At 39.0% G+C, this 72,089-nt stretch overlaps 2 protein-coding genes across 8 annotated transcripts; one reads left to right on the top strand and one right to left on the bottom strand.

The window, feature by feature from the left end:
* The first annotated feature begins 1,428 nt into the window (after window positions 1-1,428).
* LOC114274829 (RNA-binding (RRM/RBD/RNP motifs) family protein) lies at window positions 1,429-16,765 on the top strand. Of its 5 annotated transcripts, XR_014338183.1 has the most exons (11): window positions 1,829-1,946; window positions 2,047-2,139; window positions 2,268-2,588; window positions 7,332-7,509; window positions 11,625-11,722; window positions 14,191-14,287; window positions 14,833-14,918; window positions 15,016-15,097; window positions 15,566-15,599; window positions 15,715-15,827; window positions 16,441-16,765. XR_014338183.1 is itself a non-coding variant. In XM_028216811.2 (9 exons), exons 3-8 carry the CDS (start codon window positions 2,340-2,342, stop codon window positions 15,067-15,069), a joined length of 762 nt encoding a protein of 253 aa, XP_028072612.1. In that variant the 5' UTR covers window positions 1,829-1,946; window positions 2,047-2,139; window positions 2,268-2,339; the 3' UTR covers window positions 15,070-15,097; window positions 16,441-16,765. The 5 variants fall into 5 exon arrangements, 2 of the variants coding, with proteins under 2 accessions (XP_028072611.1, XP_028072612.1); XR_014338181.1 differs by lacking the exon at window positions 2,047-2,139 and having other exon boundaries at window positions 1,533-1,946; XR_014338182.1 differs by lacking the exon at window positions 2,047-2,139 and having other exon boundaries at window positions 1,533-1,946; window positions 15,720-15,827.
* Window positions 16,766-19,166: 2,401 nt separating this feature from the next.
* On the bottom strand, window positions 19,167-32,940 carry LOC114274853 (U11/U12 small nuclear ribonucleoprotein). 3 transcript variants are annotated; one of them, XM_082883375.1, is made up of 5 exons: window positions 31,297-32,940; window positions 24,012-24,126; window positions 21,375-21,482; window positions 20,219-20,951; window positions 19,167-20,106 (listed from the first exon to the last, which is right to left on the bottom strand). In XM_082883375.1, exons 1-4 carry the CDS (start codon window positions 32,811-32,813, stop codon window positions 20,307-20,309), a joined length of 2,385 nt encoding a protein of 794 aa, XP_082739501.1. In that variant the 5' UTR covers window positions 32,814-32,940; the 3' UTR covers window positions 19,167-20,106; window positions 20,219-20,306. The 3 variants fall into 3 exon arrangements, with proteins under 3 accessions (XP_082739501.1, XP_082739503.1, XP_082739502.1); XM_082883377.1 differs by having other exon boundaries at window positions 19,167-19,662; window positions 31,297-32,931; XM_082883376.1 differs by having other exon boundaries at window positions 19,167-19,665; window positions 31,297-32,931.
* Window positions 32,941-72,089: the final 39,149 nt, after the last annotated feature.

Genomic DNA, 72,089 nt, shown 5'->3' on the forward strand with positions numbered 1-72,089 from the left:
AAAGAGTATAAAGGGAGAGCGTATAGAAAAATAAATGATAGATAGAGACAAAATTTTAGAAAAAATGACTTCATAAGGTTATTTTTGTTCATTTATAGATAAGTTTTTAGTTGATTTAAAAAAAAAAAAATCATAGATATTTCAACTAGTAAAAAAAACTTTAAGTGGACTTCAACTTTAAAAATAATTTTTACAAAATTTTATCCCTAATTTTTCCAACAAAAAAAAACATAAAAAATGAAGTTGAATTTAAAAATTTATAAAATTTTGGATTCAAATTGAAAATAAAATATATATACTAGTCAATGTTTAAGGTTTTTTAAATTTTCAAAATATACTATATGATTTTTTTAGGATAAAATTACACTAACATTCCTTGAGATTTGTCTTTAATACAAATACCTTTCCACGTTCTAGAAATTACATCTCCTTCCCTAAGGTTTAAACTTTCATTACAATTTAATCATTCCGTTAGTCAACCATTAAGTCAACTAATAGGAAAAATTAATATATAAAATTAATTTTTTAAATGCATTCTTTACCTTTATTAAAAAAAATTAAAAATTATTAAATGAGTAAAGAAAATTTATAGGGAATTATAAAAATTCACTCAATATATATTATTATATTATCCAACATTTAGATAATGGTATGGTACACAAATTTTTGTGGTGTTAATTATCACAAATACTATAATTAAATCATTTTTATTCATAACTTAAACCAAATACATTTTAAAATCATAACTATAATAATGTTATAGTCAATAATTGTAACTAATACCATAATGAGTCATAACAAAAAAAAATGGCTAATGCATATAAAATTATTTGTCAATTTTATATATGCAAACAAAAATAAAATAGGCATTTCAAAAAATTAATTTCTTATATTAGTTTTTTCTATTAATTGACTTAACAATTGACTAACGGAAGGGTGAAATTGTATAATAAAAGTTTAAATCTTAGGGAGGGGGTGTAACTTATAGAATGTGAGGGGATACTTGTATTAAAGACAAATCTCAAGAGGTGTCAGTGTAATTTATCTTTTTTTATTAAATAATTTGGTGAAAATAATAAAGTAGTGTTTGGGAGAAGAAGATTTCAGTTAAAAAGTCAAAAGTCAATTAATTTTCTTTACTTGTTCAAAAAAATATTATTAATTTTCTTTACTTTTCAAAAAAAAGAAAATATTAGTTTTCTTTACTTTTGTATGTATTTACATAAAAAAAATTAAAAAATTATTAAAAAGTCAAATTTCAAATAAACCCTAACAAATTTAAAAATAATCATTTGTTAACATTTTTGTTTTATTTTTTTTAAAACTGAAAACAAAAACTTGTTTGGTATATTATTTTTGTTAAAAAAAAATGAAATTGTTTGTAAAATTTTTGAAAATACAAATAGTGTTTTCACTTGCTCTTAAAACAAGTTCTCACTTTCTTCTCTCATATATCGTCTTTTGCAATCACCCATCACTACCACCACTATTACCATATATTGTTGATAGATGGCAAATTCTGACCAATCTCAGGAGGAAGGATAGTCACTGTCATGATTTTTGGCCACCTTCTGTCATCTTTTCGACCACATCATAATATTTGATGACGTCTAATCCCTACCTCTAACAAATACACCTCTATTTATTTGTTGTCAATTTTGACAACTCATCAAATATATTTATTTGTTTATTTTTAAAATATTTGTAAACCAGTTTTATTTTTTTTGTAAACTGAAAATATTAACAAGAGGATATTTTAATTTTTAAGCGAAAATAATTTTGAAAAATTTTAATATATATAATTTTTGTAATACTTTTTTTTTAGAAACCAAGAATCCAGAAAGATCTGAGAGCATTTAACCTTTTTTCTAAAATCATTTTTCTTCAGTTCTTGTTCTTCTCCAATCGAACACGGCAGCGAACAACAAACAAGCATCGACTGCAAGGTCTCTCTCTCTCTCTCTAGCCCTAATTTCTGTGCCCTAACTGGTTTTTGGTTTCATTACAATTAAGTCTATTAAATCCTAATTTTGTTTTTCATACTAGTTTCAATCGTTTTAGTTATTCTTCGAAGAATCTAAACCTAGCTTAACTCTATTTCAATGTGTCTTTGAAACATATTCTTGTGGGATTTAATCGGTAAAGAATTTTCTTAAGTAAATTCATTTATATGTCAGTGTGTTGAATTTATGTGAAATTGTGGATTTGAATTTGATTGATTGTATAAACATGTTTCCTAAAAATTAATTTTTTTTTGTGGGTACTAGCAAATAAATTTTAATTGGCCGGCCTTGGTCTTGGCTCGGAACCTAACCCAATTATCGATCAATTGAGTTGGGATGTCGACTGCATCTACATCGGCAAGCTCCGTGTCACTGCCAAGTAGCTCGAACCCCTCCGTTTCTGCACAATTCACGTACTCGAATGGTTCTTACTTTCCGGTGCCTTTTCATCTTCAACAACCTTATGTTGCCGCTCCTCCTCCGCCTCCGGTGATGCAAGTGCACGTGCCGCCGGTGAAGGTTCCTTCTGTGTACCAGGCTCCGGCTCCCCTTCCAGGGGTGTACTCGCTCCCGCAGTATCAGCAGGTGAGTGCATGTTTTTCAATTTGATTTGATTCTCTTATTGTTTAGTTTTTATTTTAATGATTTCATAGGCCAATCTATGTCTATTTTATGCATATATCTTTGTGCTTTTGGTTGGGATTTTACATTGGTTCTTTTTTTTCTTGAACTTGTACTGCATTGATTGGTGGCTTTCTATATGAATTGTGTTGTTAACGATTTTCTTTATCTCCTGTATATTTATTATTTATTTTGCAATATTCATTCTCTTTAAATTTTTCGTGCGTTGATGTTGCCATAATAATGAGGGTAATTACAAAGACCTCTCCTCATGGTTTTGACAAACAAAAAATTGGGAAAAGATTGGAAGGATGGAAGCGAAGAATTGAAAAATGGATGCGAGACTTTCTTTGGGAAGGGTGTTACGAGGGTAGAAGGGATCACTTAGTTAAGTGGAAGGTTGTTTCTCTCCCTAGGGATAAGGGGGGTTCTTGCTATTACAAATATCGTTGCTAGGGACATTTCACTCTTGAGCAAATGGTTATGGAGTCGAAAGCAAGTTGTTACGGTATTCCATTATTAAAAGCAAGTATGGAATTCACGCCAATGGTAGAGATTTTAATGTGGTTTGTAGAGGCAATTGTCGGTTTCCTTGGAAGTCTATTTCTTGTTTATACTCACTAGCAGTGTTTTTAAAGGCTTAAGGCGCAGGAAGGCGCTGAAGGTCTTTTGGGACCTAGGTGCAAGGCGAGGCAGAGGCTTTATTAAAGCAAGACGCATAGTCTTAATAAAAAATAGATAAATTAACATAGACTAATCCTTCATAGTACTTAGACAATTTTTTTAAACAAAAAGTAATCAAAACAAATTATAGAATAATTCTCAAAGTCATGAAAGTGCATATTACATATCATTTTAATTTTCAAAGGTAAAATAATCAACATTCAAAAAAAAATAAAAATAAAATAAACGCTAAACATCTAAAACATAAATGTCCAACAAATACTAATATAAGTCTTAATATTTCAAAGCGTCAATATCATAAGAAAGGTAAGGTTAGGTCAGGTCAGGTCAGGTCAGGTCAGTCAATCATCATTCTTAACATCAATGGCAAGCAAACCATCATCTTCGTCTCCATCAGTTGAAGATGACCACCTAGCAGCAGCAACAACAAAGAAGCAGCCAAAAAAAAAAAAACAGAAAGAGAGACAAGGCGACAACATCTAGCAAAGAAGAAGAGGAGGAGAATGAGAAGAAGGGAAAAAAAAAAACCTAGTAGCATAGCAAATAAGGAGCCAAAAAAAAAAAAACAAAGATGAAGAAGAAGAAGACGAAAAAGAAGAAGAAGAAGACTTACCTGAAGTTGAAGTTGAAGTCCTCAATCAAAGACGAAGTCGCAATGAGTTGCAGACTGCGCGAAAAGAAGACGACACCTTTCTTCGATAGATTTTAGGGCTTTGAGTGTTGACTGTTGGGTATTAAGTTGTATGAGTTGCAATCATATGTGTTGGACCCATTCAAACTTAGATCAAAGCCATTAGATAAGCATCAGGGGAAAAACAAAATACAAAAGGGCACGCTTAAGCGTCGCCTTGCCCCAGTTCGCGCCTGACCTAAGGCTCGGCCAAGGCGCGCAACTCATCTACCTCGCGTCGCCTTAGGTCACTTTAGTCGCAGAAACTGTGCCTCGCTGCACGTTGCGCACTGCTCACTAATGTCTAGTTTCTTGTCTTTCAAAGTGGGTAATGGGGGTTAGTATCCTGTTTTGGGAGGATGTTTGGATAGGAGATACTTTTTTCGATAGAGCTTTTCCATTGCTATACAGGTTGGTTCGTTCTCGGAATGTTTCAATTGTGTTAATGGCATGTTCTAATGTGGCACCAATCTCTTGGAATTTCAATTTCTTTGGGAATTTAAGCGAGAGGGAGTCTCTTGAGTTGGCATCTTTGTTGTCATGAATTGATGGAATTTCTTTACCTTCATATAGCGATAAAAGGGTTTGGAATATCATCTCTTCAAGGATTTTCTCATGTAAGTCTTTGTTTGACAAACTCATTGATAAACCTTCTATTCATTCGTTTCCTCTTCATGAGAAAATTTAGAAAGTAGTTGTTCCTCATAAAGTGAAAATTTTCTTGTGGTTCTTAGCTCATGGAGGTGTCATGACCAATGATCTCTTCCAAAGGAGATGCCTAATCACTTTTTTTATTCTCAATGGTGCGTGATGTGCAAGAGGAATTCGGAATTCGGAATCAGTGGATCATTTATTTCTCCATTGTTTGATGGCTCTTTTATTACGGTAATGTCTTTTCGGTTTGTGTGATGATCAGTTGGTTGCTCTGAGGGAGTGCGCACACATACTTCTTGTTAGGTTTGAAGGGTTTGGTGGCTACAAGAGAGCAAAATCTTTGTGCTCTTGTATTGTTTTAGCTATCTTTTGGTCTATTTTGCTGGAGAGTAATGCATGGATCTTTGATGGCAATGACTCAGATGTAGAATCTCTATGAGATAAGACAGGATATTTGGCTTTGCTTTGGGCTTCTGTGTCTCGTCCTTTTAAAAGAGTTTTATTTTTCTTGATTTATAGGGATTGGGCAGCTGTTTGCCATTCTTATGTATATGTACACAAACACAAACAAAACACTATGTATGGAGAGAGGGAGATGGGTCTTGTTCAGTAGAACAAGTGAGCGAAAGCGAGAGAACATACACAAAAAATAAATTAGTTACATGACTTGCAGATTCAGGAATTTGCAATTCAAAGACGGATTATTTTGAATGGATCAAAGATAAGAGGGAGAATGTGGAGGGCAAAAGATCAAGATCTCCAATATATCTGAATTTAGTGATAAGGTTTGCACAGAGAGAGTTGGATGTTATTTTCAGTGTTGGGCATGTGAATCTTGTGGCTTTGAGGGGGTATTGCACTGCTACTATTGTAGCGAACCACCATCACCACCACTTACTTAGAAGGGCACACCACAACCGCTATTGCACCAAACTACCAGCACTCGGGCCATTCCCCACTGTACCCACCGTAGTCGCCACACCATCAAAACTAATCCAAATCACCATACACCACTAAAACCCATCCAAGTCAACTACCTCCTTTGTCTCAGACACACACAAGTAGTGGGTATAGCACTGGAGGCAATAGGTTTAGCCATGGGGGTGGCAACTAGGCAGTAACAAGAAATTGACAAAAACAATAAATTATATCAAAGTAAATAAAATAGGAAAACGAAATCATCTCAAATCCAAAAACTTAATAGTTCTATTCTACATTAACTTGGAATATTCATAATCAAATATTAATTTTAAAATAATAGAATAAAAATATAAGGCTCTTGTTTGGTAGAGTTCTGGAATCCTAATTCCACCCCTTACTTTGAGTGTCATGTTTGGTTAGCGTGTTTAAAAATTGATTTCACACCCACTTTTCAAAACACGTCTACCCGGTCATCCCCCGGGGATGTCCGGCCGGTTGACCGAAACAGTGTTCGGTTTTTTGTTTTTATTTCTTAGCACCTATTATTTTTATATTTTATATAAAAATATTTTCGGAATTTTTTAAATTTTTTTTATGAGTTTTGAATAGAATTTTGGGTTGTGTGTTTGGGTTGTGTGTTGTAAGTTTTTGAATCAAATATCATATGTCACATCATTCATTTCAAACTCAATTCAAAATTCTTTTCAAAACTTATAACCAAACAAAATTTTCACTCAAATCATAATTCCAAAACTCACAAACTCAAAATACAACTCTATTTTCAAATCATAATTCTAAAACTCTACCAAACCCTACCTAAATCTCCCAAAATCTCGTCTGCATCATTCTCTCCTAGTTGAGAAAACTTGTCTTAAAATGTTGTTTGCATCATCTCTAAAATGTGATTAAACTATTATAATTAACATACTTCTAGATTGATTTTTGTTTAACAATTAGACATCTAATGAAATATTTTTTGCTTTTTCAAATTAATCATGTTAATAATACATTTCTACGAGCATTATGACTCATTTTTTTTATTATTATTTTTTAAATGTTTTTTTATATCAAAATTTACTTTATTTAGATTTTAGTTTATTATATTTGATTTATTTTTTCCTCTTAAAATAACTTTTAAGGTTTATATTGGAAAATATATTTGGGATTGTTTTTTATTGTAAATTCACTGTTTTAGAATGAAAGTGTACCACATTTGAGAACATGCGTTTCATAACATAATTGTTAGGGTATTAATGTTTTGTGGTAACACTGGCCATTATTGTGGACAGGATGAGGTGGTGAGAAAGATATAGAGTGGAATGCAATTTGCAATTAGGGTTAATTAAAAATGAGGTTTGATTAGGTGTGTCACATGTGTGGGTGTGCACTGTGCACTGTAGTCTATTAAAATGGTTTGGTCAATTTCGATTTTATTTGGTTTGCAAAGTACTATAATCATAGCCAATTTGGTGTTGAACTTTTTTACTGATTCAGAACCCAACAAACTTGCTTGCTTCTAAGAAACCAACCAAAGCTGACCGTTTTTGACTGATTCAGTCAGTCAAAATGGTTAAAACGGTCAGTCTAAACAGTTTGACTGGTTTTCTTTACAGCCCTACCAATGAGTAAGTGCAATAATACGTCTTTCCAAAAAGTAAAAGCTTTTTCTTTCAAAACAATTGGATTTATTACTTTAGTTTACTGTTGTGGGAAGAGAATACTGTAATGCTTTTGTGTGCAGACATCATGAGTATAATGTTTGTAGTATCTGTGTCCAGGCACAACAGTTATTTCAAAGAGATGCACAAACTATCACACCGGAAGCTCTTGAAAGTGTAAAGGCTGCTCTTGCAAGCAGTGAAATTGAGCACAAAGCAGAAACAAAAAAGAAAGCAATACCTCGTAAAGCTGCTGGGCAAAATTGGGAGGACCCTACTCTCACAGAATGGCCAGAAAGTATTATTCCTTGCTTTTATCTCTAGTAGATTTTTATTTTGATCAATGAGCATGACAGGTTTGTGCAAAATGTGTTACCATGGCCATGTGCTATGATTTTTTCTTATTTTATTTTTACAGACTGTTATTTTTTTGGTTGAACAACGAGAAATAATGGCCTTGTTTGGTTTCTCGAGAGACAATTTTTGAGAAAAAATTTCAAAAATTTGTGTGGTTGAAAATTTTTGAAAAAAAAACCTAAATCACTTTTCTTTTTACTACACATCAATCAATTACTTTTTCTCTCTCTCCTCTCTCTTTTCTCCTCTCACATTCTACATATCAATCAATCATTTTTTCTCTCACACCCATCTATTTTTTCTACAAAAAATAAAAAATAAAAAAAATTTAAATCATCTCAAACTCCAAAACTATCTTCAAAACATACAACCAAACAACTTTTCAAATCTTGTAAACTCTTTGCAGAATTTTTTTTTTCAAAATTGTTTCACAAATACAAACCAAACATGGCCAATGTCTTTGGTTGAAACAACAATGTTTCGAGCTTTCTTTGTTCTGGATCACAATCGTGCTCCTTATGAAACTTAGTCTAAAGCCTCGTTTGGGAACAGACTAATTTAGTAACTTTTTGGCTATTTGGCTAAAAAAGTAGGTAAAAAAAACTTATATGTTTGGGATGACTTTTTGGCTAATTACGAAAAGATGTGCAAAAAGTAGAGAGAAAAGAGAATCTTTGACTTTTTGGTATGAGTTGTTGGCTTTTTGGCTAAAAAGGTAACTTTTTGGCTTTTTGGCTAAAAAAGTAAGTCCCCAAACAAACAGTAGAACTTGGCTCATTTTAGTTTTTTTTTGGGTTGTGGGTGTGGCTGTTTGTACAATTTGTAGTGTGTGGAGCTTGGTGACTAGTGTCAGTATCATGTGGGATTTGTTGGCATTAAATGCAATAAGGAAGATTTGGGTAGTGAACTGCCTGCTGTTGTTTCCAGCTTGTGCATAGAGTGATGGATGCTGTTAACCTGTGCTTTTTCCTTTAAAGGTTGGAGGTGTTGGAAGGATTTTTGGCTGGGGATGTTGCTATGTGGTTTGGAGGGTTTTGTGGAGACATGGTAATGAGAACAGGTGTTGAGAGATCAAACAAGAAGGCTTCCTATGGGATGCTTGCTTTCTTAGGATCTTGAGGGAATATATCTTTCTTGCAATTTTGTTTACTAGTAACACAAATGTTCTCTTTGCGGCCACTCTATTTCAAAATTATGACGTCATGTTTATGACAAGCTATTCCTTTTAAATAACTTTTGTATTGTTTTTAGTCATTTAGACTTGAAATGTGATGAATTGTGGGATTGATGGAAGTATGGGTGCTTGGGGTGTTTGTTTATAGACGAGGTTACCTTGTCCTATGGTTTGAACTTATGGCTAGGGACTAGGAAGGAGATTCCCATGTCCTATGGTCTATGCTTATGGCAAGGGCAAAGGAAATGTTGGAAGGGTTTTTTAAATGAAGTTTATCTTCTTGCTAGAGAAGGTGAAAGGTTGGCTTTTGGAATGATGTTTTGTGTTGGTGTTCCATGTTAAGAATCACCTCATATAGGATTGTTGAGGATAGAAGAGTCTTGGTGGCTGATTGTTTTAAGTTGAGTCTAGTGGGTGATGGTGATTCAGGATTCCTCATAAAAACTAATCAACCACTGTATTCCCCAACTGGATTTCACCTCCAAGAATACAAATATGAAGAAAATGATGTTAATTTAACACAATAATTATCACTTAAAATCTTGTTTAACTTATTTCGCAACCAAGAAACAAATTTACCACAAGAAGCCAAAAGTGTGACTTGAGCCTACTTTGCTAAGAGAAGAGAGAGAAGGAAAAGACACACGGCAGAAAGCAACCCTTCCAACTAGCCAACCTGCGGAGTTGAACACAACACTGACTTCGGCCAGGTTCTTCCATCAATCTCTTGGCCCTTGCTTAACTTCTTGTTTTGTAAACAGGTCGTTGGTTGATCTGATCCCTAGCGTGTTATAAACCTAACGTTGTGTTTGGTTGGAGGATTTGGGAAGGGATTTGGAAACAAAAAGGAAAAAGGTGTGTAAAACTAGGTGAAATATAAGTGTATTTTATTCACATTTCACCTACATTTTTTTTTTTTGCTTTTCAAATTTCCCAACCAAACACAGTGTAAAAGAAAGGAGTTACATCCTACTCCCAAAGGAAAGAAGAAAGCCAACCAAGAAGAGAGCTACTAGTAGCTAGGGTAGAGGCACATAGCTACGAGAGCCACTAGAAAGGGAAGCACTTAGCACAGTTAGGAGGGAAGGCTACCTTCTGCCAGAGTGCTCGAGCCAGAGAGAATTGACGTTTTTTAACGTATGAATTCATGTTCAAAGCAGATTGTCTTCATGCTCAATCAGTAGCAAGTTGACTTCATCTCGGGGGACCAGTCCAGGAGAGGACCTTTTGGGTGGAAACTACTTTGTTATCTTGCATTCTACATTTGCATTAGAGACAGACAAGCTTGATTATTCGAAAAAGAGCTCTAGAAGTTCAGCCGGTGTTCTTTTATCTCTTAAAATATTTCGAAATTGAGAATCTGAGACTTGCCCAACCTAGTAAAGGGGCTTGAATCGGTATTTTGTTTAGGGATAAGCCCATGCTCAGTGACTTACCTCCTCCTGGGGTACACCAACTGTTACTGGGATGTGGTGGTGGAACCACAGACAATGGTCACAAAAGAAAGGAAGAATCTTAACGTTCCAATGATGGAAAGGCTTCCGGGGAACGAGGACAACCTGATGATCTTCGCCCCTGCACAATGATGATACGCACAAATCGAGAAATGGTCCAATTTTTTAACCCCAAGGGGTTGGCTTGGTGGCAAGATCTTGGGTCTTGGGGGTGTGTTCCCTCCAAGATTCAAGGATCAAAACCTCTTAAGTGTTAACAATTCCTTGGGGTTATGAGATTGGGAAAAAAACTCTTGAATTAACCGTGGTACACTTGTAGGAAGCTCCTTGCTGAGGGCCTGTGCATCCCTGGGATTAGTCGGGCTTTGATTCGGACACCCTGGTGCCAATCAAAAAAAAAAAAAAATTCATAGAAATTAGTAAATCACAAAATATCACAAAAATTTTGCACAAAATTAAAGCAAATATCAATAAATCAATACAACCATAAATCAATAAATCAAGACCTGCGAACCAATTTCCTGAGAGAGTGGAGTTACAGTGAGGGTGGAGAGTTACCAAGGAATGGAGTCACTGTAGAGGTCTTCATTGACAACGAAAGATGAAGAGAGATCTTTACTGTAATTGGTGTGAAGGATGAGGGATCGAATATTGAGATAGAGATGAGGGATGGGATTGAGCGTTGAGAGAGAGATGAGGGATATGATTGAATGCTGAGGGAGAGGAATTGAATGGGTGAGGGGTGAGAGACATGAGGGACCATCATTGTGTTTTGGGATCTAGGGTGAGAGAGAGAGAGAGAGAGAGAGAGAGAGATGGGAAAAGTGCCAAGAGAGATGAGAGATTAACTCTCATATGTATTCTTTTGGGTATCAATTAGATATGTTTGTTTACTCATCAAAATGGCATCTGCACTAGTGGAGTAACATTGTTAAAATTTGGCATTTTAGCACTTTAGCATGTCAAATTATGACTTCGGAATTACCATTTTGGCAATAACCAGTGGAGATACTTTTAATTGGAAAAAACCCTGAAATGATACAAATTCCTTTATTGCTGCCTTTCAGAACTTGCAATGCTAATGGGAAAAGTATTTGGCACAATTGTGAGGAAACGACGTACTAACCTGTTTTAGTACTGTTATGAGTTGTTAGTGATATGCTAACATTACAACTCTCAATTGTGATATTCATTCAAGCAGAAAGTCGAAATAATCCCAATTTACTTTTTTCTTTGTTGATGTGCCCTGCTTCAAATTTGAAGTCATTGCAAGAGTCAAGGTGTATAGTTCTCTATGATGATTTTGCATTTTATTTTTTGTACATTGTTCCATCACAATGTTCCTGCTTTGCGTTTCCAATGTTGCTATTATGCCTAGTTCACTGGGTGCATCCCTCATTGTTTTTTATTCTGTTTGTATTTTTGCAGATGATTATCGTCTATTTTGTGGTGATCTTGGAAATGAGGTGAATGATGATGTTCTTTCTAAAGCATTTTCACGATTTCCTTCATTCAACATGGCTAGGGTAAGTTCGTATTGGAATTGCTCCACTTTTGCTTTTGTATCAACTTTATGATTTGTTATTTACTTGGTGTATTTGAGGCTTTTGTATGCCCTCTTCAGATGTTTATGTGAAGTGCATGGAGTTCTCAAATTTCTCATATATTTTAAGGTAGGATTCTCTGCAGTCTACAATGTGTATAGTTTGCAATATGAAAAGCACAAAAATGTTGAAAGAAAGTGTTGCTAGTTGCAATAGGGCTCTGCAAAAGTCTAGTAGACATAAAATTGAATATATAAAATGTAACTTTACTGACAGTAGAAGTAGAAATAATGGATAAGTAAAGATTGAAGGCCAAGAGAGGACAAATAGTGAACATTTTCGTTACCTAGGTTTGATTATTAAAAAAGGAGAGATTGGAGATGATTTGATTCATAGAATCATAGTAGGTTGGCTTAAATGGAGGAGTGCGTTTGGCATATTATGTGATTGACAAATACCAACCAAATTAAAATGTAAAATGAAAATTTTATAGAACATCTATGAGGCCAACGATGCTTTGTGGGACATAATGATGGATAACTAAAAAACAACACATTCATAAAATGAGTGTAGTTGAGATGAGAATACTTAGATGTGCCATAAGACTAGAAAAGATAGAGCTAGAAATGAATTTATTCATGAAATGGTATGAGCAACACCAATGGAAGATAAGTTGATAGAGAATAAGCTAAAATGGTTTTGGTCATGTACAATGAAGATGTATAGATGCAATGGTAAGCAAGAATGATATGATCACTATAAATGGAAATGTTAGGGGGAGGGGGAAGACTTAAATTGACATGGGATGAAGTAGTAAACAAAATATATGAATTTATTTAATTTTACTTAGCAGAATGACAAAAAAAGATTCATGTAGCTGACCCCACTTGATTTGGACACAAGGCCTCAGTTTGGTTTGGCTTCCTAATGAAGAAAATTTGATAAATCAAAGGGCTAAAATGTGTCAAATTTAGTTTGCAAATCTGTGTTCGTGCAGCGCAACTCTCAGTTTCTGATTTATAAATTTAAGAAAATATGTAACCAGCTGTCAAATATTATTTTCTTTCATAAGAAGAAACTGCTTTTATTTATTTATTTATTTTTTTAAAGCTTTTACATACATAATGCATGTTTACATTATGTTTGTGTGTACACACATGTTGCTGTGTCCTTGGTGTTGTAGAAGAATTGTCGAGCTCATCAACTCTTTGAGTTGAAGTTATTATAGTAGAGAAATGAAAGCAGGCTACTCACCAAAAGATCCTCCAGTAGTAGTTCCTTTCCCAGTTCCCATTCAAGTTTATATGCATAATGCTCAATTTCTGTATGCCTCCTACTTTGCAATGAGTTTGTTCATCCCATAACCAGAAAATGAGCAATTTTGTTTGTGAAAATTACTAAGATAGGCAGATTCATGTTAGTTGAACCGAGTGAGGCATTATCTGTAAGAAGATGGAGATTTGGTCAATGGTTACTGGTGTAAAAGAGCTTGATTATGGTGGTAAAATAGTATGGTATGATGTGGATTGACCTACTTGAAGAAGTAGGTGTGGTCTGATACCCAATTAGGTGCCTTCTGAGAACTGCTTCCTTCTTTATATGTTTGGTAAACCTAGCACTAACCTCACGGCTGTTCCAGCCCTTATTTTGTTGTGCTTTGGAAACTGCAGATTTGAGGCTTTGGCAAATGCTGCATGTTTTGCAATTTATTTTCTGATTGTTGCCCTTGTGGATGGAGTAAGTTAAATGAAAAATAGAGGGATCTTAAGTGAGATGCTCATCTTCTCCAGCTAGTGTCAAATGATTGCTTTATTTCCAAGTGATGACCATGTGGATGAACATGGTTGGTAGGTACAAATAAAACAATTTTCTAATTTAGATTGTCTCGGAAAGTTCTTCTGCTTTTTGTGAAGTGCTTTGTTAAAGTCATGATGATAAGCGATTCCATTTACCATCAAATGATAACATAGAACTGAAAATTTTGTTTTACTACTTGCTATATAACGAAAATCATTGTATGAGCAATTAACCTGAGTTGGTCCACGCATGGTTTTCTATGAGAATTACACACTTTGGTAGGCAATTTCTCATACTGCGTTCTTCTCTTAATAGAAAAAGAGAGACCATACATTTGTGATATCATGGTTGTTGTTCATGTCTTGCAATTCCCCATTTTATTTTGTATCTGGTTTGCATGTATCCATTTACCTTTGTTTCTTGCTTGGTGTTTGTATTTAAGAGCAGATCATTTGATCAGCCATCAGCCAATGCATTGGTGGGCCATAGTTGTGCTTGTATCATTTTATGCATTTCTTTATCCTTTTATTCCTTTGTGCTATTATTGCCTTCATGTATCTTTTCTTCTTCTCTAATATTTTGGGGAAGGTTTGTATTTCTTACACGTTTGGACATTAATCAAAATATGAGCCTGCATTTTTCTATTGTCATAGGTTGTCAGAGATAAGCGTACTGGCAAAACCAAGGGCTATGGATTTGTTAGTTTTGCCAACCCTTTAGATCTTGCAGCAGCACTAAAAGAAATGAATGGTAAGTTTGTCATAGACACCCTATTTTTATTAGCATGATTTGTTGTTACCATTCATAACTTTGATGTTGAAGAAAATAGCTGTATCAGAATGAATTAATCATACCTGGGTGATTAAATTTGGGCTTCTGCAATTGCTTCACAGCAGATAATTTAGGATCATCATCTTTCCTTTCAGAATGATTTATGTGATTTTGAGCTGCTGATGTGATGGTGAATCAGCTATGATATTATTCACAAGTGTAACTGAGTCAGTGAGGTGATTAGTGGTGGTGGTTATGGAGACAAGATGTACTTGTAAAGTCTGATATCTGAAATGTTTACCAAAGAATGGTTAGAAAAGGAATGTTCTCACATAATTGATTATTTGGACTGCATAGGAGGCTGTAGTAGTTTCGTGGTGTTCCATTTAAATTGATACTGTAGTTTAGTTTTCTAACAATGTTATTATTTACTGGGGGATGGAAATGGGATGAGGGATCTAGCGGGATGTCTAAAGTTCTGTCAGAAGATGGGGAGTAACATTATTATTTTACCTTGATTGCAGGTAAATATGTTGGAAATCGTCCAATCAAACTACGTAAGAGCAACTGGAGAGAGAGGACAGATCATGAAGCCTTGGAAAGACAAAAGGTGCATTTTCACTTTTCCATTGCTGGCTTTTTAATGCATTCACTGACAGTGGCCTTTTTGCTGTGAATTATAATTAATAGTTTTAAAATTTGGGCAGAATCACTCTCAAAGGAAACCAAAGCTTTCAAAGAAGAGTGTGTTGCACAAGTGACCACCAAAGCCTACTGATGGTAACCAAGGTAATTAAATAGAATTAGACCTTAAATGCTTTTCCTATTTTTGGTTTTTTCTGTGTTTATGAGTTGGGTTAAAGCACGCCAACCTTATTATTATTGTAAAAAATGTGTACAGAATTTTGTGAACTCCATGCTGATATATCTTGTGTCTTTTAAGTGGGCATTTTCAACATTTCTTCGTGACATCTTTCTCATTCCCTTGCCAGTCGACACATGTTCTCCCTCTGAATAGTAGTGTTTAAAGAAAATAGTAACCAATCATGCATGTCACCATAGGTGATAGCAATGATGGTTTAAAGTTTTTTAAGGATTTTTAAGGGGCTAAGATTCTACACAATTCAATATTCCTTATAATTGCAAAATGGGTAGGTGGGATAAAAATTCGAGACTCTATGGACTTGTCATATGTGCTACAAAAAGATAAAATATGAGTAGTATTGTCATGCTCAATTATTGCATTCTCTCTTACAGGTTCAGAAAGAAACTAGTAGCTACACACTACCATGTATGCTTACTCTGATCCAGACAAAGAACCCTTGAATTTAATTTTTTGAGTTTTACTAATAAAATTTATAATAGTCAAGAAATCTTATCCTCACGTAATTTGCACCTTCAACCAGGGCAGTTAGGGTTTCGGTAAGGGGAAGTAACCACCTTTGTGAGAGAGAGGGAGGGGGAGGGGGTTCAAAGCAGCTGTTCTGGATATTTAGAACTAAAAAGATTTTGCTTTCAGGTAAACTTCTATAATTGAGGCTTCTAAATACCTTTCATGAAATTCGGTGCCAGTATTGAGAATTCTCATACTGTCAAATACCTTTAAGGAAATTCAGTGCAAGTTTTGATAATTCTCACCATTAAATACCTTTCAGAAAGTTGGTGCCAGTTTTGAGAATTCTTGTACTGTTAAAAAATTAGGTCTTAAAAATAGATACTCTTGAATCTATTGCCACTGAAACCTACACCTGAACGCAGTCCTAATGGTTTTATTTGCTTGAAAACAGCACAAGTGTTATGTACTTAGCAGTAAAATTATCCCCCTCCGAACATTTTCCCTTTATGATTAAAACATAATGTGCAACATTATTGATTAATTTTTTCCTGGTCACAACTATAAGTGTCTCTCACTGAATGCGTTGTGTCTATTTTATTATCCTGTGCTTTCAATTTGGTTTAACCTCTTAATGGAGTAAAAGTGAAAAACTACAAATTCTTATTGATGAATTCTCCCTCTTTATTATCCTTGTCTCTTTTTCTTTTTTTTTTTATTATTGTTATTATTTTTTTGGCTTTGACATCGTTGTCTGCATTTTTTTCCCTTTTCTTATTGTTCATTTTTTTCCCTTCAGGTTGAGAAAAGAGTAGTGAATCCTCTAAAGCTCAAGGAGAATCAAGAACTCTAGTTATTATACTTTGGTAGACATCTCATGACAACTTGTAGACATTTGTGTACTAGATGGGTTATATTTTTGTGTCAAGGCTTCCGTATTTATAGATTTTAAATTTTTAAATGATATCGTTGACTGAGAAATTTCACTGTATTTATAGATTTTTGATTTTGAAGTGATATTGTTTGACTGAGAAATTTCACTGTATTTATAGATTTTTAGTAGGGGCACCAAGGTGATGTAGATTTTTGCATCACCTTGTGCGTCTTACTCCATGATTCTGCCACGTGTCCCTGCTGAGTAACTCGTAGATTTGTGCTAATTTTTAGCTCCCAAATGGAGGACGTACATTTCTCTTAGTCAAATTATAAGGGGGTAAAAGTTCTCCTTGATTGGTAACCTACAAAATCTGCAATGGCAGGTCTAAAAGATTACCTGCATGGATCTCATACCAATCCAATGCACAGATGCCTGATTCTTGTTCATTAATTTTTAGGTCATCGTTTAAATACTACCATCGGTTTTTTTGGGGTTTAAGCTCACCTTGAGAAAGTACTTGCAGATTTTTTGTGTGGGTTTTTTTTGGTCCTAACCTCTACATTCACAGGTTTACATTAATTGTTAGGTTCCTAGATGGGAAAATTAGTCTAAGGTCCTTCTCCCATTTTTAGTAATGAAAGAGATTCGCAATATTATTTTATGTCTAAGGTTTCTCAACCTCACACTCATATCACAGAGAAATTTGATAATCTCACATCAAATCCCATTTTTCTCTCTTTATCTTTTCTATTTCATCTCTCTCTACCTAATTTAAACGTTTCAAATAAACAATTTGTATACAAAAATTTAAACATATATACCTGTGTATGTACATAAGTACAGTAGTTGTCCCTCACCTAGACGAAATTTGCGAAAATTTTGACGCAAAGTTGGAACATAACACTAATATCGAATCAATTTCACAAAAATGGTCTTTGAGATTGATGAATTATAGAAATAATATATATATATATATATATATATATATATATATATAATTGTGTATATGATGAATATATGAAGATAAGGTGGTGATCGATGAGATGGATCAGGCTCATCAAAGCGTGAAGGGCTTTGCTTTTCTCCACAGCCAGCAGTGTCTTCCAGTGGACGCAATGTAAATCCCCTTGATCTTTTTTCACAGGGCCTTCCAACTGTGGGTTCAAATGCAAGTGTTAGCAATTTGGAAAGGTTTGTCTGGAAACTTCTCTAGGTTGTGAAGTCTAGAGAGAGAATTTTTTTGGAGAAGTTTGTCTGGAAATTTTTCTAGGTTGGGGAGTTCAGAGAAATTTTGAATTTTCTCTGTGATGTGTTCAGAGAAATTTGAAATTTTCTCTGTGATGTGTCTAGAGAAATTCTCTGAATCAAATTTTCTCTGGATTGATGTTGAAGGACCTTTAGACATTATGAAAATATTAAGTGTCTTTTATATTATAAAATCTTAATACTACGTACCTTAAAAAAAAAATCTCCTTAGATTGTAGTATTTAGAATATTTAAATCATGAATTTAGAAGGAAAAAAAGAGAGGACAATATTGATGAAATATAAACTATAAATTTTCTTTTTCTTTCTTTTTTTAAATTTAATTTGTATTTTATTTTTTAAAATTTATAATTCAAACAAAACAATAACTAATGACAGTATAACCAAAACAAAACATAGAAACACTTTTTACCCTTGTTTTTTTAAATTTATAATTCAAACAAAACAAAATGATAACGACAGTATTATAACCAAAACAAAACATAGAAACACGACTCACAAATTCAAGCCAACGGATTGGGTGGCTTGGCGGGTTTCACATATATATATATAATCAAACAAATCAATTTACAATTGTTCCTTCAATTAATATTTTTATATATAAAATCAATATTTTAGAGGGGGTTGATACACAAAATTATCAATATGAAAAATCAATTTTTTTAATTATATAGAAATTATCAAATCCAACTTTAAATCCATAATAGAATCTCATCTATTTTAAACAAAATCGAGAAAATTATTACCAACTTATCAAATTGCATGTAAAAGAAAAAACCCTAGAGGGCATTGAATTTCAGCTTAAATTCATAAAATCCAACAACTTAAATTGCTTACACTGAATTTCAGTTTATTTTACGAAACAATCAACAATTCCAGCAGATTCAACAACCCACCCCTACAATTTTAACATAATGTCACTCAACTTTGCCTAATTAGACCATCTCTAACAGTTCATCAAACTTTGTATCAGATTTGAAATTTGATGAAAAAGTCACTTTTTGAAGCTCTAATAGTTTCACCAAATTGGCATCAAAATAAGAATGGAACAAAAAATTTCATCAAAGTGAAAACAGGCTTCAGATTTCACCATTTCACTGTGCGTTACCGTTGAAGTAGGCCAACCGCTGGTCGACCAACCAGTCGACCGGTTCCCTTTCAAATAGGTAGGTTTTGAAAGGTAAGTTCAAACCAGTCAAAAAAAAGTTAAAAAAACAAAAAAAAATTACACTTACCGGTCGACCGACCGGTCGATCCTTCCCTTTTGATGCTCTTTTGATGCTCGGTTGGAACAAGCCATATCAGATTGAGAAAATTGACTTTTTTTTTACTCAAATTTGGTGAAAATTTTGATTCACCGTTGGAGATGCTCTTACCCAGCAATTTTTGCTTAATTCCATAAAAATAATAATAATAATAAATAAATAATTTACACATTCATATTCGCCGGACAATCCAACAATTTCACTCAATTACAGTAAAATTCCAGTTCAATTTCATCATATAACAAACAAAAACAGCTGCCTACTTCCCTCGGAAGCAGCAAGAACCTGCTGCTTTAAAAAACAGCACCGCAGTCACATACATCAGCCACCAAAGAGATCAATAACAGGATCTGAGGTCCAAACATATCAGCGGAAATAGCCTTCATGTCATCAGCCAACAGCACCGACACGAGCACCCAATCAAACAGCCTTACTATGAAGACAAGGGACCCAAAAAAAAGAAGAAAAAAAAACACGCAAACACCCTCTAAGCATCGAGCTTCAAACAAGAATCATCATCATCCACACAGATTCAACATTAGCTGATACTGCATCCACCGTCTGAAAAGCAGAAATAGCAGAGGCAAAACCACCAAAGCTCAGCAGCACAGCATCTGCTGCAAAATATACCACGACGACCTTAACTAGAACATAGCTCCAATCCAGAAGAAAACAACCACAAATTAACACGGTGGCATGGCAAGAAATAGGCAAATTTTAAAATAAAAAAAACAAACAAACAAACAAAAACATGACACTTCTAGATTCAACCTAGCAACCAAACCTGCCTCCCCCTATAACCTGTTTTTACACCAGCAACAAACTGAATCAAGAAGGTCCCTGTCAGCAACCTTTCGAGATAATTAACAGTTCTCTAACCATGAATAAAACTAAGAAATTTTTTTTAGAAAAATCATAGCATCTGTTAATTATGATGCAATTAAAAAGGGGGCAAAAAGAAATGAACAATTCAAAATGACAAGAAGCATAATGCAACAACTAAGGATACAAAGGAGGATACATGTGTGGAAAACTGCTGAAGCCGGAATGACTTCTTACTGCAAAGTTTTGCAAACACATGAAGTCAAGAACAAGCTTCACATAAAAGGGAATCTTTTGCCTAATTAGATCCAGATAAACTACTATTTATGCAAGACTAAGATGACTTACCGCACATGTAGAGAGCTGCTCAAAAACACGAGTGCGGAAAAAGAAACCATGCCATTATTGGAATACTAAATATCACTTTTGAGTGGTACTAATCTTCATACATGTTGCGGGATTCAGAGGGATCATATCTGTCCTCAAACTCTTGGGATGTAACAGAGCCTGATCTGCGATCCCTGTATGCATGCCTTTGTCGTCTATCTTTCGTTTCTGAATTCCGATCACTTTGCTCCGTTCGACGATTAGTCTGCCGCTCATGTGACCGGCTGTGGCCGGAATCTGAGCTCCGGGAAAAATTCTTCATGCACCATTCCACATTATTTCGATGCTCACGATTACTACTGTGGTCACGTGAGCGGCGCCTATCTGGGCTTTTGGAATAATAATCTCTATCACGCCAGTCTCTCTCTACACTCCTCCGAGTGTCTAAATGCTCATGGTGCCGACTAGAATCCTGTCTATGTCGCTTACGATCTTCAGAAGACACATGCTCAAATCTTGTAGATCTGATATTATTATGAGAATCTAACTGTTTCTTGTAACCATGAGTCCATTCTCTGCTTATTTCGGATGAGTCACAAACATTTTTCTTTAGCTTATCCACATCTGCAGAGATGTCATGCAAAGAAGGTTCGGGTGTGAACTTCCCAGCTTCCTCAGTACCCTTTATTAGGCAACCAATACCTCCTGCTTGTGTGATGTCGTCCATGTATTCCTCTATTATATCCCTCATCACCTTTTAGAAATAAAAAATTAGGAGAGAGAGAGAGAGAGGGGAACAAAGTGAAACAAGGATAACTGAGAATACAGAGAATGTCTCAAATACTCAAATTAAAGTGTAGAAAGTCAAAGCGAAAGCCATTATATAATAGAAGGCAAGAAATATGGAAGAAGGTAAACTGTAAATGAAAATAACATATAACATGTAAAAATGAAGATTCAAACTCTTATGTATGTGACAGCTCATTCCTAAAGGCAGGCTCTCTCATTTTCATGGAAAAAACTTCCTTCCAAAATTAAATTTTTGGACTGATCCTTTTTCATAATAAATATTTAGACTGATCTAATTGTCAACAACTTCCAACGGAATTTAACATTATATCAAGACAAAATATTGACAGAGAACACATGCACTATAAGAATTGAAGTTGCTTCTTACCTGTGTTGTAGATCGCTTTGATTTCTTGCCACGATATGACATTCTTCGACGTTTGTAATCCCTTTCTTCAGCTAATAACTCCTCTCTTGTCTTTGCTTTATTTGTGGACTGACAATACCACAAGGATTTTGAGACAAAGGAGATAAAGAATTGAAAAGTACGGTTTATACCACCAAAAGTGCCAGCAAGAGAGAATAGAACGTAACATGTTAATGAAAGATCATCATGTATTGCTTAAGAGCCACTTTAAAGGTAATTAAAAGCCATTTTTAAGGAAATTAGCAACTCTTCTATACAATTGTTTACAATCACAATTGCATATGACAGGAAAAGATGAGTATCAACCATGATAATAAAAATGGACAGAATTCCCACATTAACTGTAGGATTCATGCATAGGGCTGTAAAATGAATCAAGCTATTCGAGCTTGACTCACGTTTGGTTTGCCAAAAGTGAGTTCGAGATCAGCTTGTGATATAACCAAGCCAAGTTCGAATGCATTTTTGAGGCTAACTAATTTTCAAAGCTTGGCTCAATAAGATTATAAGCACTTTATATATATAAACAAGTTACATGAGCTCGAACTTCGATTCTGCTCTTCTAAAAGGAACATTGGCTCTAACAATATTGTCGCCATCTACCAAAACAACACTCGTGATCGGCTCAGTCAAAGAGTAACCCAGCAGAGTTCAATAGAGGATAGAGGTCTGGTAAACGACAGCAAAGCAAAAGAGAGCAGACTAGAGCAGAACTGTTTCAGGTTCCAAAGAGGCCGAGGGGAAATGAAAAGTGACCAGAGATTTGTATGATTAAAGTTGATCAAGTGTGATACATCTTGGAAAGTTATTGAAGTATGGTACATCTAATGCCTGGAATGCATTACACTCACTCGACTCACTCATATACTGTCTTTCTTTTTTGTTTTTTGATAATTGTCTCATTCGATCAGAATCAGTTGAACATCTATTATTATCTTTCTTTTCTTTTTTTTATTGGGTGTGTTCTCCAATGTGGAGAAAACCACTACTTGCCTGGTTCTGAATAATGATCGGTTGAACAGATGGGCCATGCCTCCCCTCTTGCCGCATTAATAAGTCAGTCCTCTCTCTTTTGCAGCCTGGCCTTCAAGGTAATTCATAGCGGACTTCAGCATGGAGCTTGCCAGTTAGCTTCTTTTTTATTTAGTTTTTAATTTAGCAAGAGTAAAAATAGCCCATATGTGAAGAAATGCTTTTAATCCTTCAGATATGAATGTTGATTGGATCTAAATCCTTCAATTCTGTTCCGGCAAATTATTGTGTCTCATACATAAGGCTAAGGACACAACCAACATCCTTTCTTCTCCTGGTATTCATACACCTACTAGTACTACTCCTTAATCTTATATTTGCTACTGTGAAGGTGATATCAAAGGCTCTAGAATTGAAATTTTTTCATAGAAGGTGACGGTTCTTTGGTCCATTTGGTAGGGCTTGGAATACAAAAGTAATGAATTAGGGCAGGTTATGTCAGTCTGAAACAAAGTTCTGGAAGCAGAGAGCAACCATTTTTTGCTTTTCTTGAAGAGGTTTCTCGTGACTCGACTCAAACTAGCAACCACGAGACTGGAGGCAGATTGCACTTGCCATCGCACCTGGTCGTGAGACCTCTATTTCTGTTACCACTCTCAACGTTTATTAATCACCCTCCATACGGGTGCATCAGTTGATCTATGTTGCACATAATCGTAACATCTCAAACAACTTTCCTTCGTTTTATCTTCAATTAGTACCATTTTATAGCAGTCCTATAAAACTTTTCCTCAAATTAATAAGAATCCTACTAACATGCAACACTCCAGTTCATCCATCCAGCTCTAATTCTATGGTCACATCCAATTCAACCTCTTCTCAGAATGACTGGCCCAAGATATCAAAAATGGTCACTCTTTGGTATCTTTTGCCTATTAAATTTTACTTCCATCTTCATTCTTATTTCTAATTTTGCTAAAACTACGCTTCATATATTTGTAATTCTCTTTACTTAACATAAAACCCTAAGATTCTGAAGTACGTCTCCACAACTCTAGCTTAGAGCTTACTACGCATGTTTTGTCAACTAAACTACATAATCTGCAAACAACATATATTAGGGATATCCTCTTGAATGCCTGTAGTAAGTTCATTAATATCTAGTGCAAAAAAAGTAAGGACTTAACGTTGATCATTGATGTATTGAAAATTACTTTCACTTGTTTATCGCCATACTATTCTCACAAAAACCAACCTTTTTAAAAACATACAAAAAATTGACGTGGTGCCTAAATTATCAAGGTTCTTTAAGAAAGGAAAAACAACATGAAATGACAAATGTATAAAAAAAAAAATGCTACTTTCATAAGTAAACTTTATTAAGGAAATGCATCAAAAAAAATTTTTTGTTCTCAATTTTCTTAATTTCGAAACTGCATGCTCAAAAACAAAAATGTTTTCCATAAGCTTAACGTAAACAACCCCGTTATTCTACGTTTTTTCCTTATCCTATCATTTTCATTTGACAATCCTCCTCATTTCACATTGTATAACCACAGGACTTTAAAAAGAAAAACACTGAAGGCAATATCTAGTAATTAGTAAGGCCATGTATTTGAAATGTACCTGATTATGTGGCCGCTGCCAAAGAAAACCATCATGTTCAAGGACAGGTCTATAATTAAGACGTTTTTGCCGCTCCTCATCAGCTCTATTTGAGAAATATGCGTGCTCAGCCGTCCTACAAGGGAATTAGCATCATGATATGTGTCAATGTAAAATGCAATGAGAAGAATGCATTAAACAAAAGATAAAGCCATCCTACAAGGGAATTAGCATTATGATGTGTCGATGTAAAATGCAATGAGAAAAACTCATTAAATGAAAGATAAAAAATGAAACAATGCAGGGTAAAGACACATTCTTACTGCAAATATAATGCACTTGATGCAGAAACAGTTAGTGCAGAAACACACATCACATGGCAATTACTCACCATCTAGTTTAGGGAATCATGATTCATCATGGTAAAATCCTAAACTGCCATATGAATTACTCGAACTCACAAAAAATTCAATTTATCATCTAGATGGTTAAAAAAAAACAGGAGAGAAAAAAAAAAAATGAATTCCAACCATAGCATACCATATGAAATGTATTGTTTATAAATGCCGTTTGGTAACACTTACGTTTTCAGTTTTCTGTTTATATTTACAAAAATTTTAAAAATTCAAATAAAAACTTGTTTGGTAAAATTTTTGATTTATAAATCAGTGGTTTCAGTTTATAAATTTAGCCAAAAAATGAAAACACAAAAAATGTGCTTCCGTTTTAAGTTTTCAGTTTTTTTTTTTGTTACCACCCAACACTAGCCACCACCCGCCACCATTTTCCATCATCGTCTTCCGCCACCACCACCCACCCCCCACCACCACTCACCACCCACCTGCCACCACCACCCGCCACCACCACCCACCTGTCACCCACTCGCCACTACCACCCACCCCTCGCCACCGCTACCACCACCACCACCGCCGCCACCACCACCCACCTGCTATCCACCCGCCACCACCCGCCACCCGCCACTACCATCCGCCGCCCGCCACCACCACCCAGCACCTACTTGCCACCACCACTTACCACCCACCCGCCACCCGCCACCCACCACCACCACCACCCATTCGGTACCACCTACCACCCGCCACCGTTACCCACCCACTCGCTACCACCTACCACCCGCCACCGTTACCCACCCACCCGCCATCCGCCACCCACCACCACCCGCCGCCACCACTACCACCCACCACTTGCCACCGTCACCCACGCACCCACTATTACCACCCGCCACCACTCGCCATCCGCCACCCACCTGCCACCACCACCTAGCACCCGCCACCACCACCACCACCACCACCACCCACTCGCTGCCACCCACCACCCGCCACCGTCACCCACCCACCCCATCACCACCACCCGCCACTACCCACCACCACCCGCCATCCGCCACCCACCTGTCACCACCACCCACCACCCGCCACCGCCACCACCACCACCACCACCACCCACCCGCTACCACCCACCACCGTCACCCACCCACCGACCACCACCACCACCCACCCGTCACCACCCACCACCACCTACCGTCACCACTTTTCACCACCGTCTTCCGCTGCCACTTGCCACTACTTGCCATTTCTCAATCTTTTTTATATTTTTAAATTTTTTTAAACATTTTGTTAATTACCAAACGCGTTTATAGTTTATGTTTTTCAAAAAATAAACAAAAATCAGTTTATAAAATTTTTGTAAATATAAACTGAAAACGTAAACGTTACCAAACACAAGTAAATAAAGTAGACTATACCTTCCTGCTCATTTTCTTAGATTAAAAGATACATTTCATTGTTGTTCTCCCTATAAAAACTAAGTATTACACATATGCAGGTCTAGTTGCCCTTACTTAACTCGATAAAGTGTTGCGTAACTATTTGAAGCCAGCTGCACAAATGTTGTTTAGCTGTTTAGCTATCATGTTTAAATGCCTACACGGGTCTTAATTTTGAAAAGTCCACAAGCAAGCTTTTCTCTACCCCACAGACAGAACCATTTCTACTCCTACATATGTTCACACTATTAAGAGATGGTATCAAAATTGTTTCTACCTAGAAAAATACTTGAGGCTAATAATGCTCATGAATATCATTTTCTTAAAATTTTTAAGTAATTGTTTCAAAATGAAGCGCTTAACAAAAGGTTTCAAGGTGTTTTGGCAACGAATAGCAAAATAGAAAAAATTGTTGTTCACGTCCAAAAGAAATTAAATTAGAAATCAAAATTAACATCATTCCATACAAATACTTAAACCTCATTCAATACTTATAATGACACATTTAACTAAGAAATGGTAACACTGTTTTGCCAAGCCATGTTTGATACTAAATAACTTTCTTAATTGGCATAATAAAAGATTATAAAGCAAAAGAATTCCTAATAGTCTTTAGGGCTCGTTCGGGAAGTGGGTTGGCTTTTTGGCTTTTTGGCCTTTTTGGCTATTTTAGCCTGGGGCTAAAAAGCTTGGTTTGGAAAGGCCTTTTGGCTTTTTTGACTTTTTTGTGAGAAAAATAATGTAATGATTATGGATTGGATGTGATATTATCTTATTAGGCTAAAAAGCCTATTTTGTTTTTTGTGACTAAAATAGCCAAAAAAGCCTCAATCTTGCCTTCCCAAACGAAGGCTTAGACTGTTTTCAGTAAAACCAACATACCAATTGCATTGCATGACAGGTTTCCCAAAGATCCTCTAGCAGTGACAAATGAATTGACCAAAAATCTAGAGCCACTTTGAATATGTTCATCATCAATGTCCAAGCAAGTCAACCCTAGACAATGAAATTTACAGGATAACTTCTCAAGGAAAGTGTTCTTGAAAGTTTATTGAACTTAAAAATAAAACATTTTAAGAAGAAAAGTGTTCTTATGGAAATCACAGGTGAATATTTGAAATAAAAAGTTTGGTAAAATAAAAAGGAGTGTTGAGAAACTTGGAGGTTGACTTAAGAGGAGTTGAGATGAATTGGATAATACAACTCTTGCTTTTAATTTACTCATCAAATATTTTAAATGATTATTTGGTGAGTGGTTGTCTTTGCTCACCTCTTACACTTTCACGTACTCCACATCAGACGACATAGAGTTGGGCAATCATGCCTTATATTTAATGCTTTTGCAAACTTATATGTGTATACCCATGCTTTTTTCTTTTTTCTTTTTCCCGTCATGTAAAACTAACTAGTTTATTTTTGGACATGTAAAATTAGTTAGTTCACACGCTTATATTAATTGATGATATGTATTTCATACTTGGCTTTGTGTAAGCTCATTTTTGGCTTTTGAAGGCTAATTGTGGGAGTTGTAACTTTATAATCAAACTCTAATTACTTCTAACGTATTGGCATTGTATTCAAGTAATTGTTATGCAATTTCATCTTATTTAACATTTTCTTTTAGATCAGTGATTTTATTTAACATTGAAAATTGGAAGGAAAAAAAAAACTTTTATTTAAATCTGTACCAAATTCATTTGTGTCATCAATCAATATTTTTGGAGTTGTTTAACTCCCAAAAATCACATTCTTCTTAAGCTAAAGTCCTACCTAAAGTCACTTAGGTTTAAGGGTTGACTGAGACTTCATTACAAGCTTATTCAGATCATTTTCCACCAATGCATAAAATCAGCCTGATTTGTAATAGAATTGGAAATTATTATATTTAATTCATGTTTTGAATCCAAATAAATGTGATTTCCAAGTTATCATAATTTGATTAATTAAATAGTGACCTACCAATTGGCATTGCGATCAACAGGAATGTGGACTTAAAATTGGGTTAAGCAACCCTAATAATCATACTTGGCGAAATAATCCACCAGGTTTAGAAACTGGAGTGTGACACCCCACAATCTATGGCATGTCTAAATAAAAGCGCCATGTTTCTTTATTTACTATCCTAAATTGTCACATGTTTGTGTGCGATTGATTATTCAATTGATTGCTAATGGCCTGATTTACCTATCTTTATTTCTCAGAAGATAATAGATTTGCTATCCTAAATTGTCACTTGTTTGCAGATGATTGATTATTCAATTGATTACTAATGACCTAGCTTACACATTTTATTTCTATAGAACTCTAGAAAAACCCTAGATTGCATCAGTAATTGGGGGTGTTTAAATAGCCGATGACCCGATCCAAACTGACTGACCCAAACAAATCACGGATGGTTTCGACACTACGGACACCGTCTGCAGTTTCGATATATCACTTTCATTTTTTATTTTTTATTTTTTTATTTTTTTTGAGTTTCGGTCGAGTGATGGTTTTAAGAAAAGAAAATCCATTTAACTAGAACCGACCGACTCATATATATATATATATATATTATGACGTCTTGTTACCATTTGTTTGAGTGAAAAGAGTAGTTTTTCTCTTTATCCTCCCAAGACAAGACAATACCTCACCTTATCACTGCATGTTACTTCATCACCGATCCACCCTCTCTCTCTCTCTCTCTAAGAGAAACCCTAAAGCATCTAACCTGTCACCACAATCTGTAGACTTCAAAACTCTAAAAATCCTCTCAAATTTCTGGTTCTCTCATATCTTCAAGCCTTTCACTCTCACGATTCCATTCACTGCTATCTCTCTCTCTTCACAAAATTCCCAAATAACAAAACCCCAGCCTCATTATCTTCACAAATCAAAGTTCCTACTCCGGCAAATATGGCTTTGCTATTTCCATGTCCGGCGAATATGGTTATGCCACTCCATCTCTAAATTTTTTTTCCAATCTGTATTTGACGACCTACACTGATGGTCCACTATATGAACTTTACAATTTGTACTTTTTTTCAGATATTTATCATTGGTGAGATGATTTTTTTTTAGTTTTATTTTTCCAGATCTGTTGATGAAATGGTTTTTTGGGATTATACAATACATAGTGACCAAAATCAGATCTGCAAGGCTGAACATGGTTTTTCCTTTTTTCTTTTGGTTGTCAGATGTAGTTCAGTTTGTCCAATCTGACCACCAAACTGATTAACCCAATTTCTGCAGTTTCAAACCATACATCGGTCAGAAAAGGGGTGAGTTTTTCCCAATCCGATTTGGCCAGCTAGGATGATGGATCAACTGTAAAACCGATCCGACTCTACCCGTGAATAGCCCCATCAGTAATCAACTTCTTTTTGTCTGCACATAAAATGCACACTAATCATCTACATCATAGGTGGAATGCGGAAGTCTTGAATATTTTTGTCCAACAGCATTCTCCAAACAATAGAAAGTGACAAAAGATCAGTTTGAAATAGCTAAAAATCCGTCTTCTAGAAAGCAACAATAGATCTATTTGGTTGGTATTGTAGTTGAAAACATTTTTACCAGAATGAATCTGGATGCATCCACATCAAATTTGCAAGGTATAAAGCCAATTCCTAAACCTCTCAATGATTTTGAAGAAAAAAAAAAAGGTTCCAAAATTTATGAGTGGTCAAATTTTACTATTCTTAATTTTCCTAATCCTCAACCCAGCAACACATCTTGTGTATTATTTCCCCCACTCTAAACTTACACCTAAAATAAGGTGACCAAGCCCTACCATGCAACTAACAAAAATATTCCCAGACTGAATGCATCTTAATTTTGGACAAAGAGGTGCTGGGTTACAAAAAAGGAAACCAGCAACAGTTCATTTCATCTTCTGCTTTGGCACAAATTAAGAGCCATGCATTCTCATAGAAACAGATACATCATGGCCTTCAAGAAGGGATTCACAACAAAAAAATCCTCTTTTTCTCTTATTTTTTTGTGAGAGTTTAAACATCATGCAATGTCAATTCAATATCAAATTATCACATTTTGTCTACAGATAAATCTCGAAACCTTTTTTTTTTTTTTTTTTTTAAATATTTGAAAATGTAGATTCTCAATATGCAACAATCAAGTATAAAGATAACCTCATAGGTTGACGAAACCATGTAAGATTCACCAAGGTTGCCGCACACAAAATATAATAACAACAATAATTTTTTTTTAAAAAAAGCTTCTCGTTTAGGAAAAAACTTTTATGCAAGCCTCTTTTGTTCAAACAACACCATATACCATTCTTGTAAGATGGCAAAAAAAAGCTAATATGAGGTGAAGTGCTACTCATAGGCACATCAGAAAGTCCCATCACGATCACTTATTTAGTCAAAACAGTCCACAGTTGTTTCTCTCATATTTATTTTCTACAAAGGGGAATATATGTTTTAATGAATTTATAATCAAAGGGGAAAAAAAATGGACAAGGGAAGAGATTTTAGAAACTACCTTTATCACATTGTAATTGATTCATCCAAGGAAGCCAAACCCCATCATACCACATTCTAGTGTAAGTGTCATACAACAAACTCATTCTCACTTTGCATAAGACGCGCTACTATTCTAGGTAAAGTTTACTTCACCTTATGTGGTTTAATAATTCTTCTTAATCTCCCCTTGTTTCTCACCCTCCTCATATTCAAAAATAATAATTAGAAATTGATTAACTAGGTACAAAGCCTAAAGTTACTTCATCCTATGCTAATCTGCTAACCTACATACTTAGGAGTCCATGCCATTTATGGATCCATGTCATTTATGTTTCTAGGTAAGACAAATTTTGCTCCATGGAACACAACCCCTTGCAGCTTCTAACTGCGTGAAAATGAAAATAGAAAGTTCAAAATTGCTTCAAAGATGTTAAATGTTCCAAGGAAATAAGTAAATAATGGTTCTTCACTGTCCAATAACATCTAATCCGTATCCTAACAACTGATTCCAAAAATTTTATAAAATCCTACTAATAATTAAATTTGTAACAGTGTTTTCAAAGCTAGACACATTCCATTTTATACCCTTGTATTACTAAACATATGTCTCATTAGATGCATATTGCTGTATAAAAGTTTCACCAACCAAACCAGATAGACAAAATACATTGGTAAATTTTGCATTGCAATAGGATAGAGGATTAGAAATCGTTCAAAACACTTTAAAATATTGGGCAAGCTTGTTATAGTTTTTGTCTTTTGTAATCCCAAACAAAAAAATCATAAACTGACAAACTGGAAAATTTGTTTCACTGACTAATTTTTTCTGAAACACCCCATATTTAATATGCATTTTAAGTTGAATTCCAAATTTTTGAAGAAAAAAAATATATTCACAAAAAATAAATATGATACGAAAACAGTGATTGTTCGAACTTTTCATTGCTTTTGCTCACAAAAACATCAAAAAGAAATGAACAGCCCCTTAATGTTCTAAGCAGATTGGATTAGAAGAAAACAGAAAGAACAACAGAAATTGAAAACACGAATAGAAACATACCGCTGGTAACTAGTAAGTGATTGAGTACTGCGTAATGCCTTAATTTTTTCTTCAAGCAAGGCCCGTTCATGCAATGCAGCCACAGCTGCCGCTACTTGGGAAACTAAAATCACTCTGCTATTAATGGATTCACCCAGTACACTATTTCCATCATCCTCCACACCCTTTTCAAATGGCTCTACAGATTTACCACCCACATCATCCTCCAAACCCTTTTCAAATGGCTCTACAGAATTACCATCCACATCATCCTCCGCACCCTTTTCAAATGGCTCTACAGAATTACCATCCGCATGATCCTCCACACCCTTTTCAAATGGCTCCACAGATTTACCATCAACATCTCTCGAAGCAGGTGATTCAGGGGCTTTTTGCTCCAACAGGAACAATGAAGAATTCAATGAAATATTTAACATCCATTGTTTAAGCGTGTCAATGGCAAAAAGCTTCCCATTCACCTCACCATACAACACAGAAAACTGAAAAGACAACCACTTCAATACCTCAACCAAAATGGGACACTTTAAACTCATAGCAGCTGGATTCAACTCCCTCGCATCTCTGTTCAATACTGAATCCACCGAACCAGTAGCTTCCCTCACAATTGCTTTCAAACAAAGCTGAAAAAGCAAAACTATATGGTCCCTCATAGGCACATCAATCACAACACCATAACGAGGCGAGTTCACAATTACCCATCTAAGGAAATCACAATCTTCAGCCATAACAGAACACAAAATGATCCGAAGAACTCTATACGAATAGGCAATAGGATAATCCCTCCATGACTCGATTTCGCTCCTAACAAGCCACAACTCCGAAGGAAGAAGCGTAACACAATCCCTAGAGAAACCCTTAATTTCACCATTATCACTGCCTACAAAATTTGCACACTGAATCGATAGAATACCTGGGAGAGAGAAGGTTCGGCTCGAACTATCTCGATCGGCAGAGCTAACTACGCCGGGGCAATTACGGTAGAAGAAATTGGGGCCAAACTCGCAGTAATCGTCGAGGGAGAAGCAGAGGTCGGAGTTGGGATCGTGTAGGGTTTGAAGGAAGCGGTTCTGGTTGAGCAGTTGTTGGGAGGGTTTGAGAGTGTTGGGGTAGCGCAGTGATTGGAGTAGGAGTGGGTCGAGGTTGAGGAGAGGGGAAGGGGAAGAAGGGCATTGGAGGGAGTGGCGGAAGAGGGATTCCGGCGGAAGGCGGTGGTGGAAATTGAAAGGACAGGGGCAGAGGGCGGCGGCTGTGGTGGTGATGGTGGGGAGGAGAGTGGAGATGGAGTGGAGGGCGGTTTCGGAGAGGTGGATGAGGTGTTTGAGTGTTGAGAGAGCGGTTGGGAGATCGGGAGGCTGCGGCAGAGGCGGAGGTGGCGGTGGTGAAGTGATTGAGTTGGTGGTGGTGGAAGAGGGATGGTGGTTGAGATGAGAATAGAAGAAGTTAGAGTTAGGGTTAGGGTTAGGGTTTTGGGGTGACGGAAGAAAGGTGAGGTGTGGTAATGGAGATGGAGGATTCATCGCAGTGTCTCTTCTTCTTCGTCGTCGTCGTCCTCCTCGTCAATGCACAGAAAACGCTTTTACCTTACGAGAGTATTTGATTGAAGGATTGGAGAAGGGGATTAAAATTGATCTGAATTGGATTTGGGAATTGTAAATTTTTTGGATTATTTGATTGGATTTGATGTGTATTTTGTATTTATTTTTTTTATGAGATTACGTGATTTGGAGAGAGAAGAAAAGAAATGGAGAGATATGTATTTTTTTTACTTGTTTGGATAATTTAAGTGGAGAGAAATGGAAAGAAATTGAGAGAAGTGGAGAAAAATTTATTTCTCTTATAAGTCTCATTTTCAATCTTTCTAAAAGTGAAGAGATTGGGAGAGAAACAAAACCACTACTTTCATAATACCAATTTTGTCTCTATAAAAATAAAAGAAATAAAATGATTGAAAATATAAAAAGGTTATCTTGGTAATATAACATAAAATAATTTTTTTTCTTTTCTCTTAAATGAAATCTAAACAAACAAAAATGAGAGAAATCACAATCATTTTCTTTTCTTTTCTCTTATTACTTAAGTAATCATTTCATTTCATTTCTCTCATAAGTTCCCAAACACAATAAATGTCTGCAAATGACTATTTTTTAGTGAATTTAATGTTTAGTTGGATGGATAGAATAAGGATAAATACTCAAAAGATTATTTTACGTTTATAATTTATATTTTTTATTTAACATATAATTTAAATTTGTAATTTGTAATTTATAATTTATAATTTAACAACATTAAAAAAAATTAATTTATAAGGTCATAATTTTTAATTAAATTAAATTTATAATTTATATTTTTTATTTAATATATAATTTTAAATTAACAACACTAAAAAAATAATTTATAAATGTTCAAAAGATTATTTTACTATTTTTTAATTGTTTACTAAGTAATAGCATGAGGGTAAAATAGACATTTAACACATTAGTCCCATGTGATACCAATCCCATGAAAATAATCCCACCCCGGATTGTTTAGTTCCTCATATGAGGGATATGAAGTCCGGCCGGACTCCATGTCCGGCGAACTAAAATTGCACCAAACGATGGACATCCTCCTCCATTAGATAAGCAATCCGAACAGTAAATAATTCCCCTCTAATCCCATGAATCAAACACACCTTATGTTTGGAAACTTAGGAGAGAAAAGAAAACAAATGATTACTTAAGTTATAGGGGAAAAGAAAATAATGAAAATAATTGTAATTTTTCTCATTCTCATTTGATAAGTAAGAAATAAAAGAAAATAAATTATCATGATTTTTCTCCTTTTTGTTTGGCTAGATTTCATCAGAGAAAAGAAAAGAAACTGTTTTATATTATATTATCAAAATAACATTTTTTATATTTTATCACTATATAAGAGCATCTCCAATCCTCACTTTTTCTTTTCTTCTTTTTTTTTTTTTCCATTCAATTTTGAGAAAAATTTTAGTTAAAAGTTTAATCTAATATGAAATAGTTTAATCATTGCTCTTTATTTTTCACCAAATATATTTCAGAAATTTTAAAGTTCACCGGTCATGACTAATATTTTTTCATAGGTGCATGGCCCTCATGATTCAAAAGTTCTAATATCATGACAAAAAAATCCAACAAATACATAACCAATATTTTTGTTATTACAGGTTGGCTTTGTGAAGATCTCTAGCACAAAGTGACTCAATACATTTATGGGGGAATAAAAAGTCCACAACATCCTGAGACCAATCAATCAAATAACACAAAATTGTGTCAAGAAAAATGGATATTAAAGCAAGGTATTCATCATCCACAAAAGATTTTAAAAGAGTTAAAATCATCCACAAAATATCCAAAATAAGTTCAAAGTCATCCACAAAAGACACCATATCCTAAACGGAATCAAGTACAAAATACAATAGACATCTCTAATGTCCTTTTCAGAGAAAGTACGATCCCATCCCATCTATAGATGAGTTACCAACGATTCTTAGGGTCATACATCATGCTCTCTAAAGTTTCCTTGCAATACTCCACTGGGCAACCAAAGAATTGCATCATCCTCTCAGGTTTCTTGGTAAGAAAAATGTATGCCTCAGTAAATAAGTGTGGCGCAATTCAAATTTCCTCTAATGCTTTATGCAACTCTCCTCTAGGAAAACATCCTTGTGATTTCTTCATAGAAGCATTTCCCTCTGTTGTAGCTGATGCAATATCGTGCAATGATGTCTTTAGTATGTCAATGTCCCTCTTACCATCATTTGAGAGCCTTCTTTTTTTTTCCTTCGGAGATGTTCCACTGTCAACAATATCTTCATCCACAAGATTAAAACTTTCCAAGTTTGCTTCATTTTGGTGCACTAGTTCATCAATGACTTCAATTCTACCTACATGATCATTATTTGATGAGTTGGCCCATCGTCGTACTTTTTCCTTAGCAGTTTCAGCACCTACACCAGTTGCCCTATGCTTTTCATAAATCTCAGCCAGCTTTTCATAGTTGCCAATGGGTGTACATTTCCATTTCTCAGCATGTGGTTTTACTTTTTACCAAAAATAAAAAATAAAAAAATAGAAAAGTTATAGTTAAATATAAGTTATTGTCACGACCCAAACCCGGCCCTATGGGTTTAGCACCGTAACCGGCCAGTAATCCGAGATTACCGAAGGCCTGCTTAACAGTAATACAGTAAAACAGAGTACAGGGCCTGGCGGAAGCCAATACAGTAATTAAACAATGTCCAATGAGCTGTGACAGTCTGTATGCCAAAAAGATTTTTCATGCATTCATACATATACAAACAGTGCAGTCTATACAAAATTTACAGTCACACAGTACAGGGACCTAATCCCTTGATAACAGTACGGTAAACATTCAGTCTATACAGAACAGTTAGACAGTATGAAGACAGGCGGGGGAAACAAACAGAACACCCCCAAGCCATAGCATAGCAACTCGGAACCTCGCAGTGAGGCACAAAGGCTGGCTTGACAAAACTGGAGTCTAACCCACGCTCCTAGCTCCGGTCTGGTGGCTGAGCACCTACATATAAATATAAACAGTGAGCTAAAGCCCAGTGAATAACAAAATGCGTAAAGAGGTTTAGAATGAATGTCCTTACGGTAATGAAAACAGTTCAATTCAATCAGTATTTCAGTTGTTCAGTATAGTAAACAGTCATATGTGGTACATCCATTAGCGTAACAGTAACAGTAGGTCTTAAAAGACCGAACAGTAATGATGGCCATCAGTCAGTAAACAGTAGTGGTTCCACGAGGGAACCGACAGAGATCTCTGTAACAGTAACAGTAACAGTAGACAGTAGGTACTAAGGATACCACAGTACAGTTCAGAAATAAAGGACATACATTCATTCAGTAATACCAGTTCAGTAAATAGTTCAGTTCAGTATTCAAAAGATATCAGTTGAACATATCTTTACACAATTGTTACTCACAGAGTTTGGGCTACAGTAGGCTAGAGCGTGTCTCCCCAGTCGCCAACCCTACACAGTTCACAGGTTGAACACACACTAAGCTACACAGTTGGGAAATATCATAACTTAATCCCTAATTTGCCTTGGTGTGTTCTACAACGATATCCTCATCTAAATGTCTTAAACTAGGCCTAAGAATGCCTAGGATGGGATGAGGATGCAAAAAATACACTTAGAGAACATTTTGCAAACTTTGCTGAAAATAGGGGCCTCGCTCGAGCGAGACTTTCTTCGCTCGAGCGGAAGTCCAAAATCAAAGGCTTCGCTCGAGCGAGGAATCCTTCGCTCGAGCGGCCTGCAAAACAGTAAAAATACTGGATGCTGAGATTTTACGCGCGATGGTCGCTCGATGGTCGCTCGAGCGGAGCCCTGGACAAAGGTGCTCGCTCGAGCGGGGAACCCTTCGCTCGAGCGAGGAAGCCAAATCTGGAATTTCCAGATTTGCCTCCCAAGCTCAAACCAAGCATTCTACCACTCCAAACTCGACCTCTTGGGCCCAAATTCTGGAAAACATAACTAAATTCAATGTATATCAAGTTTCAAAGCTCAATTTATGAATTCAAGCCCCAAAGGTGAGTCAATTAAAGCCATATTCAAACCCATTTTCAAGAATATGAAGAACATGCAAACATGCATGGATTCAAACCAAATTCAACCTTCAAAGCTTGTTCAAATGGACTCATTCCTTCAAGAACATGATGAATTCATGGAGTATGACCAAAAGATGGACATGCATGTGAGGAAACATGGACTTACAACCTCAAAACTTCAATATATGTACATGCATGCAACAATTAAGCTTCAATTCAACAACAATGAACCAATTCATGACTTAACTCTACAATTAAAGCATGAATTGTGCAAGAATGGATTCTAAGACAACAACAAGAAGATGAATGTCCTACCTTAGTCTTGTGTTCAAGGTCTAGGAGCTCAAAGTAGCAATCAACACTTCAATTCCAAGCAAGATCAAGCAAATCTCTCAAGAACAACTCAACTCTCTCTCTCATGGTCGGCTAAGCTCAGGAGAAATGGCTGATGGAAATGTTTTGAGTCAAGGATGCAAGGCTCTAGCATCACTAGGTAGTGTGCCACTAAGGGTGGCAATATGGTAAATAAACCGAACTCTTTAATTAGCTTATTTTAATCTAATTTAATCATACCTAATCAAGTTTCAGATAATTATACTATAAAATCACATAAATTATGTTGATCATTAAACATCAATCAATTTTGGATTTGGCCGCCGATAAGGCCTTCCATTAGCAGTTTAAACATATAAGCATGAACAGATAATCATACAGTCAAACAGATAGAATGCAATTCAAACAGATGCATTCATTTAATTCAGTTTAAAGTTCGGTCAGTCAGTTCAGTACTTTAATCAGTTCAATTATCAGTAAGTTATCAGTCATTATCAGTTCCGTTTAGCAGTAATCGGTGATTATCGGTAATCAATCAGTCATTAATCAGTAAACAGTATGAGGGTTGTTACAGTTATGTTTTTCTATTCTTTATTTTTTAAAAATCAACATAAACTGAAATTAATTGAAGTACCTCAATCAATGCCTCCCAAACTTTAGGTTTAGCAGTGAACATCCTTGTAACTGGGCTCCAAGCAAAACCACTAGTATGTTTGAATAAATCATAGCACTCAGCAAAATGCTTTTTGATATTTTCAGCCTATTCTTGACTTTGGCCTTATCTAAGTCCAAGTTGTATGTCTCATGTAATTCCTTTACTATTTTATCATATGCTGAAGTAGTGAAAGTTCCATTGACCCTATTTTCCTTCAACATGTTGGTGATACAATGCATCAATCAATGCATCATCCATTTGATTTGTCCATGAAAGTTTTTTTCTCTTAGAATCTTCGGACTTTTGTGTTTTTTTACCAATTTATAAAATCTACATCAAAATAAATTCAAAGTAACATCATAAACCACAATAATGTCATCACAATAGCAAAATTATGAATACATCCGAATCTACAACAAAATAAATTCAAAGTAACATTATAAACCACAATAATGTCATCACAATAGCAAAGTTATGGACACATCTGATCCGATGTTCAAGTACTTATCACATAAAATCAAGATGGCTAGCAAACATGTAAAAACTAAAATATCACTCTTAATTAGCAACATAATCAAACCACATTGTAGTTGCTATCACATTTCTAATGAGTTCCCCTTATTTTGCATCCTCATCGGTATCCCTTGGTGCACGAGTCATTTCTTGAGTTTGACATTGATTTTCAAGCTCTTTGTCTACTTCAGAAATAAGCTTTTCATCTGGATCCACACCTATTAGAAAGTTATGTAAGATGCAACATGCTATTACGATATCTGATTATATGTTAACCGAGTAAGTAGGCTCAACTGTGCTTGCTATGATGGGAAATCGTATAACGATCCTGGTTGTGACCCGTCACTCGTTGTATTTTGGACTCAGGTTTAATGTTTCTATGTTGTTGTTTACCTCTTTTCCTCCCTTGTATCTCTTGAAAGTGGCATTTGGATTGTAGTGATTGAATTTGGAACAGGTTGGTTACATGTTTTTCCCAAACCTTATTGCCCAGATTTTTAGTCCTCTGCTCGAGCGGGCTTTATTGCGCTCGAGCGGGCTTTGTATATTTTGGTCATCTGCTCGAGCGTCCTTTCCTGCGCTTGAGCGGGATGTGCAAGCTCTCAATACTTTGCACGTCTGCAAAAGTACTGGAGGGGTGTTTTTCAAGCTTGAGCGACGTTTCCTACGCTCAAGCGGCCTTCTTTGAGCTTGAGCGGGTTGTTTGTTGTCTGTAAAAAAATACTGGATGTATATATTCCATGCTTGAGCGGGCAACTTTTGTGCTCGAACGGAACAAAACTTTGTGTCTAACGCTCGAGCGTAGACTCTTTTGCTCAAGCGGACTGTGCGTATATCAGATCGTAAAAGTGATGTTTTGCATCACTTTTTTGGTTCTTTCTCTCTCTAAAACTTTCCAAAAACCTATATTTGAACATTTTCTCTCTAAAATACACTCTCTCTACATTTTGGCCTTGATCCCTTGATCTATACATCCTTGTACCTTTGAGAGAAAGTTGGAGCATCTCAAGATCTACATTTCTACCTGATTGGAGTTGGGTTTCGTCATCTTCGAGGCTTCTCTCTTGCTTAGCTCGTCTTCTCTCCTTAAGGTAGGGATCTTTCTACACCTTGTTCTGATTTTTAACTGGGTCATTTGTGGTTATGTAACAATGATGGGTTTAGGGGTATTTTGAACACAAACCTAGGGTTTTGGTGAGATGTAAAAGAGGGGTTTTTGATATAAATGAATATGGGGTTTGAAAATGAAGCATTGTAATGCCAAAATAGTTGATTTTGGTATTTGGTTGAGATTTGGGAAAAAATGGGAGGTTTGCCCTAGAATGAGTATTATGTTTATTTTGTATAAATAAAAATGAAATTGATGTTGTAAATATGGAATTGGACAAATATGGAGATAGATGGTGAATTGAATAGATGATATGTCTCATCTCTTGAAAGTTTTGAATAAATTATCTGTCATAAGATTATATATCTGTTTAGAAATATCTATATTGGGCTATCGGTGGAGGATAACTTTAATTGTTGTAGAAATTGCATGTAAATTAGGTGAATTAAAACTAATCATTTGATGGTTGTCATTGAGCATGGCGATATGTAAATACATTGTGTATGTATGTTTATTTGGGAGAAGAAAGTGAAGGTACTACATGTGTGATTATATGTTTAAATACATTGCAAATGTATAATCGTTTGGGAGGAAAAAGGGGATGGACTCCATTATAATTAAGTTGGTCGGAGTGTCCTGGGTGAAAGTCCCGAAACTATACATGGGTGCCGATCTCGCGGACTAAATATCTGTAAAATGGCGAATCGAAAACTATACATGGGTGCCGATCCCACGAACGAAATATCCGTAAAATGGCATTAGAAGTATTGTATGTCATTTGTGAGATTGCTAACCAATGAGATGTAGTCTCGTTTGGGTTAATGGAAAATAAGTAAAATTGGCTCATGTGTTGAAATAAATGAAAAGAAAATGAAATGGGATATGGACTTGGTTCATATATGATTTTATAAGATGTAAATGTTTTACCCCTGGCATTGTATATGTATGTTGCACTTATAGCTTCGTTAAATCTCATATATTGTGATAGATTGTTTCTACTGGGCTTTGGCTCACTTTACTTGGGAAACCATTTTCAGGTACCGATGACATGCCTCCTCCAAGGTCGTAACTTGAAAGGACTCAGAAGCCGGAAGCTATATTTTGTTATTTTGTGATTGTATTTAAATGTTAAATTCAAGCCGAGGGCTTTACATGTATGGAGCTTATAAGTCCCTTTTGTTGTAACCAATGAATGTCTTGGAAAAATGTAAGCCTGTAGGGCATTTATTTTGTTGATTATTTATAGACATTACATGCCATAGATTCATGATGAACATTTATGAATGTATAATGCATGTAATAACTTTTGTAAGTTGAATTTTGATTAATGGAAGTATGTCTAATCTTTGGATTCATTCCTCTTATGAGTTGGATTATTTGTAATGTATTTTTGGGGGCATTACAAATCGTTTCTTTAGCACACCAAAAGCTCTCTCAATGGCATTGCGTAAAGAAGCATGTCAGTGGTTAAACAACTCTCGAGCATTTTTTGGTGGATGGTTGGAATACTCTTTCAAGTGATAACGCACACCTTTGTAAGGAGGGATGAGAGCACTCCTTAACATATACCCCACATCAACAAGATAAAATTTGCCTATTTAAAACAAAACACATCACTATATTAAACCCTAAATCTATATAATTTAATAAAAGTTTCATATTATCAAAGCATGAATTATCGTTGGGTATTTTCAGTTTATTTTCTCTAGTGAGTGCATTTTTTATGATCCTTGGGCCAGATGCAGTCCCCTCCCACCCAGGTAAGACATAAGTGAATTTTAAGTCAAATGAACATACAACCAATACATTTTGTGTAAGGTAACCTTTCCTACCACGATATCTCGGGACATCCTTGCTAGATACTTTAACACAAACATGTGTTCCATCAAGTGCTCCAATACAATCCTAACATAAATGTATCATGTGACAGTTTTATATAGAAATAAAACTAAAAATTTAAAGCGAAATGTAATATGAAATTTTTACCTTAAAATATGGATGGAACCTATTATTATTGAATATTTCTGGAAGGACTTCTGATCCATTAGGTTGGCAAAGAAATCGATATTCCAATGATATAAGAGCTCTCAAAAAGACTATGAAAATGCCGATTTACAGTCTCACCTGAGCGACGAAAGAAAAATGAAACATTTCTATTCGTCCTGCTGTGTGACAAAATGTAAAGACACTTTGCAACTTGTTCCTCAACTATTGCACGTTTTGTAGGTTTCAGAACACCATCTCTTTCAAGTATATGACACAAATCTTGAAATGCTTGCGGCCCCATACGGGTGATATTACAACAATTTTGAATACATTTAAGTTGTGTCATTAGTTCAATCCTCACTTTTTCTCTCTTCAAGTAATTAATAGGATGGTCCACGTACTTCCTAAGGTGATATTTTCTCGGCATATACCAATATACCACATGACAAACAACTTGAACAACAGCTAACTTTTGCCTTCTATCCCACATAGTCAAGTCCTTTCTTAGCTCTTTGTCTTGCTGATCCATTTATCTTATATTTTTTATTAAAACAAATTAGTATACTACACATCTAAACATTAATCAATATAAATAAACAATTAACCATTTTATCAAGTGCCCAGTGAGTTACAATTGTATTGTTTTTAATTTTAATTAAAATAAATTAGTATACTAAACATCAAAGCATCAATCAATTTTTTTTATTATTATTTCACACTAAATTCACATGATAAACAAACCAATCAACCCATATATCTATTCTATTATTAAAGCCAACACAATAGTTGTTGTGGCTTTGTCACTACGTTCTTGATTTCCTACAGAATTTGTTACCCAAAAGACAACCTAAGAGAGGGCTGAATTAGGTTTTTACAATTAAAATTAATAGTACCCTAATAAAAATTATGACTAGCACAATAGATAAATATAATTAATGAAATAAAAATAATTAAAATAAATGTCTTAACAACTATGTCAGTTAATAATTTTAGCACAGTAAAAATATGAAATATAGCTATGGCAATTTAAAATAAAATAAAGAGATAAGGGAGAGAGAGACAAATAAATTTATAGTGGTTCGGCTTCAACTCGGCCTACGTCCACTCCTCAAGCTTCACTTGAGATTTTTCACTATCTTCTAGCTTCACAGGGGTGCTAGCAACCTCTTTACAAATGGAGCAATCCTCCACAGATTTTACACAAACTTCATAAGCCTAAAACCCTTGCAAATCTTAGGTGATTTACAATCACTCTCAATATTTCAAGAACACAGTGTTTCAACACTTTTACAAGATGAAATTGTATTTTTGCTTTCAAAGAAAGCTTACAATAAATATCTCTCAAAGATAGATATACAAAATGAAACTTTGATTTTTCTATAAATCTCATACAGGAAAGATGGGCTTAAAGCTATAAGGCTCAGTGTATAATTTCTGAGAATAGATATGAGTGATTATAGATCAAAGAATATTTTCAGGTTTTTTTGTAACTTGTTTACATTAGAGTCTTTGGTATATAATAAAAATTATAACCGTTTATAGCCGTTGTATTCATTTGAATTTATAGCCGTTTATAGCCGTTGAAGTCATTTGAATTTATAGCCGTTTATAGCCATTGTACTTCCATTATTACCAATTTGAATATCTTTCACTCCATCATTACAAATTTCAATATCTTCCACTTGAACCTTTTGAACATTTTGGCCTTTTGAACCTTTATGGCCGTTGTACTTCCATCATTACTAATTTGAATATTTTCCACTTGAACCTTTTGGCCTGCTGCTGTGCTAGGTTATTTGAACCTTTATTTTGGGCTATTTGAACTCCTGATTTAATCAAATATTAAATACATTCTAACAAAATTTAGGATAAAGGTTTAGTGAGAAATAATGGGACAAAATAAATTTTGATTCTATTTTTCTCTTTCAAATAAATCATCAAAATAAATTTTGATTCTATTTTTCTTTTTCAAATAAATTAAAATATAATTAAATAAATTCATCAAAATAAATTTTGGATTCTATCTTTCTCTTTCAAATAAATTAAAACATAATTAAATAAATTATCAAAATAAATAAGTCTAACAGAATTTATGTAAGCGCATGATAGAAGATTTATAGATTGAATAGGGGCCACGACACGCAAAATGCAAAGAGATGAAGGAAATTTGTGAAAGGTACAAGAAAAATGCAACCAGCAATTTGAGAGCACAAAAAAGGAATACATATATAATTTTGTATGGTAAATAGTATATACATACATAACAAAATACATATATAATAAAATATATGTATATACATATTCTCAAATTTCTTAAATGATAAATAATATATATACATAACAGAATACATATATAACTTTGGAGTTTTCAATAATATATATACATATACACATATAGATTCTGAACAATAAAATTAGGGCTAGCTTTTCTTTCTTATACATAACAGAATACATATATTTTGTTCTTATGTGGAATAGTATATAAATTATGCGTAATAGTATATATTATTAAGAATAGCTTTTTTTATGCGTAATAGTATATATATATATATATATTACATATATACATAACATAATCAAAGAATGAAAATAGAAAGGACAATTACCTGCACGGTAAAGAAGAGCCAGAAGAAAGTGGAGAGAGAGCTGGAGAAGTGGAGAGTCAAAAACGTTATGCTGGATATGAAAAGCCCTTGAGGACATGGGTGTCAATCATTTTATTTCTTTTATTTTTACAGGGACAAAATTGATATTATGAAAATATAAGAATCTGTTGGTTTCTTTTTTCTTCCAATCTCTCCACTTTTGGAAAGATTGAAAATGAAGGTTATAAAAGAAGTGAGTTTCTCTTCGTTTTTCTCAATTTCTTCTCATTTCTCTCCACTTAAATTATCCAAACAAGTAAGAGAAATAAATATCTCTCTATTTTTTTTTTCCTCTCCAAATCACTTAATCCAAACATAATGTTAGTCATGGCCTTACCAAATCACAAAATTAATTCACTCTGTTTCATTTGGACCATGTACGATTTAACTTCCGAAATGATCTCTTTTAATTTTGTGCATTGAAGTGCATCGTTAGATTCATTAGCTATATAATATAAGAGATTAAAATATTCTTATATTTTTGTCATTTGTTTAAAAGGTAAAATTTATTTTAATCTTATGTGTTTTATTTTATGTGCGATTTAACTCTTGTATTTTATTCATTATGCGATTTATCCCTTTAAAATTTGAAAATGAGCATATAACCTCTTTATGCCTATCATGTATTTTATACTTACTGTTAAATTAGACGAAATGTTTAATAATGCACTTTGATCCACAAATCACGTAAAGATTATGTAGTCATTTTTAAACGTTAAGAAAGTAAACCCACATAATCCAAACTATAAGGATAAAGTAAAGTTTATTCTTAATTGTAATTAAAAGGATCCCATAATGTAAACTTACACGAGACAAGTATATTGTGTTAGGGTTAATTATTTTTTAGTCCCATAGTACTGAATTTGTATTATTTATATTTTTAATGTTTAAATTATATTAATTTAAAAAGTTTCTATGAAATTTCTCATAGTGAAATGTGTCTTCTAGGCTTGGGCTTGAACGACTACTAGCTCCAGTTGAAGCTTTCTAGTCAATTCGGGGGAAGGTTGTATCTTTAATTGGAGCGGGGTGTAATAGTGGCTTAGGGTTGTAGCTTAATAGATTAGCATCTATAGTTAAGGCAGTTGTTGTTCTTATTCTTACAGTTGTTAGAGCTCTATCGAGTAAGGCAACTCTGTGGTTAGGGAGGCAGGAGAATCGAAGAATTGAATCCCTAGTTGTTAACAAGTGAGGAAATCGTAGATGGACTTGTAAGCTGACCTCCATCCATTATTCTAATCCCTCTTATCCCAGTGAGCTAACAGTAACCAATGAACCTCCAATCCCAATGAGCTAATAGCAACCAATGAGCCTCTAGACTCGAGTTCATTGGCAACATCTTTATTTCTGACATTCGAAAGGGAAGTGGGTGACCCAATAGCATCTATACACAATAAAAGTTCACAATGACAATGAAATTCATACTACAGTTGCAATTTATATATATTTTAAGATAATTTACAAATGTATCTTTTAAGATGTAAAAAATAGGATAAATTGTAAATACACTCCTTCAGGTTTGTCTAAAATACAAATTGTTCCATGTGATTTTAGAAATTACATCTTACCCATTCAAATTTCTAATCGCATTACAAATAACCATTTTCATTAAAAAACTTATCAAGTCTATTAACAATTTTTAATGGTATCATAAATATATTTTAATTAACAATTCAAATAATTTTATTCCTTTATAGGAGAGTAGTTAGGAATTTTATTTTTTTGTTAATTCTATTAAATAAATTTTTTTACAAATGATATTTGTAATTTCTAAAACTACAAGGGACAACTTGTATTTTAAGCAAACTTTAGTGGTTTATTTTTAATTTATCCTAAAAATATAGAAATTACAAATACCTCAATTGTATAAAAAAAAAAAATCCCTACATCTAACCTAACAGGAAAAAAAAATTACTCAAAACCCTCTAATACCAAAGTGAAATTGACATGTTTTTTATCCACCCCATGACATCCCAAAATATATTTACTTAATGTTTGAAAAAAAAAATGTAATTATAACATTTGTTTAGACCATAGTAGAATATAGAGAACTTGTGCATAGTTGAAACAAGAGACCTCGTGGATGGCATTGCAAGCCATGTGGTGAAACCACGTGATTGCACGGTGCTGCATAATAAGGGTCTTCTCACCTATAAATAGGTGAGTTGCATGGTAATCAAATCACAAGAATAACAAACGAGGGGTATATGAGAAAGGGAACCAAAATCAGAAGTAAGAGTAAAAGATCAATTTTGATGCGAGTTTTATTATATTTTGAGCTATCATAAATTATGTTTTGCAACTTATATTAGTTTAAGGTGAGTTGTATTATATTTTGAGCTACCATAAACTGTTTTATGTAAATTATGTTTTGGAAATCATATTAGTTTTTAAAAGTATATTATTTGTTAAATGAACTCTATTTGCTTAAAAGAGAAACCCATGGATATAACTGTTTATTAAATGTGTTTTGCACAATTATTTTGTAAGTACCAGAGGTCTCATGCCTTGGGGGACTTAAATAACCATTGACCCTCTGAATTGTCACTTTTATGTAACCCCATATTATGTTCTGTTGTCACTTGAAATAACCCTTTGTTGTCATGGATCTACTAACCCTTTGATTTTTTGTGTGGAGCAAAGTACTGTATGGAGTTAAGTGTTGCACTATTGTGGGAGCCACCTTTAGAATTCATACAAGCCACCTCTTGAATTCATACATCTGTTATGTTCTGTACTGTGGTCATAATGATTTGCTTATATGATTTCTACGTTATGCTTTTGTTATTTAAAATGATTTATGTATTTCTGTTATCGAACAAATCTCTGTTTATCCCAAATAATTATCCATGGTGATTTTTAAACCCTTATGCTTTCAGTATAATATTTTTTCACTCTATCATATGTTTATAATTGTTAACCACTTTCAGGTGATGCGTCAGGACTAGTGCATGGGGTAGGCACAAGGCACTTTGTAATTATAGTTCAGCTCTGGTGATGTAAATGAATAGGATCTCCAATATATATGTTATAATTAAGATTTGGGTACCCTTTTATTTTACTCCACTCCACTATTAATTTGTTATGACTTTAGTTATTGTCTTGTTGCAACGCCGAACCTTTGGGTACTGGTTTTGGGTCGTGACAAAGGAGGGTCACTTATAGTGATAATATAGAGGAGAACAGAGAGTCACAATAAGTGACAACAGAACAAAACCATTGGAACCGATCCAATAGAAATAAATGTATCAATGTGCGCAACAAAAACGAAAAAGACAATTCTATAAATTAATTTCGAAGACACAATTTTAACAGGAGAGAAGAATGTGACACTCCAAAATATATTTACTTAATCTTTGAAAAAAAAATGTAATTACAACATTTGTTTGGGCCATAGTAAAATATAGGGAACTTGTGCATAGTTGAATCAAGAAACCTCATGGTTGGCACGGTGAGCCATGTGGTTTCACCATGTTGTGTGTTGTATAGTACAACATAGTGCTGCATAATAAGGGTCTTCTCACCTATAAATAGGTAAGTTGTATGGTAATGAAATCACAAGAATAACAAACGAGGGGTATATGAGAGAGTGAGCCGAAGTCAAAAGTGAGAGTAAATGATCAAGTTTGAGGTAAGTTGTATTATATTTTGAGATACCATAACCTATTTTATGTAAATTATATATTGCAATTCATATTAGTTTTTAAAAGCATATTATTTGTTACATTTGCTTAAAAAATAAACGCATGGATAATGTGTTTTGCACAATTATTTTGTAAATATCACTGTGGAGGTTCCATGCCTTGGGGGACTTAAATAACCATTGGCCCTCTGAATTGTTACTTTATGTGACCCTCTATTGTCATGGATTCACTGACCTTTTGATTTTTGGTATGGAGCAAAGTGTTGTGCGAAGCTAAGTGATGTGCAGAGTTAAGTACTACACTTTTGTGGGAGCCACCTCTAGAATTCGTACGAGACACCTCTTGAATATATACATCTGTTTTGTTCTGTATCATGGTTATGATTATTTAGCTTATATGATTTATGTATTATATGTCTGTTATTCAAAATGATTTTCGTATTATATACTTTGTATTTTAATATCAAACTAAGCTTTGTTTAGCCAAATAATTATCCATGGTGATTTTATACCTATACTCTCAATATAATATTTCTTACCCTGTCATGTGCTTATAGTTGTTAACCATTTTTAGGTGACGTGTCAGGACTAGTGCGTGGAGTAGGCACAAAGTACTTTATAGTCATAGTTCAACTTTAGCAATGTGAATGAATAGAAGTTCCAATATATGTATTTTTGTTATAATTAAATTAAGATTTGGGTATCCTTTTATTTTACTGCGCTGCACTATTAATTTGTTATGATTTCAATTATTGTCTTGTTGAGACGCCAAATCTTTGGATATCGAATTTAGGTCGTGACAAAGTGCCCACTACCAAATCCTTCTTTCTACACCATCACAATATTGTTTAATCCTTATTGGTGAAATTCCAAATGCTTGTAGACAATAGCGACGATTGTGTTGATCAATAGTGGGAGAAGGTGGTGTCATGGTTGGGTAAAGTGGTGTTACTAATTGAGATAAAAGAGGAAATAAAGAAGTTGTTATGGAAAAAAAAAAGAAAAAGAAAATAAAATGTTTAACTTCATAATATGTATTTCTAAAAAAAAAAATTATTACTTACAACATACACTTCTTCGTTAGTTTGCCGTAATGGTTGATTAACAAAATGGAGTTATTTGTTATGTGATTGGAACCTCAAAGGGTGAGATGTAAATTCTCAAGCGTGAAATAAAAATTTATATTTTTCATAAATCTTGAGGGATGTATTTATAATTATCTTATTTTTAAAAGATATATGAAGAAGAGTATATATATGTAGCAAAGATGACAATGTGTAAATAATCTTGATGAAGAAATAAGTGATCATGATGACGATGCTTTGATTTGCCACTAGTTACACCGTTGCTCCATATATGAGATACCTTGCGATAGGGAGAAAAAAAGCATCGAAAGAAAAATAACATAGACAGAGAGAGACAAATATGTCATAATTTTTTTCTCATTCATCTATAATAATTTAAATCTCAAGAACTAACAAAGAATTTTTTGTAGGTCAAAACTCTCATAGAAATATATAAAAAGATATGTACGGGAAAGAAATAAACCTTCTCGTATAATCCTGTTGATCAAATCCGCATTCCTCCAAACGTCGTCGCTTTACTCCCTGAAAACACAAACCCCTTCGATGCCTAAGTCAGCAAAATAGACAAGTAGACAAAAGCTCTGTGTATTCAGGAATCAAAGTTGTGTGTTACCTCTCCATAGGTGATGTTTGTGAGCTTTTATAGGTTCCGTGTGGCACAATCCAAGTAGGACTCTTACTCCTCCATGTAGAGTCCTCCTAGGATTCATACTCCTGAAAGATAATGCTTATCCTTCAACACCCCCCTCATTGTTTAAACCAAGTGAGATGGTTTTACCATGGTCGGACTCCAATGTGGCCGAGGTACGCATGGCTACGTTTAGCCATAGAACAGACCAAACTATCCTTAGTTCGGTTCGTCCTTTACTGCCCTTACCTCAGTTCCTCCTATACAAACCGTGGTAAGTTTAAACTGAGCTAACTTTTAGCAAGGTTTAGACCAAGCTAACCATACTGCGCCATAACCGGTATAAATTTTAGTATGGTGACCGAGCTAACCTCCTTGGGACCGGAGTAACTTTACACCTCTCTTGGGCCAGAGTAACTTTACACCTCTCTTGGGCCGGAGTAACTTCATGGCTTTTTTACTCAGCCCTTCGCACTGTGGCCCATAACGGCCCATTACCCAGCTCGGCCCAATTTTCATATAAATTACCCTCTCAATTGCCCCTTAATTCCATCTGCGCAGCATGATAGGGATTACCTGTCCCCAGCCGAGCTAAAAAAAAAGTTTCAGCCTTTTCAACCGAACTAAACCCCTTTAGTCTTTCCAGCCGAGCTAAAACTCTTAAGCTCTTCTGCCAAACTAAATTCCATACCGGGCTCAGCTTATCCTGTCAAAACGTCCATTCAATCACAGTAACTGAATTGATTCTCATTTCAATGACACGTGGCACGCTCTGATTGGCTAAAGGCAGCTGTCACGCCGCCCTCGTACCTCGCGTAATTTGAACAGTTCCTGCCTTTGTCCCTTTGTATCAAAACAAAAACTCTTCATTTGGATCAAGCACTGCACTATCCACTTCCTCTTCTCTCCCTCTCGTTCCTGAGCTTCTGAGCTTGCTGAGTTCTTTGATCTGTATTCGAAGAAGCTTCGTGGTTTTGCTGCCGTTTCTCTCATCTTCTCTTGTCCTGGTAAGCTACTCAAACCTACCTTGCTTTCCTTGTCTTTCGCATTTATTTAATCCACAGCTTTAGGTTTGTGTTTTTGTGAAACACTTTCTTTCTACTTGATTTGTATATTTCTGGAAAAACTTAGCAATAGAACACTCAAATACATGTAATATCCTGTAGAACACTGGTTTTCGATCTAAAATCATGATGCAACCAGACTAGAAAATTGTTTGTAGTTAAAGCTGAATTAGGTAGACTATCCAACCGAACTAATATTTCATGCTACCCCATTAGTCTCAACAAGCCAAAGTACAATACTCTCCTTAACCGAGCTAATGAACCGGACTAGGGCTGTACAATAGTGTACTGGGAAACCTTAATTCCGACCGAGCTATGTCTCGGGGCTAAACCAGCATTCTTAATTTTTAGACCGAACTAAGAATGCTGCCCCTAGAAGCTCAACCGGGCTAACAAATCCTTGCGCAAACCGAGATAACAAATGCCTTTGAACATACCGAACTATTGAGTACCTTGCCTAAACTGGGATAACAAAGCACTTTGCACAAACCGAGCTAAGACACGTAGCGTTTCACATAGTCGGGCTAGGACTTGATGTATCTTGCCTTTATTTCTCTTTAGCACGGTCCAACGGTCTGTGCTTAACACCTTTGTTCTCTTTTTTTCACTTTTGCAGACTTAGGTTGCCCAGGCACTCCTTTGAGCGCTCAACCGAGCTACTCAGCACAAATCTTCGATCGATCTAACACTCGACTTTAATTTATTTATAACTTAAGACATAAATGGGGAAGTATAGATTTTTAGTAGAGACACCTGGTGGTTTGGATGAATTCCGAAGGGAGTACAACATCCCTGACGATGTCCACCTTACCTTAGCCAAGCAAGACATTACTCCATGGTGGAACCAAGGTTTTGTACCCTTCACCCTTCTGTCCATAGTAGAAATTGGACTAAGATTTCCTGTTCAACCCTTGCTTTGTGAATTCCTTAGGCAAACCAGAATTTACTCAACCCAGCTTTCCACAAACTCATACCGTATAATAAATGGTATAGCTGAACTAAACCGTCGTGCTGGTATTAACCTCGGTCTAGCCGAGATCTTCCATCAATACTCCATAGGCTCGAAAGAAGATGGCTGGGTTTATTATCTTAGAATACGTTGCCGCCGAGAGAAAATAATAAAGGACACACCGAATAAAGACTTGAACGATGATGACTTCTTCTGGATATCTGGGAATTTTGAAGATCACCAAGCCCATATCCCTGACCGTAGTATTAAATTGGAAGAAAGGAACCCCCGGTATAATTACGTCGGTTTCTTTGACTGCTTCTCTTTTATTTTAATTTTTCCTATTTCTAAACCAAACTAACAGTTGTCTTCTTTATGCAAATTCAGCCCACCTTAAGTCATTATACAGTTACCCCCAACCTAGACACACTTCGCGCCGCACTTCGATACCCTGAAAGAAGTTGGGCCAAGCTTCTGGATTTTGAGCCGACATACCGATATAGCAGCCGACGCAAAGCCAAAGTAACAGACTTTTTGCTAGAGGACGCCCCTGAACCACACCCCACTTTGCCCCAGATCAATCTTGTCCATTTGACTGCCGAACAAGAGATGGCCAAAAGGAACAGAGTAAGGGCCCTTCTTACTGAAACAAACCGAGCCGAGGTACCACCACCGAACCAAATTCAGGAAACCGTGGTGGCCCTCCCACCTCAACAACCCTCTTCATCACGCCCAAGCAAGCGCGCCCGGACTACCCAAACCGAGCAATGCCTTGCTGATGAAGATGAAGTCAGTCTTCCACTAAGCCCTCCACCAAGTCCGCAACCGGAGTGTACCGACCGAGCTAGCTCCTCCAAATGGTCTCCAAGAATGACTTTCCAAAACCGTGCTATTTGTGATACTGATTCTGTGGTAGCTGACAAAGACCATATACTGGCCTTCAACTTGGCTAAGAGCGCATGTCTGCCCCCTGACATGGAGCATCACAAGCAGTTGACCTAGCTCAAGGCCATCCAGTTGACAACAAAATCAATGATCCTGGTCAGTAGTTCTTCTTGTCTCTCTAATTTTTCCAACTTCCTGTTCGGTTTTGTCATTAGTTTCTTTGTATTCTTTTTCAGGCCATGCGAAAGAGTCAAATTGCGCACAAGCGTGTGTTGGAGCTTCGTAAAACAGCAAGGCAAGCCATGGCCGAAGTTGAAGCAAAAACCACCGAGCTAAAAGACTCCCAACAGAGGACAGCCGAGTTAGAGGCCGAGGTAGCTCGTCTGACCGGACTAGTAACCTCGGCTAATGCTGACAAACAGAAGGCACTGACCGTGATGAAGGATAAGTACCTTCGCGAGCTAGTCAAGCTCGAAGGAAAGAAAAATGCAGAGATTGCCGAGCTAACTAAGAAGGTGAATGATGAAAATGCTGCAGGTTTCAAGGAGGGGGAGGCCCTTTACATGCAACAATGTGAGGCAGCTAAGGATTTGTTCTTCAAATATGGTTGGAGGGCAGCCGTGGTGCAGCTCGGTTGTGAACCTGAGACCGAGGTCTACAATCCTCCTCAGTACTTCATACAGAGCTCACTGGCGGAGTACGCTGCATCCGTTCAACAACAGTTTCTACAAGGTTCAGATGATGATGAAGACACCGAGACCAATAATACCCCGGTCATCAATGATCAAGCCAACGATCAATCAGCTCGGTTGGAGCCAACGGTTGAAGACCTGACGACTGAAACCGTGCTTCCAATAGACACCGAGCTCCCAACTAAGACTGATCTACCGTCTGAAACCGGTCTTCGTGTTGACATTGATGCTGATCTTGATGATTTGTTCAACTAATTCTGTACTTTCTTTTCCTGTTGCTTGTTTTCAGTTTTTTCTTCTTCCTTTTTAGTCTTGTAACCGGGCTGAGGCCCCTCCTTTGTATTTGCTTTGAATTTGATCAATGAAAATCATCTTTTATATTCAACACTTATTCCGATTTGATCTGTATGCTTGCACTTGTAATGAGTTTTTCAATGAATTCTTTTGCTCCAACTGTTATCTCGGTTTACTTTCCTGTTTGTGCTTGCGTTCTAACTGCAACTTGAACGAAACACAATATTTTTCGGCCGAGATACTTTATTCCGGCCTTAGCTGAGCAATCTGACTGAGCTTACTAGCCAACCACTCTTTAGCCGATATACTTACTTCGGCTGAAGAGTAATAAGGGTTTAATCTAGCCAACCTCTAAGTTGATTTTTTCCAGCCAACCACTCTTTAGCCGATGTCCTTATTTCGGCTAAAGAGTACTAAACCAACCACTCTTTAGCCGATGTCTTTACTTTGGCTAAAGAGTACTAGGAGTTGGTTTAGTCCAGCCAACCACTCTTTAGCCGATGTCCTTTACTTCGGCTGAAGAGTACTAAGAGTTGGTTTAATCCAGCCAACCACTCTTTAGCCGATGTCATTACTTCGGCTAAAGAATACTAGGAGTTGGTTTAGTCCAGCCAACCACAGTAAGACCTTTATCTTTAGATGTAGAAGTATCATTGGGAGTTAATTTAGTAAATAACATTTCAATGGCTTTGACAGTGGATTGATCATTAGTAATTAGACTAGTTCGTTTAGAGCGATGACTAGGGAGATTAAGTAAAGGTTGATCTAAGGTTTTGGTAGATTTTGTGGATTGTTCATCTAAAGTAGTCTCTAATTTATCTAAGGACATCGGCTAAAGAGTACTAAGAGTTTGTTTAATCCAGCCAACCACTCTTTAGCCGATGTCCTTGCTTCGGCTAAAGAGTACTAAGAGTTGGTTTAATCCAGCCAACCACTCTTTAGCCGATGTCGTTACTTTGGCTAAAGAGTACTAGGATTTGGTTTAGTCCAGCCAACCACTCTTTAGCCGATGTCCTTTTACTTCGGCTGAAGAGTACTAAGAGTTGGTTTAATCCAGCCAACCACTCTTAGCCGATGTCTTTTCTTCGGCTAAAGAGTACTAAGAGTTGGTTTATTCCAGCCAACCTCTAAATTGGTTATTTCTGCCAATTTAGAATAAAATGTTTGGTTATTCCGACCGAACGTCCTGCAGCCTGGATCCTTATCCTGTACTTAAGAGGGGTGTTGGTTTTTCTAGCCAACCTTTAGATTGGTTTTCCAGCCAACCTAAAGTAAAGTGTTTGGTTATTCCGACCAAACGTCATGCAGCCTGGATCCTTATCCTAGGCTTAGGAAGAGTGTTGGTTTTTCCAGCCAACCTAAAGTAAAGTGTTTGGTTGTTCCGACCAAACGTCCTGCAGCCTGGATCCTTATCCTAGGCTTAGGAAGAGTGTTGGTTTTTCTAGCCAACCTTTAGATTGGTTTTTCCAGCCAACCTAAAGTAAAGTGTTTGGTTATTCCGACCAAACGTCCTGCAGCCTGGATCCTTATCCTAGGCTTAGGAAGAGTGTTGGTTTTTCCAGCCAACCATGTTTTCAATGCCCCTAACTCACTAAAATAATTTTTACAGAATAAAACTCTTATGTTGAAAAGAAAACTACTTGTTTTATTGGGGAAAAAAGAAAATTACAAGTATTTTGAAGAAAAGCTAAAAATAAAATAGTTTGAGATTAGCAGTGTTCCATGGCTTGGGAATTGCTTTGTCGTCCTCATCTTCCAGGTGGTATACCCCTTTGCCAACTAATTCGACCACTTTGTAAGGTCCTTCCCAATTAGGCCCTAACTTGCCATCTCCTGGTACTAAGGTGTTTCCCATCACTTTGCGCAGCACCCAATCTCCGATCTTGAATTGCCTTGGATGCACTGTTTTGTTGTATTTCCTAGATAACTCTTGTTGGTATGAGGCAATGTGAACCAGTGCTCTTTCTCTTCTTTCTTCGGCGAGGTCGAGCTCCAATGCTATGGCTTCTCCATTCAAGTCTGGATCAAAATTTTTGTTTCTAATTGTGGGGAGGTCAACTTCCAGTGGGATTACTGCTTCCATGCCGTAGGCTAAGGAGAATGGTGTTTCTCCTGTTGATCGTCGAGGTGTGGTGCGGTAAGCCCATAAAACATGAGGAAATTCCTCCGTCCACTTGCCTTTTGCCTTCTCTAACATTTTCTTCAGTCCATCCAAGACAACCTTGTTTGATGCTTCTACTTGGCCATTTGCTTGAGGATATGCCGGTGTAGAATTGTAGAACTCTATCTTGTATTCTTCACAAAAGCCTCTAAAGATTCTGCCATCAAACTGGGTGCCGTTGTCTGATATTAGGGCTTTAGGTATGCCGAATCGAGTAATGATATTCTGCCAGACGAACTTTTTCACATCTTTTTCCTTGATTGATGCCAGTGCTTCTCCTTCCACCCACTTTGTGAAGTAGTCCGTTGCTGCGAGAAAGAACTTCCTATTTCCGGGTGCTGTTGTAAGTGGTCCTACTATGTTCAAGCCCTACATTGCAAAGGGCCATGGGCTGGTTAATGGTAGGAGTTCTCTGGCCGGCTGATGTATTTGATGTGCGAACTTCTGACATTTCTCGCACTTCTTCACATACTTCTCCGAGTCTGCCTGCATGTATGGCCACCAGTATCCTTGTGAAATGGCTCTGTAAGCTAACGACCTTCCTCCTTGGTGGCTTCTGCACACGCCTTCATGTATTTCGAACAAGAATGCTTCTACTTTGCCGGGGTGGACACACTTTAGATAAGGTCCTGAGAATGACTTTTTGTATAATGCCATAGATGGGGAAAGCCAAAATCGCTGTGACTTTGCTCTAATTTTGTTGACTTCTTTCTTTTCTTCCGGTAAGACGCCGTCTTTTAAGAACAGTATGATGGGATCCATCCATGAAGGGCCTAATTCGGCGCAACACACCTCTTCTACTTCAGGGTCCTCAATGCTTGGTCTCGGTAGGTAGTCAATTAGTAGTGGGTGAGGGATGGATGTATCTGCCATTGATACAAAACCTGCTAGTTTGTCTGCTCTGCTGTTTTCTCCCTACCAATCTGTTCTATTCTTACTACGTCAAATTTCTTGATCTCTGTTCTGACCAATTCTTGGTATTTGGCCGTCCTGTCATCCTTTGCTTCATAGTCGCCAGAAATTTGGTTTACCACCAGTTGTGAGTCGCTGTAGACCATTAGTTCGGTGGCCTTCATGTAGAATGCTGATTTGAGTCCTGCAAGAAGTGCTTCATACTCCGCTTCGTTGTTTAATGCTGGAAAGCCAAGGTTGATTGCTTACTCCACAACCAGGCCGTCTGGTGAGATGAGGACTATGCCAAGTCCTGCACCATGTCGGTTGGATGCTCCGTCCATAAAGAGTTTCCACATCTCTCCAACGAACAATTTCCAGCAAGTGGAGGGATTAGATGATGCCGTGGGGTCAGGGATGTTGCTGGTGTTTTCTTCAAGGTCCATACTGACTGTCTGCCCCTCGCTATCTGATTGAACCAAGTCTTTATTTGTTGGTGAGTCTTGGCTTGGTGTAGCATGGTTTGCTTCAGCCTTGCTCTCTTCATTCTGGTCTGTCATGGGGTTTGACTGAGTATACTACACCAGGGGTTGCGCTATTCCGGCGTCAACTTCTATCCCCAGTTTGGTTGTGTCAGTCAGGTCGACTAGGCAGCTATGATGACTTCCTGGGGTAAATTCTGCGACAAAGTCTGCCAAAGCTTGGGCCTTTATCGCGGTTCTGGGTTGGAACTTGATGTTGAATTGTCCCAACTCTACTGCCCACTTCAAGATTCTCCCAGAAAAGTTCGCTCGTTCAAACAGAGCTTTTAATGGGAAAGCTGTAAGGACAACTATGGTGTGGGCGTGAAAGTAGTGTGACAATTTCCTTGACGCCGTTATTAAGGCTAATGCCAGCTTTTCTAGTGTCAAATACCTTGTTTCGGCACCCAGCAATGTCTTGCCGACATAATAGATGGGCAGATGTTGGATTCCTTCTGCACGGACCAACACTACGCTAATTGCGTGTTGAGAGACCGCCATGTACAGGAAGAGTTCTTTCCAAGTATTGGGGTGACCAGCAGTGGTGGAGAAGACATGTATTCTTTCAAGTTTTCCAGTGCACGGTCGCATTCTTCATCCCACTCGAACTTGGTTTTTAATGCTTGAAAAAATGGTCGTAGTCTGTCTGACGATCGGCTAATAAATCGGTTGAGTGCAGCTGCCATGCTGGTGAGATGCTGTACTTCCTTTACTGAGTTAGGCCTCTCTAGATCCTGAATAACTTTGATCTGGGAGGGGTCTGCCTCTATACCCCGGTTGGTCACCAGGAAGCCTAGGAATTTGCCAGATCCTACACCGAACGCGCACTTAGATGCATTAAGGCGCAACTTGCGCCTCTTCAGAATCTAGAACATCTCACCTAGGTCCTTTAGATGGTCGTTCTCATCCTTGCTCTTGACAACCATGTCGTCGATGTAAGCCTCCATTGTTCTGCCTAACAACGGTTCAAACATCTTAGTGACCATTCTCTGGAATGTTGCCCCCGCGTTTTTTAGGCCAAAAGGCATGACCTTATAGCAATACAGTCCACTTGGAGTGGTAAAGGACGTGACCTCCTGGTCTGGTTCGTACATGGAAATTTGATGTTAGCCTCTGTACGCATCCAGAAAGCTAAGTCGATTGTGCCTCACCGTTAAGTCTACCAATTGATCTATCCGTGGTAGGGGGAAGCTGTCCTTTGGGCATGCTTTGTTGACTGTCTTATAGTTGACGCAGACACGCCATTTGCCATTCTTTTTTGGCACCACAACTGTGTTGAAAATCCATCTGGGGTAGTGCACCTCTCTGATAGCTTCTGCCTCTAGCAGATTTCCCACTTCTTCCGCCACTATCTCGGTGTGGTGGAGTGTCGATCTGCGAGTGCACTGAATGATTGGTCTGGCGCATGAGTGGACATTGAGTTGGTGACAGATGAAGTTGGGATCAATGCCTGGCATGTCGTAGGGTGTCCAGGCGAACACTTCGATGTTAGAGGTCAAGAATTCCAAGACCTTTAATCTCTCAGTGCTGGACAGCGACGAACCGAGCAAAAAGAACTTATCCGGGTTCTTTTCATCTATTCTTACCTCTACCAAGTCTTCCACCGCTTTTTGATCAGCTGCTTGCCGACATCTGCGAATAGTTCATTGCTCTCAGGTTCTTCTACCGAATGAACATATCCCTTGGCAACGCGGCTGCCATTAACTGTGATGAAGCATTATTTGGACATAATTTGATCTCCAAAGACCTCTTCAATTACTCTGGCTTCGTCGGGGAACCACATTACTTGATGGTAGGATGATGCTACTGATTTCATGGCATGGAGCCATGTTCTTCCCAAGATTATGTTGTAAGTGGAAGGGACTTTCAACACCCAAAATTTCACTTGTTTTGTCACGCTTCCTGCTCTAACTGGCAGTATAATTTTGCCGACTGGCTATTTTGGCATTGAATTGAATCCGATCAGGGGGGATACAGCTGGTGCCAGGTCTTTGTCCTCTAATTTCAGTTGTTTGAAGGTTTCGTAGTACATTATCTCACACGAGCTACCTTGGTCTATCAGAATTCGCTTGACGTCATAATCCTTGATGCGGAGGGTGACGACCAATGCATCGTTGTGAGGGCAATATATTCTTTCCAAGTCTTTGTCTGAAAAAGACATGACGTTCTTGGCCTCTGTTCTATCCTTTTTGATGGTAGGTTGGGCACTTAGTATCTCCCTTAAGTGCTCAGCCTTCTTGATCGACCCTCTGAGCTCGTATACACGCTCAGGTTCGAATACTCCATGTATCACGTTGATTACTCCTTGAGGTGGGGCGTCAATTGGCATTCCATTGGGGTTATTGTGGTCCTGGGGGGCTGGTTGCGTTTCTCCTTCAATGTATTTATCCAGGTGACCAGCTGCCACCAACTCTTCTAGGTGCTGTCTCAATGGCATGAAATTTTCAGTACGGTGCCCCTTTTCTTTGTGGAAGGTGCATCGCGATCTTTCATCGTAGTCTTTCTGTGCTTCTCCTAGCTTAGCTAGCCACCTGACGAAAGGTTCATCGCGTATTTTGCTCAGAATCCGGTAGATCGGTTTCTTGAATACCGTGGTTATGGCAGTGCGGACTCTCAACCATCTTTTATCCTGGTCCTCTCCGTTGTCTCACCTGCCTCGTCCATTTTTGTTCGGACGTTCTACCGTGTTGATCTTTGCTGTGGTCTTTTTATCTAGTACTGCGGTCGTGCCAGATTTTATTTTGGCACGGGCGCCATCCTTTTCCACCCTGATGTGCTGATGCACTCTTTCCATCAAGGCCTCCATGGTGAGGGACGGTGTCATGGTGATTGAGTCCCTTAGTCTGTTTCCGACTGGAAGGCCTCTTTTGTACTGTGTAATAGCGAGATTGGTGGGGCAGTCCCCAATCTGGTTGAATGTCTCCCAGTAGCGACTATTGTAGGATCTTAGTGTCTCTTTTTCGCCCATGTCGATGAAGAGTAATTGGTCAATCTCCACCGGGGTTTTGGTGTTCGTTCTGAACCTCGTGACGAACGCCTCCGCCAATTGTGCCCAGGAGGCTATGCTGCATTCTGGAAGTTTTTTGAACCAAGTCAAGCCTAGGTCACCAAGCCTTGATGGGAAGAGGATGCACATCAAAGCCTCGTTTCGCCGATATACCGCTATAACCTGGCGGAAGTGGCTTAGGTGTATGTAGGGGTCCGTCTTCCCCTCGTACGTAGTGAATTTGGGTTGAAGGAAACCTGAAGGAAGGGGCGCGTTTTCAATTGCCGGAACGAACGGCGAGGTCTGCAGCCTTGCTAATGCTTTGTCCGTTGGTTCGTAGGCAGGGCGTGGCAACGGCATTCTGTCCTTGACGCTTCCATGCGTCCGAGGAGCCAACCGTTGAAGGGCAGATACCCTGCGAGGGTTGCGCGCCCTAGTATCCTCCTTCTATCGTGCCTTTTCTTCCAACATGTTCCGCAAATCGGATGATCTTGGTAACTCTGTCTGCCTGGATGATGTCTGGTGCGAGCGCGAGGGTCGATAGGTACTTCCCTCCGTGTAAGGCCTCAATGATCTCGTTCTCTCAGACCTAGAGAAACGAGTTCTGGAGGTTCTGGATTGAGTACCGCTTGTCCTGAGGCTTCTACTCTCTGCTTGTGATGGTGTGGAATGCCTTCCACGGTCTTTTGAGCGGCGAGGGGGCGTCTTGCTTTTGCGCCCCTCTCCTGTCGCCACTTCTTTTCCCTTCATCTGGCGCTTCATGGCCTCCATGTCCGCCGCCATCTTCCTTATTAATTCATCTTGCTCCTTTACACGGTCCTCCAAAACTGGAGGATCAATCATTCGCCTTTGTTTGTCAGGACTTTGCGAATGAGAGTGACGGGGGCTGTTAGTCCGCCTCCTCCCCCTTGCATCCCTCCTGGGATTTTGTCGTTGTGGCTCCAAGTCCGCCATAGGAGGGATAGAAGGTAGGCCTTCGCGTCTAGCATCCCCCTCTGGTGTTTGTTCGTCGATGGCGGACTGCGGCAAATCTTCGTTGTGAGCCATTACTTCTAAAGAGGAAAAGCTTGATCAAGAGGTTTTGTTCTTGTCTGAATTCCCACAGACGGCGCCAATTGTACGGGAAAGAAATAAACATTCTCGTATAATCCTGTTGATCAAGTCCGCGTTCCTCCAAACGTCGTCGCTTTACTCCCTGAAAACACAAACGTGAGCTAGCCGGCGGGTGTGTGCCGGAAACCCCTCCGATGCCTAAGTCAGCAAAATACACAAGTAGACAAAAGCTCTGTGTATTCAGGAATCAAAGTTGTGTGTTACCTCTCCATAGGTGATGTTTGTGAGCTTTTATAGGTTCCATGTGGCACAATCTAAGTAGGATTCTTACTCCTCCATGTAGAGTCCTCCTAGGATTCATACTCCTGAAAGATAATGCTTATCCTTCAACATCCCCCTCACTGTTTAAACCAAGTGAGATGGTTTTACCATGGTCAGACTCCAATGTGGCCGAGGTACGCATGGCTACGCTTAGCCGTAGAACAGACCGAACTATCCTTAGTTCGGTTCGTCCTTTTACTGCCCTTACCTCAGTTCCTCCTGTACAAACCATGGTAAGTCTAAACCGAGCTAACTTTTAGCAAGGTTTAGACCGAGCTAACCATATTGCGCCATAATCGGTATAAATTTTAGTATGGTGACCGAGCTAACCTCCTTGGGACCGGAGTAACTTTACACCTCTCTTGGGCCGGAGTAACTTCATGGCCTTTTTACTCAACTCTTCGCACTGTGGTCCATAACGGCCCATTACCCAGCTCGACCCAATTTTCATATAAATTACCCTCTCAAGATATATCCCTAATTTTTTCAATTTTTTTTTTCAGGTGAAATTATAACTAAAATCAAATTGATTCATAATAAAGTAACATTATAAATGCTTTATAATCAATGTTACTATAGTTCATACCCAAACACAAAATTTTATAACTAAGACCAATTTCATTTAGGTTATGTTTTGATCATGATTAGGGTAGGGATTTAAAAAGAAAAAGCAAAAAAAGTGTATAAAATATACTTATATAAAATATACTTATATTTTATTTATATTTTACTTACCTTTTATATTTTTCCTTTTAAATCTCTAATCAAATTTTCTCTTTTATTTATTATTATTTGATAGTGCAGTTCGTCCTAGGTGGATGGGTCGGGCTGGTCCAGGCTCTTCAAGTTCTGGTTCAGGCGGATGGTTCCACCAGATGACCTGCAAGCAAGCCCAAAGGGGAACGGGGCAGTCCCCCAGTGAACCCTTCGGCGAGAGAATCAGTAGAGGAAGAAGGAAAAATGTAGAGAGAGAGAGAGGGATAAAACCTTAACCTTCCTCTTGTCTTCCATTCTTGCTAATATCCTTTGGTAATCATTTCACTGTCTCTTGTGACGTGCCCCCTTCCGCTGAAAGCCTGTGCCGTAACTTACCTTGTTCAGGGTGAGGGGGCTCTGTTCCGACGGGGAGGTGTTGTCGTAATAAATGCTGTGATGGGCTGCATTAATGATGATGTGTTGTGGCAATAACTCTGCAGATCTTTGTCTGCTGATGTGGCCTGTGTTTCATCTGCCATGTGTCCGAATGCCCGTGGCCCTCCACGTCCAGGTGGCCTCCAGCTGTCATGGGCTTTGCCAACCAGGTTATGCTATGGGTCCAAAGCGATGGGTTCGGGGTGGTTTGCCGTGGGCTGTATGCCTCGTGGGCCTGTCCATATCAGTAGTCCCCCATTTCCGAGTGCAGCTTTAGTCCAATGAAGGGAATAGTAATAAGGAAGAGAAGTTCGAACCGAGTGGAGAGGTCTACGGGAAGCCGTGCTGATCGCCAGGGTGATTGAATCAGGAGAAGCTAACCGTGAGGGTGGCTGAGCGGGAGGCGTCGGCCGAGAGGCGTGCCGACCGCGAGGGTGGCTGAGGGGGAGGGGTCGACCGAGAGGCGTGGCGACCACGAGGGTGGCTGAGGGGGAGGGGTCGACCGAGAGGCGTGCCGACCGCGAGGGTGGCTGAGCGGGAGGGGTCGGCCGAGAGGCGTTCCGACCGCGAGGGTGGCCGAGTGAGAGGGGTCGACCGAGAGGCGTGCCGACCGCGAGGGTGGCCGAGTGAGAGGGGTCGGCCATGGGGCGTGCTGACCAGGACGGTGCGGGGCTCAAAAAGAGAGGGGGTAGGGTGGGGCCATGTGATGATTTGAAATGGAAAGGACAGGGGAAGGGGAGGGGACAGTGCATCGTGGCCATACACGTGGTAATATCGTAGGGGAAGTGAAGCGTTGGAGCAGAAATGAAACGATAGGTCACGAGTGGGGTTTTGAAAATGCGACTTTGGCGGTTGATTTGAAAGGTTTTGAAACGGGCGAAAATTAATGTGGATCCATAGAATACGGGTAAACCGTGGGTGTTGGGTATAATGCATTTCACCTACTGTTTGTCAGAAACTCAAAATATCCAAGTGCTAATTCTTTCACTGCGTACGACATACCTGTGTAGCATTCTCTCAACTTCCTTGCGCCTGCGTCAGAAGTGATTTGTAAAAGCACCCTAGAAATGGCACAAGAAGAAGTAGTCAATGTGAGGGTGGACCCGCTGGGGGATGATGATGCGGAGGAGTTAGCAGCGCGATACAGGACGGAGGCACGGATGGTGGGGGCGGGGGTGGGGGAAACGGTGGGAGAATCGCAGGCGTCGGCCCTGATATTGGCCCCAAAGCCACTAAACCAGGTGGAGCCAGAGCAGTGGCACACTAAGGCGGACAAATCCACACTCACGACAGCGGATTTGGAGGTGATTAGGGAACGGTACCAGATTCCGGCGGAGGTAGAGTTATTGCTGCCAACATCAAGGGAAAGGCCGTCTACTGCGAGGCCAGATGAGTTTTCCCTGTACGAGGAGGCGCTAAAAGGGGGGCTAAGGTTGCCACTGCCTCAAGTGGTGGTTGACGTGCTGAATCGCCTGGAGGTAGCGCCGGGGTAATTGATGCCCAATGCATGGAAGATTCTGCTGGCCTGCGCGAGTGCGTGGCCTAAGGCGAATGGGGGGGAGGCCATGATGATAGACGAGTTCTTTTCGTGTTACAAGGCGTCGGGGCAGCAAGAAACTTGGGTCACCCTACAGGCGGTGATGGGGAGGGGATTGGTGGCGGGGCTGCCTACGTCGATCAAGGGGTAGCGGCCACGGTGGTTCTACGTGTCTGTTAATGGGGGAATGGGGGTGCGCACTATCTGGAAGGTGCCAACCAGGTCGATGGAGTCGAGACTGGGGGCGATGGCGGAAGAGAGGGTGAAGAGAGTGAAGGAGTGGAGAGAGAGGGAAAAGGCCAGATGGGACGAGCTTGTCCAACCGTCTGCGTTGTTTGAGGCGGGGCTGGGACCGCAGCCGAAAGGTGGAGACCTCGGCCGGGCGGAATTGGAGGCGAGGAGAAGAGCTCAGGAGATAGAGGATTGGGCCGTTCTGGCCAAGGCCGCGAAGTTCGCGGAGGCGCAACGGGACCGACTGCCTCAACCGATCGCGTGGGAGAGGATCCGACCGCGCCCAAGGCCGTTGGGGGAAAAAGACTTAAGCAGTTTTGAGCTGCGGCCGCCGCCTGTAGACCCTGTAAAAGAAAGGGCCAGAAAGGGGGGAGGCTCTGAAAAAGAAGAAGAAGAAGATGAGTGCCCCAGAGGAAGCCGCAGATGAGTCTGGGGCCAAGAGGGCTAAGGTGGCCCCAACTGAGGTGGAGGTCCCTGTGGCCAAGGACGCCCTAGAGGTGGTGGAGATCATCCCCACGGTGGAGGTTGTGGAGATTGCTCCATCAATGCAAGTGGAGGTTGGGCCGACTGAGGCTGTGCCGAGCGGAAGGGAACAGGTCCAGACGAGGCCTGACCCCCAGGAAGGAGGGGTTCGTCTGGCTACAGTGATCTATCATGCGTGCGCGGTAGCTGGAAGGTTGGAGGGAGAAGAAGGCCCAGCTAGGGCGGGGGCAGACCGGCTGGTGAAGATCGTAGAGGAGACGGCTCTGCGCGCGGCATCAGGGTATAATGAGGCTGACCTGCTGAGGGGGTTATGCTCCGCCCAAATGGAGGTAACTACCTTGGCAGGGGCCCTCCTTAGGAAGGCAGGGGCTGCTAAGTTGAAGGCTGAGGAGGCCAGGGCCCAGTTGGCCAAATTGAAGAAGGGCAGTGCCGACTGGAAAACTGCCCATGACAAGCTGCCAGCAGTCAAGTTGGAGCTGGAGGACACACGCCGTAGGGTCGTGTCGCTTGAGTTCCAACTGGCTGGTGAACAGAAAAAGTTGGAAGAGTCTGAGAGGGCCTGCGCCGTGGCATTCGAGCGGCATGAGGAGGCCATGACCAGCAATAAAGAGCTGGTCAGGCAAAAGGATGAAGCAGATTCCAGAATTGGAGATCTGTTGAAGGAGTTGGGGGAGGAACGCGCCAGAGCAGAGGAGGAAAAGGGGAGGCTTCTGAGGGAGTGAGAGGTAGAGAAGGCGAAGGCGGTGGCGGAGCTGGAGAGTCTGAAGAAGGGGGTGAAAGAGGAGAGGGCGACGACGACTGCTGAAAGGGGGGCCCTGCAAAGAGAGCTGGACGAGGAGAGGGCGAAGGCGGCGTCTGAAAAGGTGGCCTACCCTGATCTGTGCGTCGCAGCAGTGGAGCAATATAAAGGGTCCCCCAAATTTCAGATGGTGGTAGACGCCGCTGTCGCCAGGAGTCTGGCTGGGCAAGAGTCTGGGGGGGTGGGCCCATCAAGGAAGACTACTGGAGGTAGGACAGAGGCAGAGGTAATTGAAAGCTTCCAGCAGTCAGACTTCTACAAGCACGAAATGGCCGAGTTCTGGGACAGCGGTTGGAAGATGTTCAAGCGCAGAGCTGAAGAGTTGTTCCCACACTTGGACCTTAGTAGTGTAACAATAGGTGAAGATGATGTGGCCCAGACCCCCCTGGACGAAGGCATTGAAGAAGAAGATCTGGCGTCTAGCGAGGAGGAGTAGCCAAGGAGGAGGAGAGGTGGGCGTGCTCTGTGTTTTGTTTTTGTTTTTGTTTTTGTTTTTTTTTTTTTTTTTTGTAATGAACTTGTGAACACATTGTAAAGGAATGAGTGGATGGATGAATGTATGAAGAATTTAATTGTAATGAATTTGTGTACAAAGTTTATTTTGTTTACGTTGTCAGTTGAATGTTGTTTATTTTGCTTATGTTGCCAAAATGAATGAAGTGTTGCTATAAAAACTGGTCATAAAGATTGGGTCAATAAAAATATCGTGTAAAGTGAAAGTTAAAAGTTCCTCCCTGCGGAGTGTGATTAGAGTTGTATGAAAATTGAAAGGATAATTGAAAAATTGGAGTAGGAAATTGTAGAACCTAATATTAAGCACGGATGAAGAATCCGCGGAGTGCTCACTGAAATACGTGAGAGTATGTGGGGAATTTAACTAGGTAACAACGTGGTCCTGGAGCTGTGAAGAAGCTTCAGAATGTGACTAAGTGTTAAAGATGTGGTTCTGCTTAGCTTTGGAGTGCTCAGCCTGGCTGAGGCTGTTGGCGTGCTTAGTCTGGCGGAGGCTTTTGAAGTGCTCGGTCTGGCCGAGGCTTTGAAGTGCTCAGTCTGGCTGAGGCTTTTGGAGTGCTCGGACTGGCCGAGGCTTTGAAGTGCTCGGTCTGGCTGAGACTTTTGCAGTGCTCGGTCTGGCCGAGGCTTTTGAAGTGCTCGGTCTGGCCGAGGCTTTGAAGTGCTCAGTCTGGCTGAGGCTTTTGGAGTGCTTGGTCTGGCCGAGGCTTTTGAAGTGTTCGGTTTGGCCGAGGTTTTTGAAGTGCTCGGTCTGGCCGAGGCTTTGAAGTGCTCAGTCTGGCTGAGGCTTTTGAATGCTGCAAGTGAAAAAGTTATGGGAGCGACATAGAGACAGTTGAATTATGAAAGTCTAAGTCCCCAGTCGGGGTTTGCAATATGTATAGAAGGGGAATACAACAATATTGACAATACAAAAGTACGAATTTATTGATAGTAACGCTTCAAATGTTCCGCATTCCAGGGATGGGGCAGGTCTCGGCCTTCTATGTCTTGAAGTCGGTAAGTGCCTGGTCGTGGTCGAGCTTTCACAACATAGGGCCCCTCCTATTTGGCTGCCAGTTTGCCCTCGGTTGGATTCTTTGTGGTAGGAGTCGCTTCTCGCAAGACAAGGTCCCCTACGGAGAACTCTCGTGGTCGAACTCGGCGGTTGTAGTGTGTTCTCATTTTCTGCTGGTATGAAGCCAATTTGACAGCAGCGGTCTCTCTGAGCTCTTCGACGAGGTCCAAGTCTGTTCGGTGGAGTTCTTCGGCTGCGGCCAGATCCGGATGTAAAACCCTGGGAGTGGGCAAACCGACTTCTACCGGAATAACCGCCTCAGCGCCAAGGGGTTTCACCAGTGGGAGTGCGAGCAGTGGTTCGGTAAGCTCAGAGTACATTTGGTAGTTCCTCAGCCCAAAGGCCTTTAGCAGCTTCGAGCTTGGTTTTGATGATTTTCAGAAGGGAACAGTTGGTGACCTCAACTTGGCCGTTTGCTTGGGGGTGACCGGGGGAGGAGAAGCACGGTTGAATCTGGAGATCTGCACAAAATTTTCTGTACTTCGCGTTATCGAATTGTTTGCCATTGTCAGAGATGATGGCTTGAAGGATGCCAAATCGGCAAATGATCGATTGCCAGATAAACCTGGTGGTGTTCCGCTCGGTGATTGTGGCAAGAGGTTGAGCCTCGACCCACTTTGTGAAGTAATCAATGGCAACGATCGCGAACTTGGTCTGACCTCGACCGGTGGGAAGCGGACCAACCAGGTCGATCCCCCACTTGGCAAACGGATAAGGGCTGCAGAGTGTGATTAACTCTGTAGGAGGAGCATGAGGGATGTTGGCGAAGCGTTGACATTTATCGCATTTGAGCACGAAGTCGGTCGCATCCTGATTGAGAGTTGGCCAAAAGTACCCAGTACGGAGTATCTTCTGGGCAAGGGACCTGCCACCTGAGTGATTACCACAAATTCCCTCATGGATCTCCTGCATTACATAAGTTGCTTGCGCTGGATTGAGGCATCGTAGATATGGTCAGGAGAAACTACGTTTGTACAGTATATCGTCGATAATGACGTAATTGGACGCTCGGGATCGGACTTTGGCAGCCTGCTGCTGGTCATTTGGGAGTGCTCCTGTGGTCAAGAATAGGAGAATGTCGGATGCCCAAGGGATAGGTTCATTTTGGATGTATTGTACAGCTTGTAGATCGGGTGAAACGGCCGGGTGGTGTAGATATTCAACGCGGACGTCATGGCTGAGAGTAGGATGGTCAGCAGAGGCCAACTGAGCCATCTCATCTGCTTTGGAGTTTTTCGCCCGAGGAATATGCCTGATGTGGAAGGTATTGAAGAGGCGAGCAAGGGGGAGTGCCAGGTCTCTGTAAGCTCGCACCGTGTCGTCCTTGGCATCAAAGTCCCCCGTCATCTGACCGACGACGAGTTGGGAGTCGCTGAATACTCGGAGGTGGCTGACCCCTATGTCCTTGGCAAGGTGGAGTCTTGCTATTAATGCCTCGTACTCAGCTTCATTGTTGCTTGCTTCAAACAAGAAACGGAGGGCACATTTGAAGTAGCCGCCCTCAGGAGAGGTGAGGATGAGGCCGGCACCGCTTCCTTCTCTTCGGGACGACCCGTCGACATTAAGAGTCCAAGAATGAGGATCTTCTGGCTCTGTTGGAGTTGGTAGGGGCGGAGGTGTTGTGGTCGGGGTCGGCTTGGTGAACTCCATGATGAAGTCAGCTACAGCCTGCCCCTTAATTGCTGTCCGAGGGCGGTAAGAGATGCCGAACTGGCTGAGTTCTACGGACCACTGCATCAGTCTACCTGAGAGTTCTGGTTGCTGCATGACCTTCTTCAGGGGCTGGTCGGTGAGGACCACTATGGAGTGAGCTTGGAAGTATGGGCGGAGTCGTCTAGAGGCAATGACCAAGGCCAGGGACAGTTTTTCCAGCAAGGGGTAGTTCTGCTCCGCGCCCCTGAGAGCCCGACTGATGTAATAGACCGGCCGTTGGATTGAGCCATCTTCTCTGAGGAGAGCTGCACTGACTGCGGTTCCCGATACTGCTAGGTAGAGGAAGAGGGGTTCGCCCGTGATTGCTTGGGAGAGAATGAGGGGTTGGCCATGCATTGCTTTAACTGTTGGAAGGCCTCTTCGGATTCAGTTGTCCATTCAAAAGTCTGCCGAAGAACTTTGAAGAAGAGCAAGCACTTATCTGTCGCACGGGAGATGAAGCGGTTGAGGGCCGCCACTCGGCCCGTGAGTCTCTGAACTTCTTTGACCGTCCTAGGCGACTGCATCTCAACCAAGGCCTTGATCTTCTCAGGGTTAGCTTCGATGCTGCGCTGACTGACCATAAAGCCCAAAAATTTGCCAGACCCTACGCCGAAGGCGCACTTCTCTGGGTTGAGCTTCATCTGGTACTTGCGCAAGGTGGCGAAGGTCTCACGTAAATCAGTAAGGTGATCGGAGGAGTATTTGCTTTTGACTAGCATGTCGTCGACGTAGACTTCCATATTCCGACCTATTTGGTGATGGAAAATGGCGTTAACCAGCCGCTGATAAGTGGCCCCAGCATTTTTCAATCTGAACGGCATTACACAGTAGTAGTAGGTACCTCGGTCGGTAATAAATGATGTGTGCTCCTGGTCAGATGTGTGCATCAGGATTTGGTTGTACCCAGAGAAGGCATCCATGAAGCTGAGCATTTGATGACCGGCCGTGGCGTCGACCAGCAGATCTATGCGGGGAAGGGGGTAGCTGTCTTTGGGACAAGCTCGGTTCAGGTCAGAGTAGTCGACACAGAGCCGCCATTTGCCATTGTGTTTGCGGCCAAGGACCACGTTGGACAACCACCTAGGATAGTCCACATTTTTGATGAATTGGGCCTCGAGGAGTTTATCAACTTCGGCGGCTATAAGGGTGTTGCGCTCCGGATGGAAAATGCGTTGCTTCTGGCGGTGGGGTCGAAAGTGGGGTTCGATGCTGAGGCGATGGGTTATGAATGAGGGGTCGATGCCTGACATGTCAGAATGGGTCCAGGCGAATACATCTCTGTGCTCGGTCAGGAGAGCAGTAAGGTCGGCCTTGGCTTGGGAAGGTAATTGGCTGCCAATCTTGGCGGTTTTGATTGGGTTGGTGGGATCAATGTTAACTTCAACAAGTTCCTCTACAGGTTCACCTCTGACGAGCTCGTCCTCGTCTCGGACGTCAAGCCCTTCAATGATCATGGCCTCTTTTAGCTTGACTTCTTTGAGTGAGGCGACATAACACTCCCTGGCCACGTTCTGTTCTCCTTTGACAGTTCCGACACCGAGATCGGTAGGAAATTTGATGGCAAGATGATATGTAGATGTGATGGCTTGGAAGGCGTTGAGGGCTGTGCGGCCAAGGATAATGTTGTAGGTAGAGGGGCAGTCGACCACAAGAAAGGTGAGCAACTTAGTGGTCTGCCGCGGGTGCTCGCCAATGGTGATGGGCAGATCGATGGAGCCGATGGAGGTCACACGGTCGCCGGTGAAGCCGACCAGAGGGGTTTGGAGAGGAGACAAGCTTTCTTCCCCAATCTTGAGCTGGCGGAAGCAATTGAGGAAGATAATGTCTGAAGAGCTGCCGTTGTCTATGAGGACTCGTCTGACTTTGTAGTTGGAGAGGATGGCGGAAATGACAAGGGGGTCATCATGTCGGTAACGGACTCTCGCACAGTCAGTGTCGGTGAAAGTGATAGGCTCGATCCATTGTTTTGACTGTTTGGGAGGTCGGTCCACCATCGCCACTGCTTTGTCTGAGCCCTGCCTGATTTTTCTGAGTTCTGCCTTCTGAGCCGAGCGGGATGGTCCCCCCGCAAGCAAGACCGCCTGAAATAACTCGGATTTCTCCAACTGGTGGAGGGGGATTACCGGGAGGCTGAGGCTGAGGCTGTGGTGGTGGGCGATCGTGGCCTTGGTTAGGTGGACCTTGATTGCGGGGTGGCGTTTGTCGACGATTGTTCCTGGTGAGGTCGGTTCTTTGCCTCTGTGGAGGGCGGTTATCTGTGAATCGGCTGAGACGGCCCTGGCATATGAAGGTCTCGATCTGATCTTTGAGGTTAATACACTCGTCGGTGGTATGACCATGGTCTTGGTGGAAATGGCAGTATTTGGACTGATCTTTTCGAGTGGAAGGGTTTCGTGAAGGTAGGGGCCACTTGAGGGGGTAGTCCCGTTGGATCTGATTGAGGACGTGCTCCATAGGGGAGTTGAGAGGTGTGTATCGCTCAAACCGACCGGGCGGTCGGGTCAGAGCCGACCGGTCGGCTCGGAGGGGTCGGTCATTATAGTGGGGTGTTTGGCTATTATACTGGGCGGTCCTTGGTTCTGGGTCTTTCCGCTTGTCTCTGGGGGTTGGATTTTTAGGGGTCGGCTCTTGCCGAGCGGCCAGGGAATCTTCAGCATTCATGTATTTCTGGGCTTTGGATAGTAGGGTTGCCATGGTGGTTGGAGGGTTTTTGGAGAGGAAGAAAGAAAATCAGACGACCGCAGGCCGGCCATGAAAGCCGTGAGAATGACCTTGTCGTCATTCTCAGCTACTTGAAGGGCTTCGGTGTTGAAGCGGGTGACGAAGCTGCGGAGCGACTCCCCCTCAGTCTGACGAATGTTGAGGAGTTGGGTGGCTGGGCGTCTCTGACGTTGGGCTCCGATAAAATGGCTCAGGAAAGAGTCACTGAGGTGTTGAAAGGTGGAGACGGAGTCCGCCGGTAACTGGCTAAACCACAACCGAGCTGATCCCTTCAGTGTCACTGGAAAAGCTCGGCACATGATCTCGTCAGGAAAAGCATGGAGGATCATGAGGGTGCGGTAGGTTTCCAGATGGTCGACTGGGTCCGTCGTGCCATCAAAGGAGTCAATGGTAGGCATTTTGAACTTGACAGGCAATGGTTTGTCGCGGATGGAGGCAACAAAAGGAGAGTTGGCAGTGACTGAGGGCTTGTGCTGAATGTTCTGCATGACCCCTTGTAGTTGGAGCTTCATAGCTCGGAGTTCAGCGTCCCAGAGGGGAATGTTGTCGCCATGGTCGGTCAATGGAGGCTGGACACTGCTGGCTTCCCCCTCAGGGGCTAGTGCCACGACTGAC

This window comes from Camellia sinensis, chromosome 8 (genome assembly GCF_055761805.1).
Source record: "Camellia sinensis isolate YWXY chromosome 8, ASM5576180v1, whole genome shotgun sequence".
Taxonomy (NCBI): Eukaryota; Viridiplantae; Streptophyta; class Magnoliopsida; order Ericales; family Theaceae; genus Camellia; species Camellia sinensis.

Excerpts from the sequence above, each read along its gene's own strand:
- LOC114274829 (XM_028216810.2), top strand. The coding sequence starts at position 2,340 with ATGTCGACTGCATCTACATCGGCAAGCTCCGTGTCACTGCCAAGTAGC. Across the intron at positions 14,288-14,832 it reads AGCACTAAAAGAAATGAATG|GTAAATATGTTGGAAATCGT; the intron begins GTAAGTTTGTCA and ends CCTTGATTGCAG. Across the intron at positions 14,919-15,015 it reads AAGCCTTGGAAAGACAAAAG|AATCACTCTCAAAGGAAACC; the intron begins GTGCATTTTCAC and ends AAATTTGGGCAG.
- LOC114274853 (XM_082883375.1), bottom strand. The coding sequence starts at position 32,813 with ATGAATCCTCCATCTCCATTACCACACCTCACCTTTCTTCCGTCACCC. Across the intron at positions 21,483-24,011 it reads GGCAGCGGCCACATAATCAG|TCCACAAATAAAGCAAAGAC; the intron begins GTACATTTCAAA and ends TGGTATTGTCAG. Across the intron at positions 20,952-21,374 it reads CAAAGCGATCTACAACACAG|GTGATGAGGGATATAATAGA; the intron begins GTAAGAAGCAAC and ends TATTTCTAAAAG.